At 45.8% G+C, this 71,719-nt stretch overlaps 1 protein-coding gene across 3 annotated transcripts; it reads right to left on the reverse strand.

The window, feature by feature from the left end:
* Positions 1-6,723: 6,723 nt before the first annotated feature.
* Positions 6,724-53,052, reverse strand: PRAG1 (PEAK1 related, kinase-activating pseudokinase 1). 3 transcript variants are annotated; one of them, XM_027962715.3, is made up of 6 exons: positions 52,842-53,052; positions 47,439-47,858; positions 43,839-45,673; positions 26,105-26,250; positions 13,528-14,267; positions 6,724-8,057 (listed from the first exon to the last, which is right to left on the reverse strand). In XM_027962715.3, exons 2-6 carry the CDS (start codon positions 47,766-47,768, stop codon positions 6,894-6,896), a joined length of 4,215 nt encoding a protein of 1,404 aa, XP_027818516.2. In that variant the 5' UTR covers positions 47,769-47,858; positions 52,842-53,052; the 3' UTR covers positions 6,724-6,893. The 3 variants fall into 3 exon arrangements, with proteins under 3 accessions (XP_027818516.2, XP_027818517.2, XP_027818518.2); XM_027962716.3 differs by lacking the exon at positions 52,842-53,052 and adding an exon at positions 52,338-52,649; XM_027962717.3 differs by lacking the exon at positions 52,842-53,052 and adding an exon at positions 51,726-51,984.
* Between the last annotated feature and the right edge of the window lie 18,667 nt (positions 53,053-71,719).

Consider the following 71,719-nt stretch of genomic DNA (forward strand, 5'->3'; position numbering starts at 1 on the left):
CCTTTTCAGAGTTGAAAAGAGGGGGCGCTGCCCAGCGATTAGGGATTAGGCAGGGCCCACAGCTGGCTCAGGGCCTTCTGCAGGATGAGGGCTGCAAACAAACACGTGATTCATAGCTGAGGGGAGGCTGCCAGCTCCAGTTGCCAGGGTATGATTGGCACTGGTTGAGAAGGTGCTCTCTGCTCTGTGCCCTTGTGTGTCTTGTGCACTGGAAACACAGCTCCCCACCCCCAGCTTCTCTCTCCCATTTCTTGTCTCCAAGTGGAGCTGTTTGACTGGACGGAACAGCCAGCAAAACCCTTCATTCTGTCCATATTCAATCAGGTACTTGAAACGATTCATGCTGAACTCAGTCAAGACCAATAGTATCAGGCTCCTTTTGTTGAAGTGTTAACTCTAAGTTCTACTAACAATTTCCACGAGTGGAGTTCTTGTTGCTTACATGGCACTGTCTACTGTCAGGGAAAAGCCATGGAAAGGCCAAGCCACAGAGCAGCACCATCTTTTCTCTCCTTGAACACTCTTTCTGGAAGATTATCCCTGGAGCATTCTCCTCTGAGACCTGGCTATAGTCAGGTAAGGGCTCAAGGCAGAGCTTATCAAACAAGTGTTGGGTTCTAAGTGCAAGAACCAGCAGTACCACTCCACAGAGGAGTGAGGGTGAAGAATAAAAAAAATCATCATTAAACTTAGGGGTCTGCTGACTGCCGGTGGTTTGGGGCAAACCTCAGGATTTCTATCTGGGACTAAAAACAGTTCATATCTCGCCATGGAAATGAAATCGGTTGAACTGAGGAGCTATAGTCCTAAGAGATCATTAAAACCTTGGGGGATGAACACCCTTCTAGCTGTGCAAATGATGCTTTTAAATACCAGGGTAGAAGGTGATGAAACCCTGTCAATTCTCTGAATAATCAAGTGAGAGATCAAGTTGCCTCCCCACTTTAAGAAAGCTTCTGGGGGGCTTCCCGGTGGCTCAAGGGTAAAGAATGTGCTTGCCAAGCAGGAGATGTGAGTTCAGTCCCTGAGGTGGAAGATCCCCTGGAGAAGGAAATAGCAAACCAGTCTAGTATTCTTGCCTGGGAAATCCCATGGACAGAGGAGCCTGGTGAGCTACCATCCATAAGGTTACAAGAGAGTCAGACAGGACTTAGTGACTAAACAACAACACCAATGAAGCCGAGAACCGGGAATCCTTGAAAGACCCTAAGAAGTTTCTATCAGTCTGGGAACACAAGTATTACCTACACTGTGAAGATATAAACATCTGCTGAATATGTGTCTGTACATATCATGATTAGTAAAACTTCAAACATTTTCATAAAACAAAGAAAGCTTCTGTAAACACACTGCTAAGAGAGAAGAGTGAAGTACTCTTATATCGCCAGTCTACTAACTTATGAATGAGACAAAAGAAATATATTTGCCTCTGTGCATCCATGTTCGTGGCACACAGGAAGGATAAAGAAGAAATCATCGAGTTTGGGGACTGCAACAGATGGGTGGGAGCAGGTTAGAAAGGTTGGAGAGATGGTGACAGGGGCTGGGGAGGGGGGCGGTGGTGACACTTCTCTGAGTATCTCTTTTTGAATAGTTTGGGCTTTTAGTGCCATGTTATGTTTTACATTCCCCAAATAAATAAAACCAGGAAGACTGAGGGGTAGAGGAGAAGGCAAGCTCAGCTACTCCTTTGTGCTTAGTCGTCCAGTTGTGTCAGATTCTTTGTGACCCCATGGACTTGTAGCCCACCAAGCTCCTCTGTCCATGGGGATTCTCCAGGCAAGAATGCTGGAGTGGGTTGCCATGTCCTCCTCCAGAGGATCTTCCCGACCCAGGGATTGAACCCAGGTCTCCTGCTTTGCAGGTGGATTCTTCACCGTCTAAGCCATCAGGGAAGCCCCCTAGGAAAGCTGAAAAATCATACTAGTGATGGGAATAGTCAATAAAGAAAGGTCATACATAAAGGGCACAATTCTTAGTCTTTCAGATTTTTTTTAAAAGGAATTTGCTATAAACTCGGAAGTTGAAACCTACACAACCTGAAGTTCTGCAGCTTCTGCATAGCTGGAGCTCTTTGAGAACACAGGAGTGACTGCATGACTCCAGCAAAGGTCTGACAAGTGATGCCTTAGACTGAATGTTTGTGTACCTCCCACTGCCCCCTCCCCTAAATCCAAAACTGAAACGCGATCCCCAATGTGATGGTAATATTAGGTGGGGTGTTTGGGAGATGCTAAAGTCATGAGGTTGGGGCCCTCATGAACGGGACTAGAGACCCGTTCTTAAAAGAGACCCCAGAGAGCTCCCTTGCCCTTTCTGCCATGTGAGGATACAATGAAAATATGGCCATCTGTGAACTAGGGAGGGAGTGTGCTCTCATCAGAAATGAATCTGCCAGCACCACGATCTTGGACTCACCAGCTTCTGTAACTGTGAGAAACAAATTTCTGTTGTCATAACCCACTCAGTTTATGGTATTTTGTTAGCAGCCCTATTGGACTATGACACAAGAATATCTTTTGGAGGGTTGTGGGAAGTCCTCGGGGCTGGATCCAGGCAAGTGGGAAAACAGATGGTTTGTCTCTGAATCTTGCCTTCTCATTTCCTGCCTTCTCTTCCACCCTTAGAAGAGTTCAGTTCCCATGCCCAGCTCCCTTAACCTGTCTCCATGCCTGATTATCTCTGATAAGGTTCTAAGGCGGGAGCCTGAAGGATGACCTTTAGGTCCTAATACTGTACATAAACATTTTGGTCATCTAATCACATCCGGCGTTCAGGACAGCATTTTTGTAGGAAATAGCTGTAATCATTTCTGGTAAAGGGTCTGGAAAGATTTGAATCCCGCCTTTAGGATATGTGAAAAGTGTACATGTTCAAATCCCACTGGGATAGTTCTGTACAAAGTTGTCTTGCTGACATGCAGAAAGATCCCAAGTAAACTTGACTTTGCTTCCCTGACTCCAGAAAAGAAGACTGAGTACCCAGGATAGAACAAGTTTCCAAACTGACCATGACCCCAGATCCTCCTCAATCAGTGATACTGTGTTTGGGTTAATCTGGATGCTTTACCTGAACATGACCTCCTTTCCAGGGCATAGGTCCTCCAAAGGCATCTCTGACCTGGAGTAGGTCTCCTGGAGTGTTGTTAACTGTGTTAATTAGCATTGGAAAAGAGGAAGAAAGAGTAATTTGTCAAGACTTTCATCCCATAGAACTTGCCCCAGATGTTTTGTTCTTGCCTTTTATTTTTAGCAATGACAGCAATTGGTTTAAATTTTGGTTTCTAATAAATCAATTCCATTTACCTCACCCTCTATTAAACATGCCAAGCAGATTTTACATTATAAATCTATTTCTTTAATGGGACTTAATAAGCTTACTCTTAGATCTTCAAAGACTTATAGACACTCATCAGAGTGGGAAAGGGCTGCTGCCTTGACTGGCGGTATATTAAAAGAATATATTTCAGAGAAGTCATTAAAGGAATGTGTGTCTTCTTCAAAATCTTCGTCATTGTTCTGTGTACACGTATGCCTCACAAGAGGGCTTTCTCCAGCCCCAAGCCTTTAGAAACCAGGATGCCTCACACAGAGTGGTAACTACAGCTCCCCAGAGCCCCATCTTTTTAGAGCTGAGCCATGTGCTACCATAAACAAATCCTCCCTGAAGTACTTATCTTGCTTCCGGCAAGGATACAATAATTTAGACACCTGCCTTGTAACACCTGCAGAAAAGAATTTAGGAGAAGAAAACGATTCTACATCTGGGCATGGGAAAGGGAAAGGCCCATTAACAACCCAACGTATAATGTGGAGAGGCTATGTGGGCGACTTGATTCAGAGTTGGAGGGAAAAGAACCTAGAGGTTTAAATACTAGTAGTTGGGTCTAAAGCTGAGAAGAAAGGAGAGGAGATGAACTCACAGATAACAGGACAATATATTAGATAGCCAGATGTTCCAAGACTGTCATTATACAAAGGTTGCTGCCTCTTTTCTGAACATAGGTCCCCTGTGGAAGAAACTTTTTGTTTCTGGATTCAAATTTATTTGGTGCTTGACGTTTCTGGGTAAATGCATCCCAGGTATATGTTGGGGTAACAGAAAAAAGCTATATTTGGAATTCTGTGTGCCTGAAGCTGTTTGCCAAACCTAATATTTGTAGCTGTATGATTTGTCGTTCATGGAAAAGGCTGATTCGTGGAGTTGAGTGAGTGGCAAGGGCCCTGCAGAATCATCTCAATGAAACTAGGCCTGAATGTTCATCTGTGGATTTCACCAATGGTGGATATAAGGAACAGTCCTATCTAAAAAAATATGTCTTTTTAATTTGTGTGTGTGTGTGCTGTTGGGAACATTATTTAATGCCTTTGAACAAGGAAATCCTTGACAAAATCCCTTCAAAATCAAGCATCAGGAAAAGGTTTGTTCCTGCTGATGAACTGTCTCCTGAAATTACCCAAAGAATTACCCAAAAGTAGAGAACACCCGGCTGTTCTCCACTTTTCTTAGGTTGGTGGACCTAAGCTCAGAAGTAAGTCTTATGTTTGATCACTACCATTCTTCTTAATTAGAATTTACTGCTATAGTTCCTTCTATTTCCACCTTTACTTTGGGGTTCATTTTAGTTCTGAAAATCTTTTCTACCATCTCAGTGTTGTTGTTGTTTTTTCCTCCCCTGAAGTGGGTGGCATATAAAAAAGGTGCAATTAATTCAGAGGTTTAAAATGTGCCTCTTGTGACAGTTATTTCCAAATAGCGCTGCATTCCCCCTGGCAGAATATTTGCTTCCTCCCTCTCCATTGTTTATTTATTTGATGTGAGAAAGAACAAGAAAGCAAAGACAGCAAACTGAGGGTGGAGGGTTTGCCTGGAAAATTCCCAGGAAGAAACAACTGACAAAATAATACCCTCTGAAACAGATGGGTCCTACGGAGAATTATGATTTCCATGTTCAAAACTCTTTGTACAAACGTAGCTGGAAGCTGGTTTTAGCTGGTTTTTCCCTCAATGCTCAAGCAACCACTGAAATGACATAGGTGCCTTGAAGCTCCAGGGTTCACTTTAGATGCCTGGAAGTGTGGGTGTGTTTACCTGGAGTCCCAGGCTGGAATGGCTGCAAAAAGAGTGAAATTAATACGCAGAAGGAGCACTTGCCAGTGGCTCAGTGGTGAAGAATCCTCCAGCCAATGTAAGAGGCAGGGGTTCGATCCCTGGTCTGGGATGGTCCCACATGCCATGGAGCAATTGAGCCCGTGCGCCCTAGAGCCCGGAAGCCACCACTACTGAGCCGGTGCGCCCTAGAGCCCAAGCTCTGCAACAAGAGAAGTCACCGCAATGAAACGCCCACACACTGCAACTTGAGTATAGCCCCTACTCATCACAACTAGAGAAATGCCCTCGTGGCAATGAAGACCCAGCACAGCCAATAATAAATCAATAAAATTATTTTTAAAATATGCAGAAGGGGACCTGGGAGATTTTGCCATCCTGGTTGCTGGCCACTTTCCTAGATTCCTAGGACATCCATTAAGATCTTCAAATTTATTTTAAACTTGTCCATTGTTATTAACAAGGTTTGAGAAATTCGTTCACAACTTCAAAGATAACCCTTTAGGTAGCAATACAAGGCTCTTGGGCTATTTCCCTTCAAATGGGTGTTTATTGATTTTTTTCTGTGTCTAGTTTTGAGGAAGAAAGATCTGGTGCTTCTGAATTTTCTTTGAAGCACTTTTTAAAGGCATGGTAACAAATGCTGACTCTAGTAGGTGCCAATAAACGTGTCAACTGAATGAGTTTTAAAAAATGGAAACCCAAAGGAGCTTTGAACAGCAGGTGGTTGAGTGGTCTGAAAGTGGAAACACTGAGTTCTTGCACCGCCCTTATCTAGGACAGCATTAACAGCGGGCTGTTTCACACCGGGCACTCCACTCTTTCTTCCCAACCCTGCCAGGGAAGTCAGTCTTGCCGGCTGTATCACCCAGGCCCCCTTGCTCTCTGGCGTCTCACTGGTCTTGGCCTGGGGATGACAGGTGGGGAACAGATTGAGTGAACCCTCCCCATTCCAGCCCTTGCTTTTTGTCTCACCATCCGTTGTTTTTCTCTTAATCCAGCCTGAAACTCTCTAAGTGGTCCCCTGCTAAGTTCTTGTCATTTGAACCATCTGGGGTGGCTTCCGCTTTCAGCCAGGCTTCTGATGCAAATGATAACCAGCTTTAGCAAACTGGAAATGGATTTTGAGCAGTGGGATTAAATTCTGAAACTCTGGGTCACACCAGCTGTGTCTGGCTTCTTCCTAAGAGGCTGTTAGTTGGAGAGAGAAGCAGGGAAGATGAACTGGTCCCCACATGCCTGGGCTCTTGTGGCCTGATGTTCCTTCTGATGAGAAGTGGAAGAACAGGGACAGTTCAAGTGGTCTTGAAGCCACTGTTTCAAGGGCTTAAAACGATTTTACCTACCAAAGGTATTAACGCACTTGGGGATAAAAGAGCTTTGCTCATGACTCGACCAGCAATTTTAATTTAAAATGGAGGGTTCTTTTTGGTTTTAAATAGCCACTTGACAAGAAGGTAAAGAGACCCCTTAATGGGGTAGTGAGACCAGAGTCCAGGCTTCATTCTGTGGGCGGCACTATCCTCACGACCTTGTAAGAAGCTAGAAATGTACATAATTGCAGAGGAAACTGCAAGACTACAGGAGAAAAGGAGGCTAGACCACGGTGGGGAATGACATCCACAGTCTTTCATATTTATATCTTATATATATATATATTACATCCAAGTATGACAGTCATTTGTACCATTTCCCAAGAGACATGGATGTTTCCAAGGCAAGGCAGGGCACGGGGAAAGGGGTAGGATGGGGGTCCAGCCCAGAGGAGGGGGCCGGGAGCTGCCTCACAGAAGCTGTAGGAGCTTCAGCGATTGTAAGAGGGCTGCAGGCTCGGCCGACGCCAGATACTGGCAGCAGAGCCAGTCCTCCAGCTCCACCCCGCGCCGGCGGTCCACCGCCTTCTCGGCGAACTTCATCATCATCAGGGCTCGCTTCATGTCGATCCAGTTATGGAGCGTGGCGCACAGCGCCTCCTCCGAGGTGCCCGGTGGCTCCACCAGCTCGCGCCGGGGCCCCCACAGCAGGCACTGCAGCACGCGCTTGGCCTCGCCGATGCGGATGCGCTTGATGGGGTCGGCCTCCAGCAGCAGGTGGGCGAGCCGCTGCAGGCCCGGCGAGTAGAGGGACAGCGTGGGCAGCGGGGGCAAGTCCTCCTGCCGGTAGTCCTGCTCCCGGAGCTGTGCCCGCACCTCGAACGGGTTGGGCTGGTGGAGCAGCTCATAGATGAGGATGCCCGTTTGGAATTCGTCGAACTTGCGGTACTGAGAGGCAGACACGATCTCAGGAGCCAGGCGTGCCTGGCTCTTCTTCTGCTGCAGGTTGGTGGTGCCACCCGGCTTCTGCTTGGCCTTTAAGAAATTGCTGATGATAAGCCGGGGCAAGTGTTTCTCACTGGACCCTCCTTGAAGGGCGGGGGCGGCTGGAGGGGTGGGGGTGACGCTGGAAGGGACAGTGGCCGAGGGGCCAGAGGACGGGGTGGCCGTGGGGGCGGGGGATGTGGTGGTGGGAGGAATGGAGGCAGCGGGGGAGGGCTCGGGGGAGGCCTGGGGGGCGCAGTGCACCAGGAGCAGGTTCTCCAGGCACAGGTCTCGGTGGATGATCCCATGCTCCTTCAGGTGCTCCAGCCCGTTGCAGAGCTGCAGGAGCAGGAAGCACACCCTCCGTTCGTAGACCTCGGGCTCAGACTGGTGGCTGGTGGCCAAGTCCCGCACAAAGTCCGAGGCGGTTTGGTGGGGCACCTCCCGAGTGATGACCACCACGCAGTCCTGCTCCTGGGCGGGGGGATGTGAGGGCAGGGCAGACAGAGGGTCCTTGTGTGCGTCGGGAGAGGTGAGCATGCTGGAGGGCACGGAGGCCACAAAGTGGCCACAGTCCTGCTGGATATTGAAGTGCACGGGCACTGAAGGGCTGCAGTAGGAGGCTGCTTTGGGCTCGGGGGTCTTGCAGATCTGTGGGGGAGAGCAGAAGTGAGGTCAAAAGCCAGAGCCTTCATTCTGTTAGGTAAATAGCGCTGGGACATTTAGACATCCACACGCAAATGGTGAACTTACACCCCCACTGCCCACTGCGCACACACCATTTAACTCAAAATGGGTCACAGAGACCTAGGTCACAATGGGGAGGCTTAGGTGTGAGAGCCAAAACATACACACTTTTGAAGAATACACAGGGCAGAATCTTTGAGGCCTTAAGCTAAGCCAAGATTTCTCAGCGACCACACCAGAACCATGGTCCAAAAGAGAAAAAGGTGGACAAACCTGACCTTATCAAATCTTAAAAGTTGTGTAGTTCAAAAAGTATTAAGAAAATTGGGAAGACAAGTATTAGAGTGGGAGGAAATATTTGCAAAACACCTATCCATCCAGAATGTACCCAGAATTCTTGCAAAGCTGTCGTATGATAAATTATCCAATCAAAAAGTCAGCAAAAGATATTCACAAGCATTTCACCCAAGAACTATGTAAATGGCCATAAGCACATGAAAAGATATTCAACATCATGAGTCATAAGGGAAAGGCAAGTCAAAAACACAATGAGAGCCCAGGTGATGCCCACCAGAATGGCTGTAATAAAATGGTAATACCAAGCGTCTATGAGGATGTACAGAAATGGGAAGTCTCAGATACAGCTGCTGCTAAGTCGCTTCAGTCATGTCCAACTCTGTGCGACCCAATAGACAGCAGCCCACGAGGCTCTGCCATCCCTGGGATTCCCCAGGCAAGAACACTGGAGTGGGTTGCCATTTCCTTCTCCACAGATACAGCTAGTAGGATGTAAAATGGTACCACCCCTTTGGAATACAGATGGTCAATTTCTTAAAAAGTTAAACCTAAAATGATCATACAATCCAGCCAGAATGAGTTCCCTTGATAGGAAGACATCTCTCTGCCCACAACGTGGACTGGACAAATTCTCAGGAAGCCAGATAAGAGCTTCCTCAGGCAACCAGCCTCACTCCCTAGCCCCTGCACCTGACTTGGCAGCTACCTGATAGCAGATATGTTTGATCGCTGGGATGTTCCCTTTTTGGGGAATCTCAGGGGCAGAGATGCAGGCCCTACACCTCTAGGACTTGGTCAAATTCTCTTAGGCTTCCCTGGTTTCTAGATCCAGGTTAATATGCCATGCCTACCAATTGGCACAATCCATGGGGCTGATTTTAGTGGAGCTGCTAAGTGCAAGCCACTCCTCCAAGGGTGAGTCATAGCAGCTGAAAGAAAACAGAAAGCTCTCCAGGGAATAGGGAAGCCCAAGGGCCCAAAGGCACCCTCTGAACTGAAGATGGAAACAAACAAGTGGAGGATCTCAGGTTCTCTGGGGAGTTCCTACGCTGTGCCTTTCCCTCTTCTTCTACATCTTTTTGTACTAATGACAGCGTCAGCCACCTAAGGATCCTGAGCAACAGGAATCTTCATCTGGTGGCCGCACAACTGAGAGTCTTGAGTCACACACAATGGCCTCCCATCAGGCCTGATCCCCTCTAATTAATTATACTGAAAGAGACTGCACATGGTCTGTGGGCACTCCTCTGCAAAGGAGATGGTGCAGCCCCAGCTGTGCTTTGTAGAAGGGTAAGGATCAGTATGTAATCCTGAGAAGAAAGGCATCTGCCCCATCTACAAAATATCACCCAGCAAACAATCTCAAAACAACCCTTCGGCTGCTGCATGGCTACATCTGAATGGTCACGGCAGTGTTTATGGAGTGCCACAATGCTTAGAGGTGACGTTTTTAGAAGTTCTGTTGCAAGCGCCTTTTCAAAGAGATTTATTTATATTGCAGCTCTACAAACCTCAGCATGAAACCTGGCATAAAGGAGTTCAGCTACTAAGAAAACTTTTAAAAAGATAATCGGAGGGTTGGGGGGTCAGGGGGAGGGAACACATTAATTTAGTGATCTCTTGTATTAGAAAAGTAGAATAGAAATAAAAGGGAAGCTCATTTTATCCCAGACAGTGTTTCCTCTTCCATTAACAAAAGTGATTTCAGGATACATGTCGAAAAGGCACTGCTATAGGTTCTTTCTTATCTGAGCCCAGCCAGCTATATTCCATTTTTAAATGGCAGTTTTCTGCAACATCGTCGGCTTGGGTGGTCCTCAAAAAACAGTCTAGTGTATAAATACCAACAACCACTGTGTATGGACCTGTTTGCAGGGCCATCCATCCATGGATACAAGTGAGAGCTTCTCAACTACAACATACCCAGAAAACTTTCACATGGTGTCTATAAAGCATATTTCCTATAGTGTCTCTTCAAATCTCATTGAACAACTCAATGAGATAGATGTTACTACAGAGCAGAAAGCTGAAACTTTAAAAAGTTAAGGTATTTTGCCCAAGATTGTACAGCTGAGAAGTGTTCTGGAGGTGAAGAGTATGAGCTTTAGGGTGAAAAGGACCTTAGTTTAAATATGAACTCTGCAAACATTGGCAAGTTACCCTTGATTCTTATTCTTTTCGGTTGGTCGTTATGTTCTATTAAGTACTCACAAACTACATGAATGCTGAGCCACTGCTCCTAGGGAAATGCAACGTGAAGTTCTTACAAATCTCTGGTCACAAGAGGTTCATCAACTGGCCAATGTATAACCCTGCTGTATATGTGTTTCTGTTTAAAGACTCCTTATCCATAGATATTGTTGAGTATTTCAACTGTGCTAACAGTGACTCATGGCTGACAGCAGTGTAGCTCATGCCTGAAAAGAAGCTGATCTAACACCCTCTCAAAACTGCATCACAGTCTTCCTGACCTTAGGATCATGAGACAGGACTTCATTGCTTGACATGGCCATTTTAAAGGGTGAAATCACCCTTAAAAAAAAAAAAAGTGTGAATATGAGGCACTTGTTTATAGTATGAGAGCTGAGAAAGAAGGTGGAGAGTCCCTGTGTAGCACCTCAGCTAGGGATTTCTGTGTTGAATAACTCAGATCTCCCTAACTCTGCACATGGCCAGGAATGACCACTAAAGCACCCCGGGTTACAAAAAAATTTCAGCACCAAATTCACAAATATGAAATCCCCAAATATTGAGAATTGACTGTATTTATCTCAAAGTCTGTTTCTTCTCTGTATCTCAAGGGCAGTGTCCCTCCTCACAGGGCCACTGGGAGCATTAAAAGACACAACACAGACGCAGCTTTCAACACAAAGCCTAGCCCAGGTGAGCATTCACTGGGAAAGGTTGCTATGGTGACTGCTCTTGTGGGTCTGATGGTAACCTGGTGGTGGAGCCAGGCAATCCAGAGGTGGCTGGCAGGTAATTGTACAAACCCAGAGGGCGCAGCTGCGGGCCTGGGATGCGTTTCCAAGGATCCTTTTCTCCAGGGTATCAAAGGCTTGAGCCCAGCAAAAACTCTCCTTGGGAGTCCAGGCAGTTTGCACAGAGATGTAAATGAAGGAGCAGAGTCAATGACAACTGGCCTGGATGGGATTCAAAATCACTGAGCTGGTCTTCTGGCAAGACCTCACTGCCTCGAACAAAAGACGGGGTGCATGTTAACCAGTGGGGCAGCCCTGGGCAGGGCCCCTCAAGATCATTCTACAGAGTCAAATTAGGAGTGAAGGTAGAGGAGGTGGGTGAAAGGCTTCTCTTCCACCCCCACCTCCCCTCACCATCCCACAAGATCACTTTCAGGGGTCTGTGCTCAGGTTTTGGCTCAAGACCTTCACACAGACTGGTTCAGCTCCAATTTCAAAGGTTTCATTGAGCCAAGTCTCGCTTTAAACTTTGGTGCCTTGGCCTGCTTCGTGGTTGAAAATCTGGGCTAAGTCATGTCTGCGAAATAAAAAAGGCCCAGCCAACTTAACCCAGGTCCCTAATTACTGGAGTTCTGGCTGACTGAGGCCATGAAACCAGCTTCGACAGCACACGTAACAAAGGCTTTTTCTCCTACCCTGTATTCGTGGAGCAGGGCTACACAAGCTGGCTTCACTCTCTCACTGCCACAGGAGGCAAAGCCCGCAAACAGAGGAACCAACACGAGCCCGAGCAGGTGCAAGCCTGCAACCGAAGCTCCTGCATCCCAGATATGGATGAGCTCGGCCGTAGACAGGTGGCTCGGGAAGGAGCCTGCTCCCCTCCTGGGGACCCAGAGGATTCAGATGACTATTTCATCCAGAACCAGCACTAATGAAGTGGAACGGCAGCACGTGCAGGAGTATGCTCTGCACCCCGCCTCCACCCCATCACCAGGCCAGGCACATCTCCAAATCGATGCTGCTGTTCCCTAGACTCTGAATACTTGAAATTCTTTTTCAAATTTCCTTTTCATAAAATATTGAGCTCCAATATTAAAAGAAAAAGTTAAAATTTTAAAAAGAAATTTTCTTTTCACACGCTACAGAGATATACCCTGATCTACCAAGGCTCCAGCAGAATCACAGAGAACACTGGGACTCTCTTTCTTAACAGGCCCAAGGTCTATCTGCTGGTTTCCTTATTATTATTATTTTTTGATATGGACCATTTTTAAAGTTTTTACTGACTTGGTTTCAATATTGCTTCTGTTTTGGGTTTTTTGGTTGGGAGGCACGTGGGACCTCAGCTTCCTGACCAGGGATCAAACCAGCACCCCCAGCATTGGAAGGCGACGCCTTAACCACTGGACTGTCAGGGAAGTCCCTCCTTATGGTTTAGATTTCAGATGAAATGAACAACACTGCCTTCTAATCTTCTCTGGGAATGCGAATTTTCTGTACTGTTCTTCAGAATTGGCTAACTCTACATTATTACAGGAGGTCTTAGAATCCAAGCTGCATATCACAATCATGAATCTAAAAAACCAAACCCCTTGATCCAGAAGTTCAAGGGGTTTGAACTTGAACTAGACCTTGTGCTAAGTGACCCCTTCGTCCACATCACTTTCTGCCCCATGGGCAAGAAGGATTAAAAGCCTGTCCCACCAGGCTTGTTCCTCCTCAAAATGGAGAGGTCAGCTGTCTCTTGACAGTGAAGGAGCCCCCAGGTCCAGCCCCAGGAGGCAGGGGACAGTAACTGATGCACCTGAACACAAGAAAATGTTCAGGGTGGAAGCAGAGAGATGATTCAAAGATCATTTTCTCAGGTCCACTGGGTCAGCAGAAGCAAAGAACTTCCTGAAGGCACCTCTACCCCCTTGACTTTCAAGGAGCTCAAATTTACATCCCTTCATTGGATAGGTACAGATCCCGGGCTCTGGGCTGCCAGTGATGACCAGGCTGACCACATTCAGCTCACTCTTTCCTCCACTGAACACGTGCATACAAATCACACTGCACCATGTCCTGGGCCAGGCAAAGTGAACTCACCGAGCATTTCCAGGAAACGACCCTCCTCTGGGAGGTGGCCGAGGGGACAGGAATTCTCAAGCCACAGGGCTGCCAGTCAGGATCACCAGCCACATGGCGGGGGAGCGGGAGGTGGGGGTGAGACCTACCTTCACGGCGTAGGTGCTGCCGGGGTCCTCGGAGCAGGTGGCGCAATAGTAAATGGCATCCCCCGAGTCACAGCAGGGCTTGTTACAGGTCAGCTTGAACAGGGACCAGTTATTCTCGCTGAAGTGCAGCTCCTTCTTCTGGCCGCCCATGAAGAGGTCCTCGCACCTGGCCACGAGGCGGACCAGGGACTGGGCATACAGGCCCCCCAGCTTGGCGTAGGTGCCCTCCTTGCTGCTGATGCTGTTCAGGAGGCTGTGGAGCTGCAGCTGGGTGCTGCCCGCCGAGGCCTGGCTGGATACGCTCAGCTGGGAGGACGACGCGGAGGAGACCCCTTTGCCCTGCAGGCCTTTGCTGCCCCCTAGCCCTGGCGTGGGGCCCCGGTGGCCACTGCCTTTGGAAGTTTTCTCCAGCGGCTCGGAAGCGGAGAAGACGTGCTGGTGGCGGCCGCCGGGGCCTGAGGCGTAGCTGAAGTGGGAGTCCTCATGGGCACAGACGTTAGTCTCTGAGTGGCTGAGGTTCAGCTTGGGACTTGCTGTTCTGGGCTTGGGGGAGCCCTGGGGCCAGAAGAAGCCATCGGGGGAAGAGGCCGCCCGACTCACGAGCTTCTTCTGGGGAAGAGGCGGGGGCTGCAGGGGATCGCCGGGGGACACATCCTCGGTGGAGCCCGAAGGGAAGGGGACGGGGGCAAAGAGCTTCTTCCTGCTGTTGGTGGGCGAGTGAGCTGGCTCAGATGATGGACCTGAGAGAGAGAAACAGAAATTCTCAGGCTAGAAATCCATGCTGCTCAGTTCCAGGATCCTGTGGGCTTTTTTTTTTTTTCCCATCATAGTAATTTATATTGCTTTTATCTATTTCTTGAAAAGACGACATATGCATATGAACAAATTAAAGGTGCAAAAAAGGTATACAATGCCAATGAGTCTTCTTCCTATCTGGTCCCTCAGCATCCAGTCCCTCTAATCTAAAGGAAACCACTGCTGGCAATTTCTCACGCATCCTTCTGGAGATCCGCCAAACAACCAAAACAAACACACACGCAACACACACACGTTTACACAGAGGAGAGCAAACAGTGCCCACTGATCCCAATATTCCTCTTCTTCATTTGCCACTATGGATTGGAGATAGTCCACATCGGATGATGTCCAGGTGTATTTCATTCCTTTTAACAGGTGCCCCATATTATATCATTTTATGCAAGTATCATAATTTGCTGGATGGCTACTTAGGTTGCTTCCAATATGTGGCAAACAATGTTGCAACAGCAACAACAAACTTGAACATGTGTGGCTTGGCTGGATTTTTTCAAAAAGTCAGTATATAGAGGGTAGTGTTTAGCTGCAGTAAAATGCCTCCTTTTAATGTGTAATTCTATGAGTTTTGACAAACTCCCTGATAGCCTGGGGGACAGGGCAGACCCACAGACATTTTAGAAAGCAGACAATGGTGGTGGTGGTTTAGTCATTAAGCTCTGTGCATCTCTTACGACCCCATGGACTGTAGCCCGCCAGGCTCCCCTGTCCATGGTATTTTCCATGCAAGAATGCTGGAGTGGGTTGCCATTTTCTTCTCTGGGGATCTTCCCAACCCAGGGATTGAACACGAGTCTCCTCCGTTGTGGGCAGATTTTTTTTTTTTTAACCACTGAGTCACCAGGGAAGCCCAGAGGGCAAAGGAAGGTGATTTTATAGAAGAAGAAGCAGAAAAGCGAGTGGTTCCTAGGCCCCTGAGTTCCCAGAGTGGTGTACATGGATACTGATATGATTCTGGGAAAGTTCCGTCACTGCCCCAGATCTCCACAGCACACAGGTACATCCAGAAACATCACAGAAGGTGAGATGGATGGCCAGTCTAGGCAGAGCGAAGACTGGACTTAGTCTTTGTGTCACTGCATGAAACGGAGAGTTCACAATGAAATAAGAGTTCAGGTAAAAAAACGTTTAAGAAAAGGTACTGACATTGGAGACAAGGAAGTATCAACTGAAATAATACTCATTTATTTCATTCTAAGAACTGATTCAAAGTTGTAGCCATTATTTTAATAAAAGCTTTTAGGGGGATTAAAAGAAACCCATTAACTATATCCATATGTGGTAAAATGCATGCTATTATCCTGAAGGTTAAAATGTGAAAGAAACAGGGGTCTCAGATTTAAGGAAATGGACACTTATGATGTGCACCCATCATTTTCAGGGGGCCCCAACCTCCAGGATCTAATGGCTGATGACCTGAGGTGAAGCTGATGTAATAATAATAAAGTGCACAATAAATGTAATTTGCTTGAATCATCCCCAAACCATCTCACCCCCCACCACCCACAGTCTGTGGGAGAACTGTCCTGCAGGAAATCAGGCCCTGGTGCCAAAAACGTTGGGGACCACTGTGACTGTGCATGTCCCCTCCTAAGGGCAGGGCATGCCGTACCTCTCTGAACTCCTCTCCTCTCAGCAGGACGACTAGAATGAAAGACGCACAACAAACACAGAGGCCTGGGACACGTGGAGAGAGCCCCCACAGGAAGGCCACTGTTAGTTTTGAGTCACTTCACTCAAGGCCTTTGTAGGGCTGTTTGTGCATATGCGATAGCTGTTCATGCCTGAGTCTCTCTCTGCTTTCTCCAGCCAAAGTGGGACAGAAGTGGCCGGCACCAAGCCTCTCATATCCACATGGGGCAGGGTGCGGGGTCGGGGGTGGTTTCCTTACTTAAGATGCTTCTCCATAGGCAAGAGAGAGCAAGGTGGATGACCACGTCCTCAGGCATTGATATCCGTGCCCCAGCCTCTCTGACCAGCATCCGTGAGCGACAGCAGAGCAAGCCCAGTGCGAAGCCCCCAGAAGGACAGAGTTAGTACACGCAGCTCACTGAACCCAGGAGCTGGGAACCAGGTTCAGGCAAAGAGATGTATTATCGACACTCAGAAGATAAGGGTGGGAGAGGAGTGGCGTGTGATCAGAATTCCGGTCAGTCAGCCCTGATGTTCGCTGGAAGGACGGATGCTGAGGCTGAAACTCTAATACTTTGGCCACCTGATGCGAAGAGCCAACTCATTAGAAAAGACCCCAATGCTGGGAAAGATTGAGGGCAGGAGGAGAAAGGGATGACAGAGGATGAGATGGTTGGATGGCATCACCGACTCAGTGGACATGAGTTTGAGCAAACTCTGGGACATGGTGAAGGACAGGGGAGCCTGGCATGCTGCAGTCAGCCCATGGGGTCACAAAGAGTTGGACACGACTGAGCAACTGAACAGCAACAACCAGCAACAGGGACACCCTGCCTATGACTCCTGATCCCCAGTTCAACTGGCCCGGGAGGTCTGTGACAAGTCAGTTTGTAGACTAGTCCCCTCTTTTAGCCTCATGCTTATACCCACCCCCTTATCTGGTGTGCTTTTCTTGCCTTCTTTGTACGGCTCTCACCACATCCCTTTCTGCCTCTACCCTGATCTGAGGGTGCACAGAGAGATGTCAGCTGTCAATCTTACTCAGCTGAGCTTCCTCATTTAAAGCTGACCAGACTGCATCCCCACGAAGGCCCCTTCCAAAACTAATAGTCTACAATTTCAGCCACTGTTTCCATTTTCAACAGCTCCTCATGTGTATTCTGTCTCAAAGCTGCCCCCAAAAGAAAATACCTCTATACTGATGGTTATCTGGCTTCCTCTGTCCCTCTAGCTCTAGCTCTCCTATGCTGTGGCTGGAAAACTTTTCAGTCTTTAAGAATAGCAGGAATCTTAAAAAAAAAAAAAAATTTATATATATATATATATATATATATATATATAAAATCAGCGACACTTCTTACCCTGGATTACCAAAGAAAACCAAGAGGTTGTGCTTTAGCACAAAAAATAACGTGTGTGTTCAGGCAGTTGGAAGGAAGTGATTTTTTTCTCCTTTGCCCTGTAGGTGTTCCCTTGCTTTCTTGTGGGAACTGTGAGTCAGTGGCTTTGATGAGATCTATATCCTGCAACCTCTGAACTAAGTCGGGCCAGGAGTACTGGATATTAGAAGGAGGCGTGGCTTCAAGGATTAGTGTGTAGGCTGGTTCCTTTTTCTGTATTTCTTAGATGTTAGGTGTTTGTCACCCAGCAAGCACCACCTAAAGCGCTGAGCGGTCAGATGATGGCACTGCGCAGGAAGGCTCCCAGCCAGGCACTTGCCCGGGGGAGGCACAGGACTACATGACACAGACCTCATCCAGTGAAGTGAGGTTCACCGGAAACGTGCCCTTTCCCTGTGTAACTGGGCATTACATACGTGTGTGTGTGTGTGTGTGCGTGCGTGCATGCCAACTCTCTTCAGTCGTGTCTGACTCTTTGCGACCCTATGGCCTGTAGCCTGCCAGGCTCCTCCATTCATGGGAGTCTCCAGGAAAGAATATTGGAGTGGGCTGCCATGCCCTCCTCCTGGGGATCTTCCTGACCCAGGGATTAAACTTGTGTCTCTTACATCTCCTGCATTGGCAGGCGGGTTCTTTTATCACCACCTCCACCTGGGAAGCCCTTTACATACACATATTGTCATTTTTTTCAAATGAAAAATATCACCTAGTTTGGTAACAGGCACCCCACCTTCTGTCCTGAGGCATTCTTAATCCACGCTTCAGACTTGGATCCATGACTGATGAGAAGACCGTAATTCTCTCTGATGGCTCCCAGGCACCATGGGACTGAATAAATAACATCTCAGCTGTTAATATTCTTAGGGCTTCTCAGAAAGAGATGTCCATGTGTGACCCTTCTCAATGAAAGTGTGATTTCTCCACCGCAAGACAGGCAGCAGCCGTCTTCTCTGGAATCACAGGGAGCCCCCGAAAGCCCACTCTGGCTCTGTCATGCTCTTGACTCTTCCTTGGGGCACCTCCTCAGAAACATGGCTGTGACCTTGCAGAGGCTAGACTCTTACTATGTGTGGCAGCTGCCACTCTCTGCATTTAGAAGAGCCAGAAAGAAGAGGGAACAAACATGCCTTGACACCTAAAATAGTCTCAAAACTCCCAGGCAAGCCACTGGTTTAGAAAAATGTGCCTAAAAAAATCATGAAACACTTTGGCCAACAGCTCATATTCTCAGGACTTGGATCCAAAGGCGCACGAGACAGAGTCAAATATATCCTGGGGTTTTAGGCCGGTGTTAGGTCACTCTGTTTCCAAATTCTGGCTTACAATTAAGGGTATAAAAAGGGTAAGAATGGAAAATACTTTCCTGGGACGTCTGCCTACATCACAGTTACATCATTGGTAGTTTTTTAAAAATGACTTTGGGTACTAATAGGGCCAGAGAGCTACAAACCCCATTTCCTAAGTTTTCCTTCCAGTTTTCAGTTCTGCATATCAAGCCGGTAGCTAGCTATACAGCAGAACAGCTCCGCATCTCTTTAGTGCCTGTGCTTCAGAGAAAAACGTTTCCTCGGACAAAACTATCGTGTGGTGCACGGGGTGGGATCTCAGAACAACCGACGGGAAGGTGAACTCATTTGGTGCCATCCTATTTAGAAAGCAGAGAAGAGGAACCAGGATTTCAACGGTCCGGAAAAAGAGCTTAACTCCTATGCAGAAACGCAGGCCAAAAGTTCAACCCCAGCACTGTGAGGTTTTCTTATTATAGAGTCCTCTCTTCTGGCTGGGTTTTAATAGGTACTTTCATTGTTCTCTACAGCCAAAATGAGAGCTGGGCTGCAGGAGGAAGTGGTCAGTCCAGTTTTGAAACGTATAAATAAGCCCGTGCGGCTCCCCTGGCGCCCGGCTCTGCCTTCTGACAGCGGATGTAAAGGACTGAATGACACAGACCTTGACAGCAGGGAGGCCAGAGCAAATGTGGGGACAAAGGGCAGGGTCCCAGCTAAGAGCCCCCCCGCCTAGCTCCAAACTTTAGCTTCGGCATCTGACTGTTCTCCACCTTGTAAAGGAAAGTAAATGGAATTTTCTTTTGTTCGAAACACTTAAGTGTTTTTTGGATCTTTTTTTAAAATGAGGGTAAGAGGAAATGACTGGCTGGCTGGAAATGACTGTATAGATTAATCCATTCATTCACTCATATTTCCTGAGCACCTACTACAGGCAAGGCAGAGGGAACAAAGTAGATGGAGAAACCTCGTCCGCACCATGGCCTGCTTCCATCCCTACATGTTCAAGGTGAGAAACTGAAGCCATCGGTGAAGGCCAGCATCACACAGGAAGTGGCAGTCTTGCAGATTTTGGCCAAAACCCCTCCCCACCCCTCCAGAAGATGTTAAGGGTCAGGGTGGAGGGTATGTTTTAGACTCACAGAGAGTAATTTTTTCCTCCAAAGAAGAACTATACAAGCTCTTGTTTGGTTCCACAATCAAAACAGACTAAGCTCTATTTTGTTGTTGTTATTTTGTTAAAGGAAGGCATATGGCATTCCTTCAAGAGGAATGCTTACTTTTTCAAGAAGGCAAACGTGGTCTGAAAATGGAAACACATTATTAGCATTTTACAGTTATATGGAAAATGCAGCATTTGTGAGATGTTTCTCTGGACTGCTTAAGCATCCCAAGAAACAGTGATCAAGATGGGTAGGCCATTGACACGCAAAATGGGGAAGCACTGTCTGTTTGGAAAACAGGCTCATGGAAAATATTTCATGTCTACAGCCCGTGTGTGTTTCCAGAATCATGATTTCTCCCATTATAACACAATCACTAAGGGTTTGCTTCCAAATTAACAGTAAAATTAAATGTTCAAGGCACTTTTGCATGCTGCTAATGGAAGCATAAATTGACATTTTTAGAGGTTAATTTGGTAACATCTATTTTAAAATGCATATATGTTTTAATATGTCAATTCCACTTCTAAGAAGTTATCTTACAGATATGCTCAGCAAATTATCTCAGTGTGTGTCCCAGGATGCTACTGTAGACTTCTAATGAAAGGAACCTACATATGCATTGACAAGAGGAGGGTTTAACTCATTCAGACAATGAAAAAATACGCACCATGAAAAGAAAATGACGTTGACCTAGAGGTTCTGATTTGAAAGACTTCAAGATACAGTAAGTACAAAAGTGTATAGAACTGAAGCTTATGATATTTGGAATATGGATACAAATTCGTGGGATGATATAGAAAAAATGTTCCAAGTGGAGGTGGGAGCTGGGGTGGGAGTGTCTGAAGACTGGCTTTTCATTTTATATCTTTCTCCACTGTTTAGATTTGTATCATAGACATGTATGGACTTTACTGAAATAACATACGTTTTTAAATTTAGTTTAAAGGGAATAGCTCAATCTAAGATGAAGCTTTACGTGCGGTGATATTGTGAGGGCTCAGGCCACACTTAAAAATGAGTTATCTTTTCTTTAGGATAATTTCTCCAACCTTTAGTAATAGATCTTTCAGAACAGAACCCATTACTCAGTCTATCTCCATGGAGGGCTGGGAGGAGATACAGTGTTAGAGCAAAACACGGATGGAATATATTAGACTGAACCCATCCAGTTAGGATCAAGTGTTCTAACAAGCCTGCTTAATAGAAAACACACTATTTCTGGTTTAGAAGTTTTAGATGTCTTTTTCAGGACCACCATTTTTTTTTTTTTTGGTTGCTTCATGTAGCTTGTAGGATCTCAGTTCCCTGAAACAGGGATTAAACCCAGGCCATGGCAAAGCCCAGAATGCTAACTACTACACTGCAAGGGAACTCCCAGGACCACCTTTTTGAAAATACTGTTTCTTCTTACAGAGGCTTGGGTAATAGCCTGAGTGGGTGAGCAAGGGCTCAGTGAGGGTGAGCCTGATGTATGCTCTTTGCGGACTTACTGTCTCCCCTTGACAGGTGCGTCCCACCCCCTTGCTGGCTGACTTTTCCCTGTAGCACTTATTGCCGTCTGACACACTGGCCACTTGAGTTCTTTATCTTCCTCGCTATCCATGTCGCCACACTAGACTGTGAGCTCTATGGAAGAAGGGATGCAGCACCTTCTCTCCCTGCTGTGTCTTCAACATCTAAAATTGTACTCAATCCATAGTTTGCGTGGGACTTCCCAGGTGGCTCAGTTTTAACTGATTCCTTAGAATCTGCCTGCCAATGCATGAGACGCAGGAGACCCAGGTTAGATCCCTGGGTCAGGAAGATCCCCTGGGGAAGGAAATAGCAACCCCCTCCAGTATTCTTGCCTGGGAAATCCCATGGACAGAGGAGCTGGGCAGGCTACAGTCCATGGGGTCACAGAGTTTGAAACAACTGAGCAACTAAGCATATCATGACTGCGTTAATGTCTATATTTTAAAAATCCTCTTGGCATTATTATTGAGAAATGCAAGCTCACTACTGTCAAGATAGTTAATGAACTTTCTGTGCCTCTGGTTTGCCAGTGACAAAAATCAGAACAGAAACACTGCCTGGGTATATTTCTTTGTGGGAGTTTATAGTCACTACTGTCTGGTTATTTAGACCTCTCGTCTATCCCTTGTGACCACATTTTCAGTTCAATCGGAGATGGGAGCCTGGCATCCATGATGTTTGTTTAACTATGGAACTCTTAATTGAAATGTTATCCTACATCAAAAGGGAAAATGATCTTAATGCAATTATGAGGTTTGCAATATTTAAAAGCAACCATTTAAAAGCACATGAGTCTCCTGATGACCATTCCTCCCAACCCCATCCATCCATTCACTCCACATGACCTTCCCCTTGGCAGCGTTCATAGATCTGTCCTTACACATGCAGTTTGTCCCTCCCTACCCAAGCATAAACCTGACAACTGCTTAGATGGATTTTTCCTTTCACCGAGTTGACCCACTGTTCAATGGAACTGCCCACATGGACAAATGGGATAACAGATGTGCTCAGAGGAGTAAGAAATGCAACACAAGCACAAAGAGCTGAATTAACATTGATATAAAAATATTTTGTCAAGTTTAGATAAACTCGTTTTTTAAAAAATGCAACAAAATTACAGCTTGCAATTATGTTTATTTTTCTTATAAAATTAAAAACTTTTGCAGGGGGTGGGGCCCAAAACCTGGATAGAAGAAAACTAACTTTCACCATGAACCCAGATGAGTTTCCAAGAAGTTTCTAAAAACTACTACTATGTACATGCCCTGGAATGACTTTGTCCTCAGCTCACTCGGGCTTGCTCATACCACAGACTCAGAGTCCACAAAATGCGTCATTTTCATGAGTTGAATTCTTACTGACAAAATCAATAATCGAATGGTCTCTTTTGATTTGGAATATAATATTAAAGAGGTTGATGCTACATTCTTGAATTAATTCTACCTCTCCTGTCTTGGTTCCCTGTCTCAGCTTCAGCACTGGATGCCAAATAGTAACAAAAGGCACGATGGGTAAGTATTTCTGCTCCAAGGTAAAAGTGAGTAAGGATCCATGGGACGAAAAGCTCACTGTTCAACAACAGATTGAAGCCAGCTGCCTTGGCTAATGATGAGTGGCTAAATGAAGGGTTTCTTACATTTCATGACTGGTGGTTCTGGATAGTCTCCAGATTAATGTTTAAGAGACATTAAAAAGGAGAAAAGAGAGAGAGAATTCCTGTGGTCTCTTGCCAGTTTCAAAGCAGGGTTCTGGGTACAGAGCCATACATAGGAGCAGCAGATAGAAACTGGTTTGCTCTGACGAGCCAGAGTCTGGTTGAGAAGGTATTGGGTTGGCCAAAAAGTTCGTTTGGGTTTTTCCATAATGTGTTACAGAAAAACTTGACCGAACTTTTCGGCCAGTGCAATATATACCTTTTTGTTATTCCAGGAATCTAGATTTTGAGGGGCATTTCCACTGACTAGCTCATAGTAAAAGGATAACCATGAAAATGTATCCTTTTTAAAAAATCGAAGCATAGCTGGTTTTACAGTGTCATCTCAGTGTCAGACGGACAAGTGTTCATTTTAATTCTAAAAGTCAGAGTTAGGTGTCACCAACATACTCATAAACCCCCAAGTGGCTCCCTACTTCCAAATTCCACAGACTGGTTTGGAGAGCTTTGCACCAGCCTGCCCCCGGCCTCCCGCCACCTCGTAGACTAGTGCCCCTCATTCGCTTCCACTGAAGTGTGTCAGGCTGGTCTCACCCTTTTGCCCTGTGCATTGCTAACCTTGTGCCTTTTTCCCTCCTGAACTGACTCCTTAACCTACAAAATCCCCCCTTCCTCCCACTACCTCCTCAAGTTTAACCACTCTTGATACAAGAGCTGAAGTCTCATCTCCTCAGGAAGCCTTCTCTGAACCCTCCACCAGCCCTCACTGATTCTTCTCTCTCCGGACGCTTTCATAAACACTCTTGTTCTGAGCAGCCCAATTTGCTTGCTTACTCCATCCACCCACAGGTCAGGAATTTTAATCTTACCTTCCTGGCTAGACGGTAAGAGCCCAAGAGCAAACGTCATGATTTGCTGGTTCTGAGAAGAAAAGTGCTGGAGCAATTTAGTCCAGTTCTCACCAACATGAGCTGGTGGGTGGCAGATGGAAGACCCTCCCACAGAATTGCTCAAAATCCCAAAAGAGCAGGTCCCTGCGGACCAGCACAGGGTCTAATGGTTCACATGCCCAGCCCAGCCCTCCACAGAATAATGTGCTGTGTAGAAATTTCTGCACAATCGAAGGGGGAAAGGAAAAAGATAGACGCTCAGGACAACCTGTAGAGAAAGAAAATGTTCTTTTGCCACATCCCACCCAAATCAAGGCTAAGATATTTCCTGTTTTTAAGTCAGAGCTATCGGAAGTTTCCCATCAGAACACACCACAGACTGACTTCTATGCTTCTGTCTGAGTGGCACTAATCTTTTAGATAGAAAAATGTTGGTGACAATAAATTCACACTGGAACTTTCTACTCTAAAAATACCTACGGAGAATAAATATTTCCTTAGGACTGAGAGGGTCATGATAGCACATGTTCGAATCTATCGTGCTAGGGCAAGTCAATGAGAAATACAGGAGTCAACACACACACACACACACACACACACACACACACAAATGTTAAAGGCTGAAGGTTCTAATACTACCCATCAAAACTACCAGGAAGCGAGAGTTCTTTTTTTTGGAATACAGTTATCCCTCATTTTCCCTGGGGGAATTGTTTCCAGGAGTCCCCTGGGATACCAAAATCCATAGATGTTCAACTGTCTTATACAAAACAGCATCAGAGTACTGTCAGCCTGCTGTATCTGCAGGTTCTGCATCCATCGATTAAACCAAAGATTTAACCTTGGGAACCTGTTCGAATCTGTGAATTCAGAGCCTGCAGATATGGGGGGGGGGGGTTGGGGGGGGGGGGGGGGGAGGCAACTGTATACCCAATCAGGACATGTGTACATGTGTGATAAATTGCTTCCGACTCTTTGCGACCCTATGGACTGCAGCCCGCCAGGCTCCTCTGTCCATGAGATTCTCCAGGCAAGAACACTGGAGTGGGTTGCTGTGCCCTCCTCCAAGGGATCTTCCCAACCTAGGGATCGAACCCATACCTCTTGCTTCCCTTGCATTGGCAGGTGGGTTCTTTACCACTAGTGCCACCTGGGAAGCCCAATCAGGACATACCCACATATGAAGCCTTAGAGCTTTATCCAGAGGCTCTGGGATTAGTGGTGGTCTAATGAAGCCTCCATGGTTTAATTCAACAAACACTGATACAAACACCTGCTGTGCATCCAAGTAAGTGTGTGCATATGTGTGTGTGCATGCCTGTGAAAGAAAAGGAGAGACAGAGGGTGGAGGGAGAGGGAACTTGGGATTGCCATTGTGAACCAATCCTGAGGATAGAAATCAAGTGCAGACCTATATATATAATGATTCATTACCCAGGAGTCAGGAGTCTTTCGATATGCTTCCGACCTCCCACCATATTGCCATGTGGATATACTATGCGTGATTGGAGAGGGAGATACGGGGTGAAGCACCTTGCCATAAATTCAACAGGGAGTAAGAATTTCTCTGGTGGTCCAGCGGTTAAGATGCCACCTTCCAGTGTGGGGGTGTGGGTTCCATTTCTGGTTGAGGAATTAAGATCCCACATGCCATGCAGTGGGCTTCCCTGGTAGCTCAGCTGGTAAAGAATCCACCTGCAATGCAGGAGACCCCAGTTCAATTCCTGGATCAGGAAGACCCCATGGAGAAGGGATAGGCTACCCACTCCAGTATTCATGGGCTTCTCTGGTGGTTCAGACAGTAAAGAATCCACCTGCAATGTGGGAGACATAGGTTTGATCCCTGGGTTGGGAAAACCCCCTGGAGGAGGGCACGGCAACCCACTCTAGTATTCTTGCCTGGAGAATCCCCATGGATAGAGGAGCCTGGTGGGCTATAGTTCATGGAGTTGCAAAGAGCTGGACATGACTGAGTGGCTAAGCACAGCATAGCATATGCTGTGCAGTGCAGCCAAACAAATAAATAAATAAAAATAAAGAGAACTCTTACCGAAAAAAAAAAACAACAACAAAAAAACCCTCCTCGGTAGAGTCTATTTTGTGGGGAAAGTGGGACCGAGACAGTAGGTCTAGCTCAATGCTTCCGAATCTTGGCAATTAACCCAGGCCTGGCCCTCCAGGCTCAGGAGAACCTAAGCCTCTCCATCAAGGTCAAGTGTGTTACCTCCGTCGCTGCAGGTCCTGGAGTCGGAGGCCAGGCTGTCCGTGGAGCCCGTGGTGAAGCTGACGTGGACGCCCCTCAGGCTCTCGGCGGAGCCCTGGCTCACTTTCTCTAAATCAGAGCTGCTCTTATTCATTTTTAAAAGGTGCCTGGAAAATGTAGAAACAAATGATAAAAGTAATTAATTTGGTTTCTGTTAAAAAAAAAAAACAAAAACAGCCAATGGAGTATGAACCTACTATGCTCTTGAAGCCTGACCAGTGCTGGCAAGTTCTGAAAAAATAATTTGGGGGAAGACAGAACAGGGGCTCTTTTGAAACCTTATACACATGAATGGCAGGTGATTTCTTGAGTGTGATTAAAGATAAGTGAGTCTACTAAATTTGGAAAAGCCCCCAAACCATGATTTGGGAGGAACTGCCTTCATACTCTGGCCCTCTCTGCCAAAACATGTATGTCAGCTATTATACCACGTGTCATCTCTACAAAGAAAAATTGAACATTATCATACAAGCCAACGCACAGAGATATACAGAGATTGGGGAGGTTTTGCAAGATCACAGGACAAATGAACTGTGGACCAAAAACAAAAGATTTCTCCTGTGCCTGGTACTCTCTTGATATAGCTTCAAAGGATCTAGCTTGTTCCATGGAGTTAAAGGAAACATTATTTCAATTTTAACTAGATTTGTAGTGCAATGCTTAGATAGAACCATATTAAACCTTATACCAAAACTATGGAATGAATCTGCCCTTAGGCTTTCTATGAAATCTTTGATTGTGTCTCTAAGATAGAATGACTGTCGCATTGGGGACAGGAATATCAAGTTCAAGAAAAGAACCTCGCCTTGGAGAAAAATGGTTCCCTTATTAAGTAGAAGGTTTAGCTGATTGATTTCCCTCTTTCCGAGGACCACATGAATATTCACTCTGACCTGACATTTCCCCACACAGTGGGACAGACCACAATCAATCCAGCCCTTTCCCTGTTGGTGGTAACCTAGATTTGTCTGGACTGATATCTCCTGATGACACTCTCTCCCACCACAGTGGATCTATATCTCAATATCTGCTGTAGAAAATACACAAAACAGTATTGATTTGGTATCAGAACTGCCTTATTTAATGCATATGACCTTACAGCCAAGAATGTATTGATTGTTCTTTGTGTTCAGCATTGCCCAGCCCCGTATGGTCCTCACAGGCAGTGGAATCTCTTGTTCATTAACAGAAAAGTTTAGAGAAAGTTTGCTTCCATGAAACATGTTCTCCAAAAATATGCTTCTCTCCCCACCTCCTACTCCTAGGACTGCATTTTTAAAAGTTTTAAATCTATTAAAACGAAATATAACAGTGATGGCAATGTTACAAGTAATAATATTCTTTACATTCCAAAGTCGCTCTAGGGGCTTGCTGCTGCTAAGTCGCTTCAGTCGTGTCTGACTCTGTGCGACCCCATAGACAGCAGCCCACCAGGCTCCACCGTCGCTGGGATTCTCCAGGCAAGAATGCTGGAATGGGTTGCCATTTCCTTCCCCAATGCATGAAAGTGAAAAGTGAAAGTGAAGTTGCTCAGTCATGTCCGACTTTTAGCGACCCCATGGACTGCAGCCTACCAGGCTCCTCCGCCCATGGGATTCTCCAGGCAACAGTACAGCAGTGGGTTGCCAGCGCCTTCTCCCTAGGGGCCTTGGGGATATCAAATCTTAGAAAGTGCTATGGTAGTAGATTATCTTTATTTTATCCTCTGGCAAAATATCATCAGAAGTTTTCATAAAATATTTTTATCCATCCTCATCAGATCCAACAACAGTGGTTTTGCAGATGAGGCCAAGATAGGAAGTTGTGAATAATGACAAGTCCTCAGTGTAGGGAAAAAAAAAGCTAGGTCTCTCTGGCAATTCAACCACATCAGAGTGGCCCTGCAGTCTCTTGGTCTACAGGCTCAGAAAATTGCCATGGGAGAAATTCCGGCACCACAGCTGCTGAGCCGCTGCAGAAAAACACCAGAAGAAATGTATATAAATAGAGAAAACAAAACAAAAAGTAAATGTGGTATGTGTGAGAACATACACATGATTATTTAGTATAAAGTGAAGCATTAAAAGAAAGAAAAATGTTCAGTTGCCAGATGCAAAGGGAACAAAGATATTAAATGACTGGTAGTGAATGAATGGCCAGCTCAATTTTGTGAGTCAAGGCAGTTTAACGGAACAGACCAGGAAACAAAAAAAAAAAGGAGGAAAATGAAAAGAGTAAGTATTTATGAAACTTTTGTTTCAGGTGTCTGTGTGTGTGTGTCTGTGTGTGTGTATTGGATCACAGTATTAAATATAATTCTTAAAATATATTTTAGAAACTTAGTTTTAAAAAGGTTAAAAGTCATCGCTCTAGAATAGGGATGGACAAACCTTTCCTTAAAGGCCAGATGGCAAATATTTTAGGCTCATACAGTCTCTCTTGCAAGTATCAGCTCTGCTTTTGTAGCAGGGAAGGAGCCATTGACAATACGTAAACAAATGGGCATGTTTTCTAGTAAAACTTTTTACAACACAGATAGATGGGTGACCTGTGGGTGGTAGATGATGACTCCCGATCTAGAACAGTCTTGATCAATAGAAATATAACACAAGTTATTATATACATATAAAATTAAAAAAAGATTAGTAGCCAAATTAAAGGTAAAATTAATTTTAACAATGTATTTTACTTCACAAAACACATAAAATATTGTCATTTCACTATGTAACAAATATAAAACTAATGAGATATTTTTTATTCTGTCTTCAAAATCTGGTTTGTATTTTATATTTATAGCACATTGCAATTTAGGCTCCCACGTTTTAGCTAGTGGCTACTGCACTGTGTAGGGCAGATTTAGAAAAACTCATACATGGGAAGACTGTTCACAGTGTTACTAACAGCAGAAACAAAATCATAGGCAGTCCAATGGCCATCAGTAAAGGGATGGGTACACTGTGGTATGGTCTTGTATCAGAGTACCATATAGCAAACAAAAATAAATAAACTTGATTTTAAGGTACTAGGATGAAAAGGATTCTTAAAACGCTGACTATTAAAAGTAGCTTGCAAAAGGCTCAAGTGTGACACCATTTATATACAATTTTAAAACACATTATGATTCTATGTAATTTTTATACATTTTGCCACATATAACTGGTAAAATGGAAATGACACTCCAAGACAGTGATGACTCTGGGTAGCAAGGGGAAATTGAAATGGAAATTGTATAGGGAAGGATATTCCACTATATCTGTAATATTTCCTTTTAAAAAAACACCAAACAGAGAACAAAATGGTAATCATTTGAAAAACCTTGGACACGTGCGTGTGTGAAAGTTACTCAGTTGTGTCCGACTCTGCAACCCCATGGACTATACAGTCCATGGAATTCTCCAGGCCAAAATACTGGAGTGGGAAGCCTTTCCCTTCTCCAGGGGATCTTCCCAAGCCAGGGATTGAACTCACGTCTCCCTCATTGGAGGTGGATTCTTTACCAGCTGAGCTACAAGGGAAGCCCTTGGACACATGAAAGTGAGTTTAATCATTCTTTGAACTTCACTGCATGCTTGAAAAACTTGGAAATGAACATTCTTAGAAATAAATCACTAGGGTCTGACTAAGCCCAAGGATGGCCACTTCTATTGACCTGCTGCTGAGCCTCTGAAGGGCGAGCAACACAGAGATGACCCAGTGAGATTTCAATCAGTCCTCATGGGATAGACAGGCTCTATGAGGGTTGATTTCACCACAGAAAAGCCTCATGGATGGAAGTTATTTTTCAGTCCTAACAACTCATCTGAGACTGTGAGGGTTAATTTTTCTACATCTACTCAATATGAGAAGTCACAGTTTTAAAGCCCCACCAAGTGAACGCAGACAAAATCAGACTATTCTAGTGGCTGCAGGATAAATCCTGTGTGTGTGTGTGTGTGTGTGTGTGTGTGTGTGCGCGCATGTGTGTGTGTGTTTAGGGAAGTGGGAAGCCTCCAAATGTAGACTTTGGTAAATCTTAGTAGCCAAGCCACAAGTGGAATTTTCAAGGCTTCTGGGGATTTTACTACTGCTTCTCTACCAAAAAACCCTCAAGAAGTCCAGATTCCCAACCAGTAACTAAAACCTCATAGGTAGCTGGGATGCTTAGATGTAAATAAGGAGGAAAGGGGTAACCTTTTTAAAAATCTTTCATATGAACTGCATCAAATATCATCCACCTTGGAAACCTGTATGATCTGTTGTCTTAGAGAATGGCCACTTCAATTATCGAAGAAACACAACCACACCAGACTTGAAAATGCAAAGGGGGAAGCTGGCCATCAAAGCGGGGACAGACAATCACATCGTTTTTGTGTCTCCAGTCTGTGTGTGCAATAGATTTCTCAAGAATCCTTGCAAAAGGCTTAAGATTCCAAAGGTAACTTTTCTGGGCCCTAATAGATTGTTTCATCAGATGCAAGGCTGGATGAGAATCCAAAGGCACTCAGCAATACACAGCCATACTATACTTTTTCTCTTTTAAAGGCTCTTTTCCTTCATTAATGATAGTTTGACTTGCCTTTCAAAAAACTGGTGCAAACCATCTACGCGATGAACTCTGATGTCACGTGATTTAAGGAAGTGGCTTCATGAGGCCAAAGCCACATGCTCTAGTCTTTCCTCTCTGGGTGGCGACTAACACTCTTATCAGCCGCAGTGAGAGCACTGCCTGCACAGATGTCATTGCTCTGCACTGTGAAAAATGACTTGTTCTTGCTCAGACTTCCTTCCCTACCTCCCCCCGTGATTAGACACAGTCACAGGAGAGCAGTGTGAGATACGCAGCCAGTGGCACAGTGTCTTTAGAGATCTGAGCCCTGCAGCTGCTGCTCAGTGTTTGCAGAATGGCTTTTCCCCCCATTGTCCTTAGAGAAAGAAGCCTTGCCAGAGTTTTCTCCCTACCGTATTGGTAGAAAGCTGCAAAAAAATAATAATAATCCAGCCGGAAGAGCCATCTGCCAGACTTCCTCATTCATAGGAAAAAAAAAAAAATACCAAGTCTAAAAATACCCCCGAGTTTTCAGAATGCCCAATATTCTGAACAGATACCAGACCCCAGTGGGGGCAGAGACTGTTTCTCAGACACGGTGGCTAGAATCCTCATACGCAGCTCAACTGAAAGCGTGACCGAGGCAAACGTTCATTCTCACAGCTCTGAGTCTGGGTTAGTTCACATCTATCTGGTTGAGAAATTTTTGCCTCTGGGGCGGAAGGTAAGGAAAGTCGCACAGCACCAGTGTGCAGTTTGACACTAGTTCTCCAGACCCCTGTACACAGTTATACCACCCAGTCTTCGGATGAATCAAGTTCACTGCTATGTCTAATGTTTTGGGGAAGCCCTTTCAGGTAGCTCAGAAAGCACAAACATGTTTGAAAACTCAATAACTTAAGTTACCAAGAAGGGAAAACAAACTGGCTTAGATGCAACTAAATCAAGTCATGCCTTAATCAAAGAATGAGAGCCTCTTACCATCCCAGACTCCAGCCCTCGGTGCTGTGATCACCCGCATGGCCTCCCAGAGCCCAGGGCTGGGCTGGGCCGGTGCCGGCGGGGTCCTGTGGAGCAGCCCTGAGGATGAAGGGCCAGCTTCAAAGGCGGCCGAGTGTGCCCTGTCAGCCTGCTGTGAATTCACCAGCTCAGAGCTCTCCGTTTCCCCTCAGTTCCTCTCTGACTTTTCTATAAAATGCACTTCCTGCGAAAGCACAGGAAAATAGGGACGGCTCTGCCTCTGCGACCTGCGGCTTTCGATCTCCAATTGTCCTGTTGGGCTGCATCATCAGAAGCCATTCAAATACCCTCTCAAATACACTCAATTTCACCCTATTTCATTCTCTACTATTTGGCCAGATCCTAAAGTCAAAATCATTCAATGACTGGAGCTGAAACACTGGGTTAGCTTGGCGAATACAAGCACCCCGTTTTTATTTATCTTATGCCTGTATGACCAGCAGTGCATTCCCCAACCCTGTCCTTTTTGAATACCATTCTCATATTTTCCAGTAAATAAATACTGACTGCCTGCTCTGTGCCAGGCACTGTGTCAAGATTTGTGGGTGCAACAGCGAGGAGAGGTGATACTATCCTTGCTTCAACAACCTGGTAGATAAATACTGATCAATCGCCTCTAAAAAAGTATGCAGAGGGCTTGAGCCACGGTTGTCAGAAAACATCTGCAGCCTTAGTCATTCTGACTCAAAATCTCTCCAAAATCCTTCTCGCATAATGATGGTCAACCTTCAAGAATCCTACACAGAGCTCGTGCAAGTATTCTTGACCTCTGCCGCCATACCGAATCAGCTCTGGTCTCGCACGGTAACAGAAACACACCTCCAGATTGTCTTTGATTTCAAATATCCCCCTCACCCCACCCCTGCACCGTGTATAAATTAGAACATATGCCTAGCATTCTATTTGGAAAAAAAATTATCACCATTTTGGTTAATCAATATCCACTACTTCTGCTCATATATACTCTGCTCCGGTGGGGCAAGTCTCTCACTGACCCCAAAGCACCCTGCATTCCTGTCCCTGCCCCATCTTGGCAGAGAGGGAAACATTCTCTCTCCCCTCCAAACCTTTTCGATACCCAAGACCTAGCAGCAGCAGCATCACTTACCTACAAACCCTTCCCAAGCCATCTCAGTCTTCTCTGACTGGTCTGTGCCCTCTGGAACTCATACCAAACTGAGTCTGATTCACATCACTGAGCATTTGGTTATAATCCTGGTTAGATGATTCTGTTTCATGTGAAACAGGCTTGTTACCACCACAATTATAAACTGTTTTGAGGAGCTGTGTCCTAGTCAGGACATGCTGGAACACAGAGTCATTATTAAATACTTCTTGATTAAGTTTATCTGCCTCTGTTTCAATAACTGGGAGGCATCTAGGAGGATAAATGTTTCCTTTAAGAAAAGAATCACACTTGCCCGGCTACACTTGCCCAGCAAAACTTGCAAAAGGCAGGAACACTGAGTAAACAACAGCCCTCCAGAAAGCTGGACTCAACAGCTGAGGCTTTTTCATATCTACAAAATACCACAGTTCCCAAATATCCTGAATTTATACAATCTAACAATCTTATAATTAAAAAAAAATTTTTTTTTTCAAGAGATGGGATGAGAAAGTAAGATCACTAAGCTGGAAAGGTTTTTATTGTTTTTATCCTTAGTGCTGTTTGATGAAGATGCTATGGGAGTTATTCTGCAAAGTGTCTAAGTGCCAAATGAAGGAACTAATGGACCCAGTCTGCTCTGGCGACAGGCTTCCCCGCTGACTTATCAGTACATATAAAGATAGGAAATCAGTTTCATTTTGGGTCAGATGACCTTTACGGTCCCCACAGTGCAGGCTTTTTAATTTGCATTTGCAGTTAATGCACTGGTGACTGCTGGGGCACCTCAAGTTGAAAAAAGCCTTTGGTTTAACCCCAAAACGAAAGCACTTTGCATTCAGTGGAAACCATTTAAAAACAGGAATAAAGCCATGCTTATTTTTAAAGACAGCGGTATGCGCATGCATGCACGCAAACCTGCACCTATATACACATCTTTAGGTTACTAGTTAGCTGGTATAAAAACAGATAAAAACGCTTCGATCGGTCAAATGGAAATTTGCAGCCATTTGTCCTAACTATACACAGATATACTTTGGCACTGAGAGATACAAATGGCTTTAAAAGATGACCTTTCCTGTCTCAGAAAATCAAAGTCTTATATTTGTGGCCCCCAGTCTGCATGGCTATGTCCTTTCCCAAAGAATTTCTGGTGCAGGAGAGAGGAAGGCAGCAACTCCCTAGTGTGGGAAGGTTTAAGCCCAGGCTGAGGACAGGAAACCAGCTATGGAAAGCAGGTAAGAGGGTGCAGAAGAATTCGGTGGCTGGACCCCAAAACCTGGTCCACTACACTTGCATCTCCAATCTCATCACCTAAGAACAGTGAGTCTCCAACTCTTGGCCTGTTAAGGAAGAAACGCTACATGTTCAAGAGCTTGATCATCTGTTCACACAGGGGCAGATGGGAAGAGGTGAAAGGGCAATGAATGACCAATGGAAAGTAAAGACTGAACTACAATCCACAGATGGGGCCCTCCCACCAGCTGCCCTGCCCACAGGTCAGCATAGTGTGGAAGAAACCTCTGGAGCCTTTGGAAACAACAGCAACGAAAACATTTGAAAAGCTTCCCAGATGAGTTTCACTCTTAAGAGCATGGGCCCTGGGGCATCCCATGCACAAAATGGAGATAATACTACTACTTACCTCATTGGGGGATGGGGGGGGGTAGGTGGTGGTTAGGAGGAGTTGATGACTTAATATTTAATAAGTGCTAAAAACAGCACCAGGTACAAAGAAAGTACTAGTTATACAGAAAGATGGGAGGATGGATGGATGGATAGATGGGGACAGACAGACAGAAGACTTCAGCAGCCTCCAGCAAATCCAGTATCTTGCTACCTGGATAGAAGATACCTAGATATTTTTTTAATAGATAGGCTAGAGATTTCACTTTCATATTTTAAAGAGACCCAAAGATGAAACAAACATCTCCCATCTGACTTCTGCACTAGTGCTTCTCTAGGAAAGCACACAACCATGCCGACTGGTACCACAATGAACTCAAACTTCCTGACAGCTAGCTCTTGTGGCTCCTGGGCCATCCTTACATGGGACCTCCCATTCTCCAAAGCAGCTATTCCAAACTTTCATCCCATTATTTGGTATTCTTAGTCACTATCTTCACCTCTCTCAAGTAAGCCTGGGTTTTCTCCAACTCCCAGCTACTATAAACAATATTGTACTGATCCTCATTCTATTTTACTCGAAGGCATCACTCAGGACTGGAAAGGGCCAGTGTATTCTTATATTTTATTTTCCTGGGTAATTCATTTTAGCTTCCTTTACACCTAGACCTCAACAGTTAGTGATTAAATGACTTTCACAAGCAGGAGGAAGGGCAGATCAACACTGAAGGAGGCAAAGGAAAAGGATTGAGGGGCTGGATTTAGGATTTACTATTTACTGTGCAGACAATTCCCTGCGTCAAGCTCTGGAGAAGACACAAATATCAAGGAGGTATTTTGAAAGATCTAAAGGAAAGTCACCAAGTAAATATAATAGATCAGCAAATATTCCTGTCTGGGTTTTCTTCTACTTTCTCCTCATGTTGAATATTTTCATAAAAAAAGATGACCTCACTTACCACCAGTCAAAAAGACTTGGAAAAATTATATGTAAGTAATTATGAAAACAATAGTTTTCAATTTCTAAAATATAAATTTATATCATAATATTTAATATTAATTTATATATTATATATTTAATATTTACAATTTCAAACTACTCCTCCAAAAGATTCTGACATATACCTCCTGCCTCGACTCCCTTACCCCAACCACCTGGGGCACAGAAAGTCAGTGCTAAAAGTTAAAGAGGGTGAGGCTAACATTTCTTGTTTAACATGATTTAAGGAATGAAAACATAAATTTAAGGTCTTTAAAGAGAAATAATACGTTATATATTGGATACTAGATTTAATGATAACTGTTGTTTACTAAAACACAAACTTCCAAAAATTCATGGAATATTCATAATCACTCATTATAATTCACAAAATATTTATAGTCACTCATTAAAAGTCAGAAAATATTCATAGTCACTCATTAAGAGGAAACAAAACATTTTGGCACAAAATGGAGGTTGTAATCAGAAGACCCTCTTCTGCAAACACTTCGCTTAGGGCTACATGGGCTAGACGGACCACAGATCCTCTCCCAGGTGTAGAACTTTCAAATTAGTACAGTGAAGTGTTAAGTTGCTCAGTCATGTCCGACTCTTTGTGACCCCATGGATTGTAGCCTGCCAGGCCCCTCTGTCCATGGGATTTCCCAGGCAAGAATATTAGACTGGGTTGCCATTTCCTTCTCCAGGGGATCTTCCCAACCCAGGTATCAAACCTGGGTCTCCTGTATTATAGGCAGATTCTTTACCATCTGATAGGAAACAGTTATTGATCCCCAATGATTTTGCAATTACTGATGGTAAATTTTGGATTCTTAAGCTGGACAGGCAAACAGCTGGCACCTGTGGCTGTACACTGCTCCCCCCTCCCAAAACCTGTAGACAGTATTGATGGGAGTATGGCAAGCTGTCACAGTTTTCCATGTGAAACTCCAGAATGCTACTCCAACTGATTGTAGCTGGTGTGGAGGATGCAACCTAATTGCCCTGTTGTTGCAAGAACATGCAGGCACAAAACCCTCCCTTTGATCACACATTCATAAGGATTATTTTAAGTGACCTCCCCACCATGACTGATTTTAAAATTCCAAAGATTCTTCTTCCCTTTCTTCATAATCTTCAAAGTCTTATTACTATTTAATATGTCAATTTATCTCAACTATTCTTGTCTTTATCCAGGGTATCTGAATTTTCATTCATTTTGACTGTCTATGGAGCTCCGGGAATCAGGAGACATTGTGAAGGGACATACAGCGGAAACACTGCCAATCATTTGCCTAAAAGACAAGTTTTAAATTGTTTATAGCACATGTATAAATGGGCATGAAATGGCTAAAACCAAACTGCCAGGAAGTCACGGGGATCATCTGGTAGAGAAAGATACTAAAATTAACTGGAGAGTAAAATATCTGAGTAAGAAGGGAAGAGTTTTTTTTTTTTTTTTTTTTAAAGCAGTCTTTAATCTGGAAGTTCCCCTTTTCCCCCAGTGAAGGACACTTGTTTACATAAGTCTTCCTGTTAGAAAAGTATAGAGAATAAATGTCCAGAGTACCAGACAAAAGCTGATGGAAGCGGAGGATTTTACAGAGTTGTATGGGGAAAGAACAAACACTGTTAATGCCCACATTTTTAGGGATCTGCCCAAAAGCCAGTTTAAAGAAACAAGTAAGTGATTTTAGCACAGAGGCTGAAGACGCTGCTCTTAAAGGGAAAATTATTAGTTAAGAAATGGTTGCTAATGATTCTTTAAAGTTGGTCTGTCTACCCTGGTAAATGGAAATGCAAGTCTTCTTGTGAGCACATCAATGATAATCAAACAGCAAATTTGCCTGCACTACAAATAGAGAAAATGTCTCAGCAATTGGTGAGTTCCACACCTCAAAGGTAGGCTGGCTATTCTAGGAACAAAGTGCTTTTGATCACGTGATGGCAGAGGGGGCTTGATCATGTGGCCCATGCCTGTATCTCCCAACCCACTTCAGAAAGCATGGAAAATCTATTCTCAGAAAAATGAAACCACACCCTAGAATTCCTTGCAATTTATGGGTGGGGAAAAAAGTCCTTAGGTGATTACTGCCTGAAAAGAACATTCTTGTGGCGAGAGAGGGCTGGGCTCCAAACACCTGCTCAGCTTAAAAAAAAAAAAAAAAGCAAATGTACAATCGTTGGAGAGTAATTAATCCATGAAAGGGTGCATTGTGCTCTCACAGTGTTTGCCCACCTTGAAGCATTAATAGCATTAATAATTATTAACTTCAGTTTCTTTAACTCAAGCCACAGAATTATAATGGGGTGTCCAGTGAAAAATAAGGCCAAGATTTGTAGTTCCTTCTGGCCTTTATTCCCCTCTAATTCAATAACCTTTCATTGAATACCTACTGTCTTAAGGCATCCTATGGAAAAGTTAACAGAAGTATATAAAATGTTTCCTGTACTCTCAAGAGTTTACAAGCTCTTAGAAAGATATGACTTATGAATGGAGTTTAATTCAAAATGCTGTGTTAACTGCCAAAAGAGAGGCAAGAACAGAGCACGGGGCAATCTGAAACTTGGGTATCAGAAAGACACTTTGATATAAGTATTTAATGATGCTACTTGCTCCTTGCTCCTTTCTCAGTATTTTTTCATGTGTAAAACATAGAGTTAGGTGCTTCTGGCCAAAATGAAATAAATAGGGTATGGCCTCTGCCTACTACTGTCAACTGAATAAAAGTTTCTTGAGCATCTACATATGCCAGGCATTAAACAGGATATTCTGAAATGATGGCTAAGAATGTCTTTTACCTTCAAGGAACATCTTTTTTTTTTTTTTTTAAATACATGGCTATCTACATGCCTGTACTAAGTGTGATTTGTATTAGGTCAAAAGACCTTAAAGGAAGGATTGTTATTTCACTACTCCTGGACACCAAGCTGAGCTTATCTCGGCTTTACTGGGCAGAACAAGAAATTCAGTGAGAATCCAGATGCTGTGATAACCAGTCTCAACAAAAGCAATCAAAGCAGGAGTGCACTTTTGGCGGTCCTTTTGCACATCTGCTAATTTAATTCCTACCAAGTCAACCCTCAGGGGCCTTAAGGGGTGGAACTCCAGTAACTGGCTTTTTTTAGCACCTTGCACAGAAAGTAGGCAATTAGTAGATATCTGATGAATTAAAGAATCTCTAATCCCTAAGCATTCACCATGGATGCCTTCTCAAAAATGGAGAGAATGCTGTAAATATTTTACATATGCTACTGTTCCACTTAGTGATTAAAAAAGAAATTACAGAATAAGATAGGAATCAATGTTAGTTCTCCCTGCTTCAGCATCACTAGATGTCCCACATCAGATTCTATCCACAAACTCATGGGAAGATGCCAACTATAAATTTCCTGGCACGGAGCAGGATATAAAACTGTATTGTTGATATATGTGCTTTGTTTGCCAAACTTTGTGTGTGTGTGTGGTGGGGCAGGCGGGATGGTTTCTCCCCTGAAGTATGCCCAGTATTCAGTCTTCACCAAACCAACTCAATCTCCAGCAGACTTATTTCAGTTTTGTCAAAAAGGTAAACACAGAGAAGATTCCTGAAGCGCGTATAATGCTTTCTGATACAAACTGTGATTTTCAAAATGCCACTGAGAAAAGCATGTTATACATGAAGATTGTGGGATTTCCTGGTCAATTGTTGCCATCCCATCACAATCCACTACAGTAAGAGGTGCCTCAAGAATAAAGCATTTGAAAGACTTTTTTTTTTTTTTTTTTTGATGTGGCCCATTTTTAAAGTCTTTATTGAATTTATCACAGTATTGCTTCTGTTTAATGTTTTGGCTTTTTGGCCACAAGGCATATGGGATCTTAGCGCTCTGACCAGGGATTGAACCTGCACCCCCTGCTTTGGAAGGGGAAATCTCAACCACTGGACTGTACTCTCGCCTGGAAAATCCCATGGATGGAGGAGTCTGGTAGGCTGCAGTCCATGGGGTCGCTAAGAGTCAGATACGACTGAGCATCTTCACTTTCACTTTTCACTTTCATGCACTGGAAAAGGAAACGGCAACCCACTCCAGTGTTCTTGCCTGGAGAATCCCAGGGACAGGGGAGCCTAGTGGGCTGCCATCTATGGGGTCGCACAGAGTCAGACACGACTGAAGCGACTTAGCAGCAGCAGCAGCAGCAGCCAGGGAAGCCCCTAGAGATTTAATCAGATTGGATATAGGATCTAGAGACAGTGACCCATCTCACTCATCCAATTCCAATCCTCAAAGTCATGCTAAGAGAGCATGTGATTGAGAGATCGCACAATGAAGTTCTTTTGGTTCCTCTGGGGAGTAATGTGGCCACTTTAGCGTGCAGAAAAGACCTCCATCTCTGACACCATCACCACCTGTCTGTAAGAAGCCATGTGAGAAGGATGAGAATTAAGAATGAACAAAAGCTTAGGACAGACTCAATCTCTGCTCCCCAGAATCCTTGCAGAGAAGGAGGAGAACTTAGTATAAGTATTGGGTTAAAATTATAAGCATGAGTGATAACTTTAAACAAAATCATCCCTCACTTTCTTGGGGAAATGTTTCTTTTTGATTAGTCTCATCTGGGGCCAGATCATCTGGAAACTAAAACCATATAAACCTGTCTTATTTCTCATTCATCTGTTGTCTTCTAATTCTACCTCTGAGTTCAGGTCTACCAGCCTAATTCCTATTTTGGGGTTTCTTTGTGAAATGCCTGTTTGGCACTGATCAGATGATTTTCCCTTAACTGACCTTGTCACTGAAAAGCCATAAGTCATTTAAAACCAGGTTTGCATCTGTGAGGAAATAAAAGGCAGAAATAAATTTGATTTTTTTCACATCTTAATTACTCCCCCAGGCACTGGCTGCTCTCATTGAACTGCCTTGTCTCAAACGTGACATTTAAACTAAGACGTACACACCTCTTTCCTGTGGGTTTTTGTTTTCTAACCAGCAGTATGGGTTGCTCCTTACCTTCTAAGTCTGCCCTATATTGGAGCAGGGGTGATCCAGAGACTCAGTGGGATTGGTCAGGTTGAGCAGGTGTGAGCTTACACAGGTAGGAGGCTGCCTTGGCAGCAGCAGGTAAGAGACCCAGATCTCCTCACCTGCCTGGGAGGAAGGCTGAACATGTACTTGAACACCTCTGCATGGCTTTCAGGCATTAAATGAGTATTGAGAATCTTCATCCTACATGGTATTGCAGCAAGAGTTTTCTTAGGAACCCTGATGGGAGTTTGCAGAGGACAGTATCTCAGAAAACAGAAAAGCTACTGCCAAACATTCAAAACAAGACCACAGGAAAGCCAGGTCACTCTCCATGTCTATTTTTCCCCCTCCAAGTCGGTCTGTTTTGTAAAATGGGACCATAGGAAAGCCAGCATACGATTTCTTGGTTCTATAGTGGCCCGAGAGAGCACCAACTTACCTGCTTAAGTGCCTGTTACTAAAAAGTAACACTACTCTGCATGGAACAGCCCCTCTCTCTGGAGTCCTGAGTGGACCTCATACCCATCATGACAGTTGTTATCTTTGTTCATAGGTGAGGTTGAGCCATAGAAATAAAACCCATTGAACAGATGATCCATGTGAAGAAATGAAGTTAACCTTGGATGTTGCTCAAAGACCTTCCAACATTTTCCCATCTTGGAAAACTGACATTAGCCTGTCACAGCCACCAATGGTGCTGGATCAACCATGGGCTATACTCTGGTCAATACTCTGATTTGCCATCACCCAGACCAACTAGGTTTGAAGGCTGTGGGTTCCTGGCACCCACCTCAGTAAGTACAGTACCAAGTTCCAGAATCAAAAGTCAGTTTATGGTCAGTTTATGGTATGGATGTGAGAATTGGACTACATAGAAAGCTGAGCACTGAAGAATTGATGCTTTTGAACTGTGGTGTTGGAAAAGACTCTTGAGAGTCCCTTGGACTGCAAAGAGGATCCAACCAGTCCATTCTAAAGGAAATCAGTCCTAAATATTCATTGGAAGGACTGATGCTGAAGCTGAAACTCCAATACTTTTGGCCACCTGATGCGAACAGCTGACTCATTTGAAAAGACACTGATGCTGGGAAAGATTGAAGGCAGGAGGAGAAGGGGATGACAGAGGATGAGATGGTTGGATGGCATCACCGACTTAATGGGCATGAGTTTGAGTAAACTCCGGGAGTTGGTGATGGACAGGGAGGCCTGGCGTGCTGCAGTCCATGGGGTCGCAAAGAGTCAGACACAACTGAGTGACTGAACTGAACTTATGGTCCTGGGCCTGCCCTCTTATATCCTCATGGGAGATGTGCGATGATTCAAAAGATAATGCTGGTAACGCTTGAAAAATCTTCCCCAAATGAATATATATATATACACTAGTTCAATTTATTTTAAATAGTACCAGATGCTCTTTCCTTTTTTTCTGTGTTCTCTTAAGCTAATTTTATTTCCTAGATTTTTCTCCCCAAAGTTCTGAAAATAAAAACTTTTCTTTCTTTCTTTTTTTTTTTAAAGAGCTAGCACCTAGAACCTCTGAGATTCCCACCTGGTGTGAACCGTATATAATCCAATGGTTTTGTTTTTTAATAAACTGGCCTCCAAAACTCTGATCTCACCCTAGATGAGAAGGATTCTACTTGAGTCACATTGCTATGGTGACTGGTGTTATTCCAAACCCTGTGAGTCTTAACCAAGAAAGTTCTAGTTCCTTCTCCAAGGCTCAGGTGGTGTTCCTCGGATCAGGCCAGTCCCATTTCTATAAGGTGTGGGTATCTCTGCTACTGTTGACAGATCGGGGTGGCTTTTGCCTACAGAATTAATCTCTGCATTAGATTCTGTTCATCCATTTGAGCCTTTCAACAACAGGGTGTTACAAATGTATTGTTATTATTAGCCCATTTTGGAGAGGAACTTGAAGCTGCTCTGTCACAGTGAGTGGCTTGCTCGAGATCACTTAACATGTAGGTGAGACAGAACCAACATGAACTCAGTTTTCTGGCTCCAAAGCCCGTGCTTCCTACTAAGCCCTCCAGGCCTGAGGCAGACAGACATGATGCCTATGTTTTATTTGAATGCCCTGCCCACTCCTCCATACACTGATGTGTCTAAGGTGTTTGGAAGCACACACTATGGAGGCAGCCTGCCACGTATGCCGTGTGACCCTGGCACAGGTTACTCAGCTCTCTCTCTGTTTTGTCATCTGTAATTGGGGATGGTAATTCCTACTTCCTAGATCTGCTCTGAGCATCACATGAGTTAATATGTCTAAGTCCCTTAGCTCCATGCCTGGTCCATACTAAGTGCTATATAAAGTGGGAGCTCTTCTGAGCTGAGGAACCCCCCATTCAGTCAGTGAGCAAAAACCGTAGCCCAGAGTCTGTGCTCCTCCAAAGATCTGGAGGATGGCTATCTACTACGCATGGCAGGAGGCCAACTCAACACCAGAACAAAGCAGTGGTTCCAGAAAAAGCCCACGTTAGGACGCATCACTGCCCAAGACACCTTGATGTTCAAAGTCAAGTGTCACAGCTGCTTTCCTCTGTGGCCAATTCCCTGCTTCTGACATCAACCTGGAGGCACATGAGTTGAAACAGAACCACTGGAGATGACATGACTAAAGAAAATGTTCGGAAGGGCTGTCATCTTTTGAAAAACAGCAGGCTGTTCCTTTCCCTGACAGGAATCGGTTTTGCTCTAATTGAGGGCCATTCCCCCTTCCCTCTCCCCACCTCAGAATCTGAATTCCATGCACAACTCAATACTTCAAAAAAAAAAGAATTTATTTTTCTCAGACCTTTGAGAGGAACTTTAAACTGGCAGGAGAAAACGGTGAGAAAACTGAGTTTCGGCGCGCTACCGTGAAACTATATATATATATATGTGTGTTTTTCTCTAAAAACCCACATCTGAGAGTTCTAAAACATGTGCAGTGCCTCCTACAACCTGCTTTTGCCCCCAAAGTCTAATCACCATCATGGCTACAATTTATGGAGCACATTGGCATTGCTCCTTTGCCTGCCCATCTCTTTGCCTCGCAAGATTCTGTAGCATAGCCTCCTGGAGCCTTCGTCTGCATGTTTAAATAAATCAGGAACTTTAGGATTTGGGTGGGGGGAAGCCTGCTGAAGACACTTCAGAGAAATGGAGAAAACAAGGACACCCAATGATAAGAGGGTAGGCACCAGCCAAGAGTGACAGCCTGTCAGTGCTTCTCAGAAAGACCCCTTCCCAACAGCCAATCCCAAGCAGGGCACTGCTCCTAGGTTTGTGTGCTGAGCACTGAGGAGAAATTCACACTAAGGCACACGTGCCTACAGGCCCCAAACCTCGGCCTCATGTCTTGCAGGCAGCAAAGACCTTGGTTTCTGGAAGACGCCTCCGTCTTGCTGGATGAACACCCTCTCCAGGTCCACCCAGACACCAAGTTGCACGCACACTGAGTCGTACTTACCGTGACTTTGGAGGTGGCGGGGGAGGCGAGAACGCCTCAATCCCACTTCTGTCCTTGGGGAACTCAAAGGCAAATGAGGCTGACTTGCTCATCCCAGTCCCAGCTTTGCTGTTCTGCCCAGAGGAGCCATCTGTGGGGCAAAGACGGTGCCAGGCGGAGGAGCTGGCTGGGTCCAAGGGGCCATTTTCCACCTCTCTCCCCCAACTTTGACTCAGCAAGTCCTGCTCCACCTCATCCTCCTCCTCGATCCGGCACTGGCGACTCCAGGCACCGGCCTGGGGCCGGGGCCGCCTCTGCTCCAAGACTGACGTGCTGGTGGCAGGCGGGGGGCCCCTGGCAGAGTCACTGGCGGGGATGCCGTTGGCCTGGCAGGAAGAAGCGGGGTCAGCGGGGGCCCTGGATGGAGGCTGGGGCCTAGGGACGCCCGAGTTCCCTTCACTGAGGTCGGACAGTGGGGAGGCGGAGGGGGATACCGGGGACCCTCCAGGGCTGCTCCTGGACATCTTGGGGGGGATGGCAGGTCTCCCCTTGGCCGTGGTCTCACTGGCACTGCGATGCCGGCTTTCCCTGGAGCCGAGCCCCTGCCCAGCTGAAGGCTCCTCTCCGCCTGCCTCAGGAGCCTGCTGGCTCAGGGGCCCATGTGGCCACTGCACCCCCACGGAGGAGTCAGGGCTGCTCAGGTAAATTGTCCGGTGGTCCTCTTCTGGGTGGGCCGCCATGACTGTGATGGTGGCTGCCATCTTGGGGGCCACCTCCGGGCCTTCCCTGTCCTGGCCGCAGCCAGATGCGGCTTTCTGAGCCCAGGTGTTAACCATCCGCACCGGGGCCTGGCCCGGGGTGCCTGCCCCCTGTTCTGCCTTGGCCTGCAGCCTGGAAGGCACTGGAACGGCCTTCTTCCTCTTGGTACTCTCAGCATAGATGGGTTCAGACTGTGCAGCCTCCCTGGAGTGGGCTGGGGGCTGGGGCTCCCCAGTCTGCCCAGGGCACCTGCTGGAGGCCACGGCGTGGCAGCTGGAGTCCTGCTGCTTCCCCGGCCCAGGCTCCTTCCTAAGGGAGCAGTAATCGCTCTCAGGATGAGGGGCCAGGGGGCTGCTGGCGCGGCTGTTGGCGCTCCCGCACGAGAGGCCATCCGAAGAGCTGGCAGCCTCTGAAGCGAGGGACTGCTTCTTGGGGCCCAAGTGGGGTGGGCTCTCCGTCGGGCCCTGGCTGCAGCAGTCCCTGGGGAAACTCAAAGCCCGCTTCTCCTCCTCAGGTGGCCTGGCACACACCCGCGGCTCCCAGCAGGCTGCCGAGCAGTCCCTACCGCCCTGTCTGTGTCGGGAACCGCCGGCCCGGGCGGCGTCCTCCGCGCCTGGGCTCCCGGGACAGCAGTCCAAGATGGAGCAGTATTCTCCCCCTTCGCTGTCCCCCGAGGGCGAGCACCTTTGATCGCTGTCATCCTCCGAGGGCAGGGACTCCCGCAGGGGCTGAGCAGACGGGTAGGGCCCCAGGCCCTTGTGGCAGCCGGAAGTCATCCCGGAGAAGGCGGCCAGCTTGTGGCGGAAGCTCTCCTGCGGGGAGTTTAGCTCTTGGTAGGGGATCACTGGTTTATCGTCTCGTCCAAGCTTCTCGTCAGGAAAGCTCACCGGGTGGAAGGCAGCACTTCGGTCCCCCCGGGGCTCTAGGCTGTGCAGGCCGACCATGGCATAGGCAGGGGGGTTGCGGGGGTGACCCCTGTCTGTGGGACCCGAGGGCCCGGCAGGCTTCTGGACGCCTCGGAAGCTGCCCAGATAAACTACTGGCGCGTCTTCCTGCTTCGGGACGGGGAGCTTGCCGGGGGCTCGTCTCCAGATGACCTACACAGCCCCAAGGTTAAAAGACTTACATTAGACCTTGCCAGAGAAAAAAGGAAGAGAGAGAAAGTGAGAGGGCAGGGCCATGACACTGGAAACCGTCTTCGGAGCCACAGTTAAGGAGCCAGGCTGCCTGCCTACCCTCTGATCTCCCCACGGCCTTCTCATCATCGCGGGGCTCCCCTGGAGCGGGCAGTCTTCCCAGACACGGCGCTTTTGGCTGAGGGGAAAAACGCTAAAGAAGAACATTTTGCCTTTTCCCTTGAAACTGCTAAATGAGATGAATTCTCCCATGGGCTTTGAAAATAAGAATTTGAGTTTTAATTTTTGCTTAGTGTTCATTAGTCTTTTGATAAGAAAACAAAGTCATAAGGCTTTTAAAAACACCTTGGGTTGGGGGGTGGGGTTAGAGGGCAAGAGGGTGAGGGGTGCCTTCTGAGCTGGGCCCTGGTTCCCTTGCATCACTCACTCTGAGCCACAGTCCTTCTCCCAGTGACAGGCAGTGACCTCAGCCCAAACCTGCATAAGTGGCTGGACTAGTTGAGCCTGAGACAGTGATGTAGGCTAGTCATTCCCGTCACTGAAATCACAGTCCCCTCCTCCTTTCCTTCTAAAATCTCCCCTACCCCCACTTTCAAAGAAGCCTCAAGGCAGGGCCGGCCTCTGGCTCCTTTCCAACATGATCCACACTAGAAAGAGTTCCTGGTTTACATCTGTGAAGGTTGAAGATGCCAAGAAAGGCCTGGGGAATGAGTGTAACCAGCTTCTGGAAAATGGAGCAGCAGCTTTGCAGGCGACTTGAAGCTGAGAGCAACCCCAGGAGGTGGCTTGCCTCATTCAAGCCTCCCTTGATTTAAAACTGACTTTTGATTTCACATAAGCTCACAAAGCCTTCCTGACCTACTCACCGTGATAGTTTAAGAAAACTAGAACAGGTAAAGAGGTTACAAGAAGTCCCAAGAATATGTTTTAGACATGCAGCCTCTTAGAAGACATGTCTAGAGGCAGCAGGCTTCATACACCCTCTAAATAATTAGACCTTGGTCAGGGTCAACGGTAGGGTGGGGGGTGGGGGAGGTGGGCGGGGGATGAGCAGAATGGTCTACTCTCTAAGGATGTAATTGTCTTTAGTAATCCCAGATCAAAGGTGGAAAAATCCAAGCTTCCAAATTGGAAATATGAACACTGGCTGGGAACTGGATGATATCACGGAACTACTGCTGACATTTTTAAGTGTGATAATCATATTTTGTATAAAGACTTAATTTTTTAAGGAGGTACAATCATGATGCAATATCTGGGGTTTGCTTTAGGGGAAAGGAGGGGAAGGGAGAGTAGGGGCAGGGATAAAGATGGAAGGAGAGTGATCATGAGTTGATGACTGTTCAAGCTCTTGAGGCAGGGTGGTGGATGCATGGGGTTTGTTAAGCAATTCTTGCTAGTTTTGTATATATTTAAGATGATCTCTTAAAAAATATTTTAACTTTTTAGAAAAATGCTTCATTTTAGTGGCTATGTCCTGATACAATCTCCAAATAAACTCGGAGGGATTGCATTCATGGTTCTTGGCCTGAAGGGACCGAGAGAAAGGAGGGCAGAGAGAGAAGAGAGGGTAGCAGTCAGGAAGGAGCAGTCTAGGGCAAGCTGCCCGGGAAGCCAACCCGCAGGAGTCCTGCCGGGACAGCTCACCCTGGCTGCCCGCCAGTCACAGCGGCCTTACAACAGGAGCAGCCCCTGTAAAAATACCATGGGGCTGAATCAGCCTCACCTGTGCGACGTCGGCACTCACGCCGGCCTCTGTCCACCCATCAGAAGCCTCAGAGCTCATCATGGTGGGCTTCACGGCGATGGTGGGCTTGGAGTAGGGTGAGCCGCTCAGGCTGTCATCTTCCGGGCGGCCGCTCTCCGGCCTGGGGTGCAGGCGAGGCGGAGGGGGCAGGCAGCCAGCTCGGGGCTGGGGGCGGCCAGGCACCAGCTGATGGTCACTGCGCAGGCAGAAGCAGTTTTTGCAGGACCCGGGCTTCCAGATGTGCTCCACAAAGTCGCTGCACGCAGACATCTTCGGGCTCTCGGGGTTCAGTGGAATGGTCTCAAGCATCTTGAGCAGCAGATGGGGTACTGGTTCATCTTGCACTCGGCTTGCTGGTGTGGTCTCGGGGAAGGTGGAAGGGGCTCACTGGGCAGCTTCCTGGAAAAGCAGAACACTTGCCTGATCAGAGATCTCCCCTGCCAGATCTCCCCTTAGTGTATGCTCAGTCCTGTTCGACTCTTTGCGACCCCATAAACTGTAGCCCGCAAGGCTCCTCTGTCCATGGGATTTTTCAGGCAAGAATACTGGGGTGGGTTGCCACTTCCTATTTCAGGGGATCTTCTTCACCCAGGGATCCAATGCCCATCTCTTTGGTCTCCTGCATTGCAGGCAGATTCTTTAACTGCTGAGCCCCTGGGGAAGATGGGGCATGATCAATCAGAGTCTGATGATATGACTATGGAGCAGAAGGGGAAGAAGAAAAGAGGTGAAGATGACTATTCTATTTATTCCAAGGCCCTCACCCATTTGTCATGAGGCTCTTAATCCCTTTCTAGTGGGGTGGCCTTAAAAGGCTGTAAAATCTAAACACAGCTCTGTTGCACGTGTGGGTGTGTGTGCATGAGTTTCTCAGCTGCGTCTAACTCTGTGTGACTCCAAGGACTGTAGCCCACCAGGCTCCTCTGTTCATGGGATTCTTTAGACAAGAATACTGGAGTGGGGTGCCATTTTCTTCTCCAGGGGATCTTCCTGACCCAGGGATTGAACCTGGGTCTCCCACATTGCAGGAAGATTCTATATATAAGCCACCAGGGAAGCCCCTGATGCATGAGTAGAGAGTGTAAAAGATACTTCAATCCCCTAAAATCCTGAGCACCTGGAGGTTCTGGGGGCAGTTCACAGGAAGAAATCACACAGGGCTGGAGATGAGACGCTTGTGACTGATCTGTGCATCCCCTGCTGCTGTGGGGTCTAGAGCCTGGGACTTGGCCCCAGAGAAATGAGAACTTCCAAACAGGACAGCAGGTAGAAGTCATGGCTTCTGGAAAATAAGCCCCAATTTTTAACTGAGAATGATATGAGAGGGGAGGCAAGCTCTGAGCTCTGGGCTCTGAGATCGACACTGCAACACATACTTGTGAGGAGGTGGAGGCAGAAGGGGTGAGAAAGCGGAGAGGTGTGGTCTCAGCTGTTCCCCAGGGGGTCCTGGTTGGGAGGTCTGGCATCTTGGGAATTCTCCAACCCCTCTACTTAATATGCCTTATTCAGCCCAGGGCTTAGTGAAATCAATAGACCTAGAGCTTCAGGCCTGGGGGAAACAGAAAGAGAGACTCATGGTCATGTAGCCCTGTGGTCTAGGTCTGGATAGACTGTACTAGAAGTAGTTGTACAGTAGACTGTACTAGAAGAGTCATTGCTCACAATGATTTTCCCTATGAGAACCCTAAGGAATCCTAAAGGAAATCAGTCCTGAATATTCATTGGATGGACTGATGCTGAAGCCGAAGCTCCAATACTTGGGCTACCTGATACAAAGAGCCGACTCACTGGAAAAGACCCTGATGAAGGGAAAAATTGAAGGCAGGAAGAGAAGGGGATGACAGAGGATGAGATGGTTGGATGGCATCACCTCACCGACTCAATGGACATGAGTCTGAGCAAATTCTGGGAGTTGGTGATGGACAGGGAAGGCTGGTGTGCAGTCCATGGGGTCGCAAAGAGTAGGACACGACTGAGCGACAATGAGAACCCTGGAGGGGAGGCAGTCAGCTTGCTGAAAGAGTTTACTTCCTCTGAGAGTAAAACTGAAGGCGGAGAGTTTGCACCATAGAATTCACTCAGTAAATTCACCACTGAGGGGGAAAACTCGAAGGATTGCAGACTTTAACCAGTTCACCTGAATGAGACCCGTTCAGGTAGTTGTCACCTCCATTCTACAGATGGGAAAACAAACCCAAGAACATAACTGAAGCACGTCCGCAGGCGCAGAGTGCGCAAGGGTTCCTCGGAGAGAAGCCAACTTTGCTGGCAGCCCCTCATGTCATCACCTCACACGTTACACTGAGTCCCTTGCCATTATCTGTTTACTGCTTTTTGCTCTCCTTTTTTCACTTAAATGAAAGGACTTCCTCAGAAGGACAGTGTTCAGAAGAAAATCATCCTGAAGAATCAACAGTGAACAGACTCATTAAATAGAGAGGGTTTGGCCCCAGGGTCTGCTTTCTGCTTTCCTCTCGTGAGAACTGGCTCTGAGGTTGCTGCTTTCCCTACCATCAACAGGACTAACCAGGTGGAATGAGCCAGGAGCCCCAAAGATCATTCCAGAATCTCTATGGGAAGAGCTCTCTTTCTGGTCTCCCACACTCGCAGACCAGGGCGCCTATTCAATGAGAGCTGAAGCTACATTGGGCCTCTTTTTCCCTCCAAAGCTAACCAGGAAGCCCACTGTATCTTTAAGCTAAATGAACTCTCTGAAATAAAGACAAGTATCTGTCTTTCGTGACCATTGTGAGGATCTTCTGTATCAAGATGATTACAAGTTGGGTTCTCCTCCTCCTATAAATATACCCAAGTGGCAGGTTTGTTCCTTGCCAAGTTCCCCAGAAGAGGTCACTAAGCTTCAACAATCAGAGGATGAAAGCAAGGGTTTTTCTTTCTCTCACAATCCCACGCCAGGGAGGATTTTGGAAAGAGGAAAAAGTAGAGGAGGTATTTTGTTGTTCAGTAAGACAAAGCTCCATACCCTTGCCCTGAGGCAGGGAGAGGTCCTTTCCTGGGAATCCTGGCCCCCTCTACTGCAGGCAGAGGCTTCCACACCCCAGACAGGATGGAGGGAGAGGGCTTGGGAATCTGGTCTGAGTGGGCTCACCTCCTTCCTGCAGCTCCTTACAGGGCTGGGCTGTCTGAGGAGTGAGACATCCAAAGAGGGGGCAAAGAAAGCCACGTGGGGTGGCCACACATCATTTCCTGCTCAGATAACCGACCCAAACGTGTCATGGTTGCTTGGTGCCAAAGGTCCCCTCCTGTGAGCAGATGGCTCACTCCAGCCCTGGGACTTCTGGTTGGATTACCAACATTCAGGAAGCTTCCTTCAAAACCCCTCACCAGTTCCTAAACATCCTCCTCGCTCCCATCCTCAGCTCTGAAATTCTCCGATGGTGGGTACAACTTTCACTACACCAACCGCTCAGAGACTGGAAAACGTTTTTCAGGGAAAAAGAATGAAATGAAGCCCTGGGCTCCTTACCATCACTGACTCACTACACATCCTGTTAAAACTGGTTCCTCAGTCACAGCAAACAGAATTTATCACTACATCAAGCCAGAAAGGATTCTCTCTGTCTAGAGAGGTTCTGGGCTTGGAACGATCTATTTATTTTAAGTCAAAAGACAGTGGAAAAACTCAAGTGGCGCTCACCAAGCATGAGCGTTGCCTGCCTCGTGGTGCCAGCTCTCCACCGCCTGCGAATGGCACCTTCCCAGCCCACATTCCTTACCTCCAAGGGCAGGCAGCCCTCAGAATTATGCAAATTCCCCCATTTCAGTGGGAGGCAGCAGTGTAAGATTAGAAAAAGATCTTAACATTCTTTCTGATCCAAGTCATGATAAAATCTTTGCCTCTGCAAACTTCTGCACCAGTCGTGGCTAAAACGTGCAAGACTGAAGCTGTCAGATACACACCCACATCATAGGAAAAAGAATCCAAACAATGGTGACCAGATCCACAAAATCAAACCTCTGGGCTCCAAATGCCCTTCACACTTGCACTGAAAGTTGCTCATGCCTTACCCTGAAGTGAGAGAATTCCGGAAAACAGTCATCTAAAAAAAAATCTATCTATTTTTTACAATTAAATACATTTAAATACAATTAAATGAATGCAAAAGAGGTATATTTATGGAAATTTGTCTGGATTTCAACACTCCATTGACAGGGGTTGCCCAGGCAGAAAGGAGTAAGTAACCGGCCTTACCTCCTGTCTCCCCCCACCACCCACAGGCACAGAGGGTAAGTCATGCTACTCACCCAACTTTTTATTTTCTTTTTTCCTTCTCCAGCGGTATGTAATCTAATCTCAGCAGCAGGAATGTGGTTTTTGTGGGTTAGACCCACTACAATCTAAACCAGTAAGGAAGATACCCGCATTCCACAAGACCCCAAGATAGCGAAATAACCGCAGAATCCCCCAGTGCTTCCTGTAAAATTTCCGGCTCAAAAGGGGAAGGGGTTTTTCAGGCCAGTGATCAATAGCGCCTTCCCAACCTGATTCTGGGCTGGATGCCCTGCAAAACTCCTCCCTCCTAGACCTTTGGGCTTTGCTGTGGGCTCTGCAAAGCCATGTGCTCGCTGGCTGAGCTTCACCTGAGAGAAATACACAGTCAGCCGGCCCTGCCTCCTCGCGTTCTCACTGAGGACCGGAAAGTGGATTCTGTTTTCTGTCTCTGTGTGTGTGTGTGATTCTATTTTGTGTATCTGTGGCGGGGGAGGAGGAGGCAACACAAGCAAAGGTTAAAAACGTGCCCACGGTAGCCTCTCAGAGGGCTCCGCCACCGCTCAGGAAAAAGGTATCGTCTAGTTCCCCCTGGAGACCCCCAGGCTGGCATCCAACTGCGGGCTGCCTAAGAGGCAGCTACTAACCTGGCGTCCCAAAGCATCACGCCCGGGGTTCCGATCCGAGCCGCCGAGCGGTCTCTCCCTCTCTGTTCTGTGACAATCCTGCAGCCGCGGAACGGCAGTCTCCACAATAGCAATCCCCAAAGCGCTCCGGTCTCCTGCCCCAAGTCCAGCAGCCAGACCAGCTAGACCAGAGCAGTCGGTTCCGCTGCCGGAACTCGAGGAAAGTTTCCCCTTCCGAAAGAGCGCGATTCTCGAATGAATCGAAAACATACCTCTGGCTCCCCGGTCCTTCCCCTCCGCCCCTCCACCCCCTAGCCCGGGCTCGGCGCTTCCACCTCGGGCGCAACCCCGGGCGCACGCGGTCCGAACGCTCCACCCTCCTCCAGCGACCGCCTGTCACCCCCGGGGGACGCCGACGGGGGTCGCCTGCTCCACAACCGCCGCGCTCCCCCGGAGCTCCCCTCTGCGGCCACGTTTGCCAGACAAAAAAAGAGGCCGACTTGGGAGAAGGCGCCGCGGGCTCACCTCGGGGCCGCGCTCCCCCGGCCTCGCCGCGGGTCTCCGAGCCGCCAGCCGCCCTGCTGGGCGCCTCGGAGCATTGTTTGGAGAGTGTGCGCGCGGTGCGTGCCCGGCCGCGGGCGGCGTCTTCTGCCCGGGCCCGGCGGCCGGGTGGCAGCTGCGAGCGCGGCTCCGCCCCCTCCCGCCTCCGGTGGCGCCGCCCGCCGGGCTCCGCCGCACCTCCGCGGCCCGGGCCGCCGCCCCGCGCCCCCAGCCGGCGGGCTCGCTCCCCGACCCCCGACGCCTCCTGGCGATCCCCGCCCCGCCCCTCCCTCCGGCTCCTGACGGAGGCTCCGCCCCCAGCCCGATACTTGGCGCCGTCCGACCCGGGAGTGAGCGCCCCTTTGCACCCTTTTCCAAGGATGGCCCCACGGGGCTCTGCAGGGACGAGTTTCGGTGTCTGCAGCCTTCCCTTTCCCATAACGTGCGCGTAGGTGTGTAGGTGTCCTGCATCCCTTCGTCCAGCCTGCTCTGCCAGACCCGGAGAGGACGAGGGAGAGGCGGTGGAGGGTGCAGCCCCAGATCTGGGGGTGCGCAGGGGAATGATGAAATCAGGAACCCAGACGCGTCCCGAAAGTGGCGTGAGCCCCGAAATTGTCAATGACTTGTTGCGGGTAGGAGGAGGCTGACGCACCACCCAGCCTGACTGGGAGTCCTCAGTCCCTCGACTGAGGCTTCAGGCACCTGGCGTAACGCCTTGAACTTCAGTTTTCTGAAAGTGGAAGGCAAGGGTTGTTGTAGGAAGAGCTGGTCTTCCTCCAACCTCGGAGAGCCAGGGCTTCTTAGGCCAGTATGACACCTGTGTTTACACCGTTTCCGGTTAGTGACTCATTCACCGGGATAGAATGAGTTCTAGATAGTCCTAGGGCTAGAAATCGTTTAACAAAGAGTATGACAGCCTAATGACCCAGTCAGTCCTCTCCCTTCCTCCCGCCGCCTGCAACAGGCTTGAACCTTGACCTGGGTGTTTCTTCAGGGAACCGGCATTCAGGTCACCACCTTGTGCCTGCCTGGTAGGGAGAAACTGGGGACTGGAATAGGAAGAAAAGACCTCGAAGAACACCTGTGGCTTTCTGGGTGCTCCTTCCTCCTCCCCAGAGAGGCAGTGAGTCCAGTAACTCCAGCAGGTCCTCCTCCTCCAGGGAGCCCATCAGGAATCGCTTGTGAGCCTCCACCCATCCCTGATGAGGAGGCTGGTTCTCCTTGAGATTCCTGGGCTTACCTAGTGACGTGGCATTGACATGGCAGGGCAGGTGGGGTGAGGGCGGAGAGAAGACATGTATTTGAGATTTGGCTTCTGTGTGAGAAATGGAGAATGTTAGCAGGGATATTAAAAAGTAAATAAACAAAAACTTCCTTTGCTCCAATGTCACTAATTTCTGCTGAGTATGAATAGAACTGGGGGGTTAAGGTTTAGTGAAGTAGAACTAACATTTGTCAAATACCTACCCTATGCCAAGCAATCCCATGAGAGGGGCATCATCCTCATTTCAAAGAGAGGACTAAGGTGCACAGGCCGTATGATTTGCCAGGACCCATGGGCTGACAGGCCTTGGTCCTGGGATTGGAACCAAAGGCAGTCTGGCTCCTCTGATGGGCAGTTCCACTCTGCTACACTACCCTCCCCTAGTACTGGTCATCCAGCTCTGTTTTTCTTTCTTCTCGAAATGATGGGAAACCATTTGAACAAACATGGAAAGAAAACTCAGTTTAGGCTCCAACAGTAGCCAGCAAAATTGAAGGGTCAGTCCCATTTGTTTACAGAGAAACCAGGAGGGGAAAGGTGTTGAAAAGCAAGTAGAGACAAAGTTGCTGGAGAAATATAAAAATGACATCAGGAGGTGCTTGCAGTTCTGTTAGAAGGTGTGCATGAGTGTGCTCAGTCGTGTCCGACTCTGGAACCCCATGGACTATAGCCCACCAGGCTTCTCAGTCCACGGGATTTCCCAGACAAGAATACTGGAGCGGGTTGCCATTTTCTACTCCAGGGGACTTTCCCCACCCAGCGATCGAACTCGCGTCTCTTGAATCTCCTGCATTGGCAGGTGAATTCTTTGCCACTGTGCCATCTGGGAAGCTTCCATTCCATTAAAATGGAAGAGGGAAAACCCCTGTGTTTGAGAAGTTCCTAGTCCCCATGATTCAGGTTGGATATTTCTTCTGTAAAGGTTTTACATTCTTCCTCTGTAAAGCCCCATTGAGGACATCCACCCCAAGAAGGGAGCACACAGGAGGACCTCTTGTTCCCACTTTTTTCCTTCTGTTTACTTAATTTGTCTCTAGTATATTAACAGGTTAAAATACTTAATTATAAGAAGTAAAGGCTTCCCTGATAGCTCAGTTGGTAAAGAATCCGCCTGCGATGCAGGAGACCCCGGTTCAATTCCTAGACCAGGAAGATCCATTGGAGAAGGGATAGGCTACCCACTCCCATATTCTTGGGCTTCCCTTATGGCTTAGCTGGCAAAGAATTCCCTGCAACGTGAGAAACCTGGGTTTAATCCCTGGGTTGGGAAGATCTCCTGGAGAAGGCAATGGCTACCCACTCCAGAATTCTGACCTGGAAAATTCCATGGACTGTATAGTCCATGGGGTTGCAAAGAGCTGGACATGACTGAGCGACTTTCACTTCACTGCAAAGGCTATATAGTATGGCAGAATTGGCAGTTCTGTGGCATGGGACAGCAATTGAAGGATTAATTCAGTCTCTGCAAAAGAAACTGTGTTTTCAAGCCTCTTGCTGTGCTCACATGAAGTAAATGCTGTAGTTGCTGACGTATAATATACATCTTTTAATGCCAGTGACATGGCCTTAAAGCTGGCTTCTTCTAGCCTAATGAAAAGAATTTAAAAAAATACTTCAAGAGTTGCTTAGATCCACACAAAATACCCATTCTCTTATGCAGTGCTCCACCAGTAACTGTTAAGTATGTTATCTCCTCCTCGGTGAAGCTATGGAAGCTCATGCATTTTAATAAACAATTCTTGCTTGAACTTCCAAACTGCGCTCTGCACTGCAGTGGAATTTGTGTATACTCAGCATTTTGCTTCTAGCTACTTATCAGTTCATTTTCACGACATTTTTAACTGCAGGGTTTGGCTTCCCTGATACACATCAGACCTCAAAGAAGAGCAATTCCCTTCAGGGCTTTCATCCTGGAGCACCAGTCTGCATAAGAGCAGTTAAATTTGGGGAAATTAGGACAAAGGCTGGGGCAGGTGGTGTGCTTTGGTGTGGATAAGGTGAAGTAATTTGAAATTAGAAAGGAGAAAAGGTAAGATGAGGAAGTGCACATCATTAAGTTATACAGAGAAAATAATGCTAACAAGGGTACTGGAGGGGTTAGTGTCAAGATTGGACCAAAGTAATCCAAACCTGCATCTTCCCAACCGGAGAAGTGACCTCAAATAATAGAAACACTTACTAAGTGCCTTCTCCTTATGTGGCACAGGATGAGGGCATATAGGGGAAAAAAGAAAGATGAAAGAGAGGCAAATATAAGCTCTAGGAGAGGAAGATAAGCTAGGGGTGGTGAGAATTCAAAGGAAGAAAAGACAAAAACACAAAGTGGCTTCAGGGAGGAAGAGGCTTTGCAGGATAAGGATTACAGTTTGTGAACAGTGGGGACTTTCCAGACCAAGGGAATGGCATCTGCCAAGGAATGGACGTGGGCGAGACAGAAGGCTTTGAGAGATTTCTTATCCAATCTGACTGGAACATAATTATTGGAGACAAGCCTGGAGATGGCGTGGGGCACTGGACAGGAAAGACTCGCTTTTCAAGTAAACCAGCAGGAGAGGATTGACATTTCTGAACAACTGAATGACGCTCTCCAAGTTAATTTTTTATTAGCGTTATCTGGATCTTGTATCTCAAGTGGATCAGAAAATGGAAGAAGAAATTGGAGACAAGGAGACAGGCTTAGAGTGTGTAACCCTGGTTCAGGTGGGAGGTCAGGACTTGATAAGGAATGTGGCAGGAGGAATGGAAAGTGTGGGTGTTGGATGGATGGTTTGGAAAGACATCGGGAGGGAGATACGGGGACTGGATGCTTCCTGATTAGTGCTGTGGCTGAGGGAGAGGAGGAAAATCAAAGAAAATCAACAGAAGTTCTGCCTCAAGAGACTGGTAGAAGGTTGGTGTCATTAGTACAAATAAGGAGGTCAAAGGACTTCATTTGTGGTCTCTGGAGTCTGAAGCGTGGGATAGCCATCTGTTGGATGAGGTTCTCCTGGTAGAGTGGTGTCTGGAGCCACAGGAGAAATGAAAGAACTTGGAGGGGCACGGTGAGGAAGGAGCAAAGACGAGACAAAGAGGGGAAAGATTGGAAACATGGTGGTCTAGGGGAGGCCATGAAGCAGAGGAACTCTCTTCCAGACCGCGTGTAACCCAGAGCCATGTGAAAAGAGGTCTCTTAGAGGGAAGGGAGAAGCATTATCGAGACAATTCCAGGTTTCTGCTAATTGCACATGGTGGGGTATTGCATGTGGGGCATTGCATTGCGTATTTGAAACCAGCTTAAATTCTTCGTTACTTTTCTTCTAACAGCAGAGGTTTACAGCAGACCCCATGGAAGAAGTAAATCAAATGGGAGCACAGATGGAGTGGGAAAGATAGGCTTGACCAGGGTGCAGGGAGGGAAAAGGCGAATTTAGAAGGGGGAGAAGGGTGATGGCTGGTGAGACAGGATGAAATTCCTGAGAGCCATGGGCTGTGCTGGGTCTGCCTGGGAGGCAGCTGGAGTCCCCAAGCCCTCATGGAGGGGACTGCGAGTGTAAGGAGAGAAGGGAAAAAGGTCTTTTGAAAATCTGCTGTGAGGAGCCCCTCTGGGTTCTCTCTGTCCTTCTGCTAGAAGATGATACTCTCTGCAAGCCAGTTAAAGTTCACTCTGGCAAGGGAACACGGCCCCACACCTGTCTCTCTTTTTCCTCCTGAGTGATAATCAGGTCTTTCAATTGCCAACCTGAAATTCTCTCTTCCTTCTCGAAGGTGTGGAAATTCAAGTAATCTGATGGGTTAATCCTCGTCCTGTGATTATGGAATCATATCCTTGTGTCGCAATTTTTTAAAAAACCATTCCCAACATCCCATTCTTCCCTGTCTTTAGTCCTAGGAAGCACTACCCAGGATAAACCATGTTAAATAATTTGCAATATTTTATCCCAAGCACTGAATAGATCCTCTCCCTCCTCAGACTGAAGGCAGTTGTTTAAATGACTGCAGATGTCAGAATCTCAACCCACATGGGACTGAGAGTCAAGGGCTCAGGATCATTATGTTTCGAAATGGCAACCCACTCCAGTGTTCTTGCCTGGAGAATCCCAGGGACAGGGGAGCCTGGTGGGCTGCCGTCTCCGGAGTCGCACAGAGTTGGACACGACTAAAGCGACTTAGCAGTAGCAGCAGCAGCTATAGAACTCAGATGTCAGGTGTTGAAGAAGGAAAACACTTTCCCCCCCTTTTATAATATAATTACAGTTAGATGTGCATTCAGTGACAGATACCCTATTGTAAACCTCATTTTTTCCCCAACTGTTACTGTTATGAGTTGAACTTGTTCCCATACTACCCAGTCCCCCAAAAGATATGTTTAACTCTTAACCCCCAGTACTTCAGATGTGACCTTATTTGGAAGTAGGATCTTTACAGACGTGACCAAATTTAAATGAAGTCACTAGGGTGGGTCCTGATGGCGTCACTCAATGGACATGAGTTTGAGCAAGCCCTGGGAGATGGTGAAGGACAGGGAAGCCTGGTGCAACTGCAGTCCATGGGGTTGCAAAGTCGGACACATGACTGCACGACTGAACAACACGCACCACCCAAGATGACTGGGGTCCTTATAAAACGGGGCAATTTTGGATCAAAAGACAGACTCACAGAGGGAATACAGTATGAAGACACGGTGGGAGAAAGGCCGTGTAAGTCAAGTGAGGCCAAGGATTGCCAGTGCATGCCAGGAGTTGGAAGACAGGAGGAAAGATCCTTCCCTGGAGCTGTCAGAGAGAGCATGTTCCCTGCAATGCCTGATTTGGGGCTTACAGCCTCCAGCAGTGTGAGACGATAAATTTCTGTTGTTTTAAGCTACCCAGTTTTTGGTACAGCCAGCCTTCTGTTTCCAGGACTTTCTATCTGCAGTTTGGTTAAATCCAAGAAAGTGAAACCTAGGGATACAGAGGGCCAAATGTATTCGTTGAACTATGTCATTTTATAAGGGACCTGAACATCCATGAGTCTGAGTATGTGGGGCACTCCTGGAACCAGCCCCCTTAAGAATGACTGTACTTTATTAGAGCAGCCCTAGGAAATTAAGACAGTTTCTAAGATAAACAAGTTCCAATGAGTAATATATGCTACCACTTCCAGACAGATGATTAAGATTTTTAAAAATCAACTCAAAAGAAATATGACCTCAGAGGCATGTTAATTAATGTCCACCATGCATGTTATGCCAGGCAGTTCCCTGGAATAAGAAGGTCATAATGTCGCTTCATTCAGCTCACCTTAGGAAGAGAAAGGGTCATTCTTTCATCTGTTGCTCCCTGTTTCTCCAATTTTAGGGGCCACATTTAGGGGAAAGTCCCAGTTCCCTGAGTTTGCATATGCATGGTTGAGAAACTCTTCACCTCCACACCCAGACAGTGTAAACTAAGTATCTCAAAGCCAACAAAGGATTGTTGTGAGTCCATAGATACCTCCATAGATGCCATTAACGGACATTAGAAGTCACCTTGGTCTCATCTTCTCTGACAAGTGGGACCCTGAGGCCCTAAATGACCAGCATAACTTGCCAGAGGTCTCATAGACTGTTTTACAACACTTCTTCTGAGCTTTAAAGGTTGTTTAGTTTTAATGTGAACTCAGCTGTGAGTTAAGGATGTGAAAATGAGAACTATTTGAAGAATTAATTCATCCCGCCCACTGCCTGACTTTCTGACTGAGCTGGGGTCAGAGTTGAAAAGCAGCAGAATATTTTACATTGGGAAGGGTCACAAAATAAAAACAAACCCATTGGAAAGATCTGTTTAGTTACCCGAAAGAAAAGTTCCTCATGGCACATCCACTTTGGAAGACAGTAGACAATTTCTTAAAAAGTTAACTGTAAAGTTGTCATAAGGCCCAGCTAATCCATTTCCAGATATCTACCCAAGAGGAATGAAAGTATGTCCATACAACAACTTGCACACCAATATTCATACAACATTATTCGTAACAGTTAAAAGGTGGAAACAACCCAAATATCCATTAGCAGGTCAATGGATAAACAACAGGTGACATATCCATACGATGGAATACTATTCAGTAATAAAAAGGAGTGAAATACCGATAGGTATGGCAGCATGGACGGACTTCAGAAACATTATGCAAAGTGCTAAGTGAAAGAAGCCAGACACAAAAGAAGACTAAGTGTATGATTCTAGATACAGGAAATGTCCAGAGAAGGCAACTTTTCAGAGACAGAAAGAAGTGGTTGCCTATGGTGGAAAGTGGAAAAAGATTTAGAGTGATGTACATGGGCAGGGAGGTGATCTTACTGAGATGATGAAAATGTTCTAAAACCGGATTGTGATGATGATTGGACGACTTGATGAATCGCATGCTAAAAATGGTTGAAATTTACACTCAGTAAATTATACTCAATAAAGCTGTTTATAAAAAGAGAAAGATGAAATAATATTTAGTCTTTAAAAGGAAAGAAATTCTGATACATGCTACCTCAAGGGTATTATGCCAAGTCAAGTAAGCCAGTCAATAAAGGACAATTGCTGTATGATTTTACCTACATGAGGTACCTAGAGTAGTCACATTCCTAGGGACAGAAAGGAGAATGCTGGTTGCCAGGACCTTTGGGAAGGGGGAGTGGGGAATTGTTGTTTAATGGGTACAGTTTCAGTTTGGGAAGATGAAGGAGTTCTGGAGATGGATGGTGGTGCTGGTTGTACAGCGACATGAATGTGATTAATGCCGCAGAGTTGCACACTGAAAAAAAGTCAGAACTGTCCATTTCATGTTACATGTATTTTATCACACATAGAGAGAGATCACCTGTGTCACTCTGAGAGAACTGCCAGTGTGTGAAAGATACAGCAGGTCTGAGAAATCTCATGTGTCTTTAGGTCAAAGGGCTTAGTCATTCAAAAGGCCATCGGTTTTTAAACTCCCGTAAGAGATAGATGGATCCATAATTCTATACCATCACAGAAACTCCAGGCTGTTTGCTGCCAGATAAATCAGGGTTGAGAAAACATCGAGTGCTTTACCATGGTTCAATAGCCCCATCACTGCGACTTTCCCCTTGTCTTCCCCAAGGCAGCTTCGGTTTCGGTTTTACTAGGTCAGTAGGCTTCTGAGTGTCCAACCTCTGTGTTGTTGTTGACTTTTACAGAAAGCCTTCTGTGGAACATTACCTCTGAGACCAGTTGCCAAAACCCAACCATAAGGATGTCATCCCATGGACCATATCTTAGAGGTTTTTACTTACAAGGTAAGCCAGTGCTCTAAATCAATTTTTCCTGAGTACTTTTCAATGATAGGGAGAAGAAAAGGTGGGGAGGGTTTTTTCCATTTATTTAAAAAGAACATGGCGTTTGCCATCTAAACCTGTTGAAAAAGTGTTTCCTTTGCATATTCACCCCTGAAGTGAGGTGGACTTGTCCCTTGTCCCTTGTCCCTTGTCCCTTTTCCTTTTTTTTTTTTTTTCATTTTTCTCATAGGAAATATATCACAAAAGGATCTCAGGACAATTTTTTGGGCACAGAGCATTTTACCAATAACCAGCTTTGGCACTTTGCAGGAGTAAAATCCTGTTTTGATACAAGGGACTCCGAGGGGAGGTCTTATTTCTCTCCTTGGTATACCACATGGTGAAACTGAAAAAAAAAAAAAAACCCACAACTAACCTGCTTCCTCCTTTCAGGTTTCTGAGCGCAAGCACTGTGTCAAGAGACAGATGTTGCTTGATTGCTGCATGGGGTGGGGTGTGGTGATGTGGGGGAGCAAAATAAACTTTCCCATCTAGGGCCTTCAGGTTGCAAGCTACTGCTGCTGCTGCTGCTATATAAGTCGCTTCAGTCGTGTCCGACTCTGCGACCCAATAGACGGCAGCCCACCAGGCTCCCCCGTCCCTGGGATTCTCCAGGCAAGAACACTGGAGTGGGTTGCCATTTCCTTCTCCAATGCATGAAAGTGAAAAGTGAAAGGGAAGTCGCTCAGTCGTGTCCTTGCGACCCCATGGACTGCAGCCCACCAGGCTCCTCCATCCATGGGATTCTCCAGGCAAGAGTACTGGAGTGGGGTGCCATTGCCTTCTCCTAGGTTGTGAGCCGCCTCCTTCTATTTCAGGTCCAGAGAACGTAATTGACAGAGTATCTGTCTATGCCAACCCTGCACCTTCTACAAACACTGACTCTTACTAGTAAATTACTTCTTCCCAAGTCATAATGTCACAGAATGAACGTTTTCATTTTTCATCTCAGTCAAGTAGTGGGGGAAAGACTTGCCTAGGCAGACCAGTTAATAATCAAGTATAGAAGATTGGAGGGAAAAAACAACAATAACAACGACTTATTTGTCTTCTGGATCCTTGGTGTTAAAACTACCAGTTAGCATCGCACACAGTGTCACCAGTGCTGCACTTTGTGGAGTCAGGATGATCTGCGTGTGGATTTACATTCCTGACTGGGGCTGGCGTATAAGAGTAGTGGCCGTGAGGCTCCTGGAGGGACACTGGTGGAGTGCCCAGGGACCACAGAATGTAGCAGAATCAACAAGTTTGCAGTGACTAGTGTCTGAGGGAAGAGGGACCCAATGGCTAGAAGAGACAGCAGCGCAAAAGCTTGAACTAGTTTTCTAGAAAGCCCCAGGCCTTGTTAAGGAATCTTTAAGATAATAACTCTTTTGACTGGCCGTTGGTTTTTTTCCCTTTTAGAAGTAGCAGTGGTGGTTGGCTGGGAGAGATGTGGAGAGAGCAGGGTAGGAAGGGGGTCAGAAGACACGTGATGGCGCTGATTACAAGTGGGCTTTGTGAGCCGTGGCCAGGGGACACCTGCAGCTCTCCCAGACATGCCTGCCCAGTAGGGGTGGTTTGAATGAGAAAACAGCTTCCAAAAAGATGTAACACAAGAGCATAAAAGGAAAAGAAAACTGTGCATTTGTGAGATGAGGGAATTGTAGAGTTTTATCTCTGATTCTCCTTTAAATAAACCTTTTATTATCTCATATTCTCACCCATAGGTCAGGGCTCACCAGATGACGAGAGAGAGAGAGGACTCATTACCAGGGCTCCAAGCTGGTGTTTTGCTCAAAAAGGAGTTTGCTTTCAAACAGACATGTATTCACTAATCTCTTTTCTTTAAAAAAATAAATAAATAAAACAAACACAAAATCTCTTCCAACTCAGCTGACTAAGTCTGAGTGGGGATGACAGCAGCATTCACTGGCGTGATCCCGCAGAGCAAGCGTCCAGAATGAAAATAAATGTGACTTTTCATATCAGGGCATAGTGTTGCTTTGTTCGTAATTCAATTAAAGAACACGCATTACAATGCTCTTGTATGACAGAGGAGATAATAAAGAGATTCCACATCTTCCAGGCTGAAATTCAGCTAAACCTGTGCTTAGGTTGGAATCAGTTATCTTAAGAGAGCCAGAGCAGACAGTCTTTGGTGTCCAAAGAGCTATACTTTGGGGAGTGAGGAGAAGCAAAAGAAAAAAATCCCCATGCATTATACGGTCAACCAGCTTAGCTCAGATCTATTCCAGATGGTTATTTCTCATATTTGTTGACATTTTCCATAGCTAGTCAAGCCTTGATAAATACCAATTGTGTGATCATATATGTGAGATATCTCTCATCTGTCAATCTATCTATCTGTCTCTCCCTGTTAAAGTGCTCAGTCATCCAATCAGGTCATCCACTTAAAACTGATTTTAGCAGGACTTGGAAGGAAGTAAGTGTGGTGTCATCATAGTCACTTTTGGAAAACCTTCCCTGACTGTGGAAGCTGAGTTGGATGTCTCTTCTTGGCTTCAATTTCTTTGTCTGTAAAACACAGTTAGTGATATCTTCCCCGAAAGGTTGTTTTGAAAATTAAATAAGCTAAGTTATGTGAAATGCCTAGTTGAGAACCTGGTGTCTCAGTCCATTCAGGTTGCTATCACAAAGTACCATAGACCAGTGACTTGTAAGTATTTGTAAGTATTTCTCACTGTTCTGAAGACTGGGAAATCCATGAGAAAGATACCAGCAGATCCAGGGTCTGGTGAGAGCCCACTTCCTGGGTCAGAGAAGGCTGTCTCTTTGCTGTAAAAGGGGTAAAGGAGCTCTCTGGGATTCTGTTTTATAAAGGCAATAATTCCTGCTCATGAGGGCTCCACTTTCATGACCTAATCATCCCCTCAAAGCCCACATCTCCTGGTACTATCACTTTGTGGGTTAGGTTTTAATATATGAATTTTGGGGGGACCCAAACAATCAACCTATAGCACCTTGCATACACTCTCAGTAATTGATGGGTAATATTAGAGCATGTACATGCGTGTGTGTGAAGTCACTTCAGTTGTATCCGACTCTTTGCAATGCTATGGACCATAGCCCACCAGGCTCCTCTGTCCATGGGTTTCTCCAGGCAAGGATACTGGAGTGGGTTGCCATGCCCTTCTCCAGAGGATCTTCCCAACCCAGGGATTGAACCTGCATCTCTTATGTCTCCTACATTGGCAGGCAGGTTCTCTACCACTAGCGCCATCTGGGAAGTCCATCAGAAGCTAAATCCATTCATTTATCCATTTGGCACTTTGAGGACACTGCCTATACTAAACTCTAAGCAAGGCCTTGATGATGCAGCACTGAGCCAAACAGTCCAGCTTCCTGACTTTCTGAATTAGACAGTATAAATGGAGGGGAGGAGGGGAGGTGACGACAGAGTGAAACAGGATCATGTACTTATATTGTGGCAGGTACTCCAAAGGGACCATGCTTTGTAAGTTCCCAGTGCAGGAAAATGCTATCATCTAGGAAGTAAAACAAGTCTTCCTTTTGAACTGACATTGTTGTTGAGTTTGCAGAGATAAATGTGGATGTGGGAGGTAGGACATGAGACAGGAGCAGGATGTGGGAAAGGATGTCTGTTCTGTTGTGGTTTAATTTCATACTCTAGAAGGAGCAGGAGACTTGCTGGTGTGAACTTAGCAGAGTAAGTTCCTCCAGTGCCTTTTCTGGCATCAGTTGCCATCCTCTGGTATCTCAGGGATGGGTATGGGGGGAACACAGACAATGCAAGGAAGAGATGGTTTAGGGGTCTGTGGGGAAGCGGCGTGAGTGGGGATTACAGAGGCAAATAGGAAGGATCCAAGGCGATCGTTGAGTTAACACAAAGAGACTGAGAGGCAGTGGAGCTCCATGTTGGCCCCAGCTAGCAGTCCTAGTTTACAGATGAGAAAACTGGACTTCAAGAAGATTGTGTATTTACCCAGGAACTAACACCTGGTAGCTGGTAAAGTGAAGTGAAAGTTGCTCAGTCATGTCCAGCTGTATGTGACCCCAAGGACTGGAGCCCATCAGGCTCCTCTGTCCCTGTGGTTTTCCAGGCAAGAGTACTGGAGTGGATAGCCATTCCCTTCTCCAGATCTTCCCAACCCAGGGATCGAACCCTGGTCTCCCACACTGCAGGCAGATTCTTTACTGTCTGAGCTACTAAGACTAAAATCCAGACCTTTTTATTCCAGGTCTCTTGCCTATACCACAAATGGAAGGATTTGAGAAAATAATTGCTGAGGTCCCTTCTGTATCTTAATTTCACTATTATGAATGATCCTCACAGTGCCTCTTTAGTAATAAAAAGGAAAAGAAAGAAAAGAAGGAAAGGTAAGGTAAATAAGGATGGAAGGAAGGAAAGAAAGAGAGAGAGAAGCAATAAAGACACACAGAGATAGAAAGAAAAAAGAAGAAGAGAGAGGATAAGAGAAAAGAAAAAAAATCGTAAATTTTATCTGTGATTTTTCTACTTTGGAGTATGTCCAACTTAATCATTTATAGAGCCATTAACAACCACATCAGAGTGCTCACCAGTTGAATATTCCAGCCTTCTGTCAGGGCACTCACTAGAAGAGATGCTAGACATCCCTGCTGTATTATCATAATGGTTATTCCAGCCAGTGCTTGATTATCAGTGCCAAATGCAGGGCAAGCTGTGGAGGCACGAACCCCTGAGAGAGTTCATCACGGTTCTGAGTCATTACCTCCAATATCCTCGAAGCTCCAAAAGCAGCCAGGGTGGAGGCTTCTGCTGTGTTTCATTTCATTAACTGCTTCTGTGCTATTGTGTTGAGCCTATAGGTTCAGAAATGAAACATAACACATGGCAAAGAAACAGTTTACTTTGCACTGGGGCAGATAGCAAGTTAATCACCTGGCCAATATTAGCGTCTTGAGTGTAGGTGATGCCTTGTCCTTTTATTTTTTTTAACTGGAGGATAATTACTTTATGTTGGGATGGTTTCTACCATACATCAATATGAATTAGTCATAGGTGTATATGTCCTATGTTGTTTATTTCTGTTTCTCTGTTAGAAGAAAGGAATCATGATAAAAACTGTGCTTTATGGTTCTAATGGAATTTAAGTATTTTTTTAAAATGTTGTGCCAGTTATTATATACATGTCCATAGGTATACATGTATCCCCTCCATTCTGAACACCCCTCCAGCAGCCCTCCCCGCCCTCTTTGTCCTTTTATTTTTGGCAGCAAACCTCCTTTTGGCTACTCTTGGTAGAAGGCAAATATGCTTCTCCTCAAAACCTTTTAGGCATTTCCCTTTTCCCGAAGCCACGGCGACCAGACACTGCTCTTCAGGCCAATGTCTGCCTCACTGCCCTCCCCTGTCACCCACACACACACTTTTTCATTTATACTTTTGTAAAAAATTTGGATGTGTTGCCCGTTAAATACAAAATCAAGGGCCCCAAGTTGTTTATTTCTGTTTCTCTGTTAGAAAAAAGGAGTCATGATAAAAATTGTGCTTTGCGGTATAATAGAATTTAAATATTTTTTTGAATGCTATGCCAGCTATTCTATTCTGTTTATTATTTATTTTTCGGCCATGCTGTGCAACACTTGGGTCTTAGTTTCCCAACCAGGGGCTGAACCCATGCCCCTGCAGTGAAAGTGTGGCATCTTAACCATTGGACTGTCACGGAAGTCCGAATTTAAATATTTTTTAAACAAATTGTTGATAAGAGGCATCTATCTCTTCCTCACCAAAAAAAAAAACAACAACAACAACAAAAAAAAAAAACAAAAAAAACCCCACACCCTCATTTCATAAAACAAATGTTTAAAAAAGTTGAGTCTGTTTTTTTTTTTTTTCCTGGGTATAGAGACTCAGGAATGACATTGAAACTTGTTGTCTGTAATATATAGCAACAGCTCCCAGGCTCTCTGTGGTGTAGAAAGAGCAAGCTAATAACTAAAATTGAGATATTCTGACGTGATACTACATACAAAAATAAATTGTCTCTAAAAACAGCGTATTAATAGTGCACTTATTTTAAACCAAAGTTACAGTAAAACAGAAGGATCTTTTCAACACTTATCCCAAATTCCATCATTTAAGTATTTCCAAGTGCTGAAGGAATACCTAGAAATGTACAGATCAGAAAGTATAGTGGATTTATAAGAGAGTTAAGAGAGAAAACAAGGTCAGTTCTTACTAGAATACAAACTACTTCAAAGGAAACTGAACACCTTTTAAGGAGGAGCAGACTGTCTTTCGGGGACTAGGTTATCAGAATATGGTTCTATTCAGAAATCTCATCTGTGTGTCATGGAATCCCCAGTCTAAGATATGACTCAAGACTGGGTACATTGGGTCATGTCAGTTATGTTGGTGGGGAGTAACCTCCCTTTAAGAAGAGGCATTATTGCCATTTGCGATGCTAACCCCTTGTTCACAATACAGACATATCCCTAGTTCCTCTTAATAACCTATGATGTGTGTATAGACTGTACATTTATATTCACATTTTTGAATATATATGTACAAACACACACACACACATAGTCTGTATCCTTCAAGGCTAGCAAATTCTGTACAGTTTCCAACTACTTTGCAAAGTAAAATTTTATTTTACTTTCTCCAAATGCTGTCATTTTCTGTCTCCAAAGGGTGACCCTATGTCCACTTTGGGCTCCAGGGAATCTGTTCATATTCTTTCACTACTCTTGGAAGTTTTCCTTAAATATCTCTTTGTCTCCCCCTAAGATTCAGTGCACAAATTTATCTTAGACACACTCCCTTAAATCTGTCATCATTGTTGGAATGTGTTTACCCTTCCAAAGAATTTTTCCTTCCATATTTTCTTTTCTAATCAGTTCTACCTATAAAGCTCTTTCTCACCCCATCCCCACTATCTACATTCTATTCATTCTCCAAGTTAATTTTTAGGTCATTCCCCCACTCCCCCCACCAAGCCCTTTCTCTCTTAATCCAGTCCCCTTGGAACTCCTATACCATTCCTATTGTTCCCCTTTCATGCCCCTTCATTGTTCTTAATTATTTTAGAGTTTTCTCTTTTGCTCTTGCCTCAACAGTGAGAGATTAAAACCCAGATACCCTGATTTACACTTGCTCTGTACTCTCTCTTAACCTGAAGGAGTGAGCTTTGCCTCTAAGAAGAGTCATAAACCATATTTTAGAGTCTTTGATGGTTTCCCTGTCAGTGTTTGTCAAAAAATATTTAGTCTGTTTGTCCTCTTACCTAGTTTATTCTCCACCTGGATCACTTTTGTTACATCTATACACACAAGGGCACCTGTGATAACCATGGACACTGGTTATCTCAATATGGAGAAGTGGAGATGGGATTCAGGGGATTTAGTGCATTATCATGCTGGCGGATAAAGAACTTGCAGCATCTACAGACTTCATGCAGATGTTTGACTAAGAATATTATGGTATTTTTGGGTGAAAGAAGGGAAGTAAATTGTGTTGATTCTGAGCCATATCTGGATCCTAGAAGCGGTTGATACTCATTCTGAATTAACTCACTGGCCTTCTGGATTTTATATACTATACAGTCTCACAAGCTTGTCCTGTCACAAGCAACAGGACTGATCTTCACGGTGCTGATGCAGTCTGAGTTCTCCGCCCTGGTCAAACCTTCCATGCATACCCAGGTCTCATCACCACTTTTCTGAGCCAGGGACCTCATCTTTTCCTGATGCAATTTCTATCATTACAAGCTGAAGGGAAGCCAACAACAAGGTGATGTGTTACTCAAAAAGGTCAGTACAAGCATAGTCTCGTTGCAACTTCGGGTGGTGGCATGCTGGGCAGAGCTAAGTTCTAGCAGAGCCAAGAGCCTGGACACTGTTGATAAGAAACAGCTTGAAAGACTGGAAGCTGTATCACCCAGAAAAGAGGACGTGATGCAGAGAGGGAGCAATAGGATTCTATTTTTGTCTATACGAGTTGGGAAGTGATGTGGAAGTGGGGCTTTGCTTGTATGAAAGCTATGACTAGTGAGGTTAACTTACAGGGAGACTCTCTACATTTAAAAATGGAAGGAATTGCTTTGTAACTGGTGAGCACACTCTTTTAACACTTGTCAGATTTAAGGACTTGCGTTCAGATGATTAATCGAGTTATAATGAAAGAGATGCCTGCATTACATGGAGCTAGAGAGACGCAAATCAATTGCAAATCCAGCCTTCTTTTAATCTATGATGGTTTGCAATTTACTTAAGACTTTCAAGAGACATAGCACCTAGAAAACAAGTAAGATTCTGATTTCATGTGTACAGATGAAAAGCTTTGATGCAAGGGGAGGGATGGGAGGGGGAGAATGGAAAAGGGGAAGGTTTGTCCAATATCAATCTGGATGGTTTCCTTTTAGTAGGTCCATCTTGAAAACAACTGTTTTTCACAAGGCAGTACTAATTTTGTTCCCTCCTTCACAACTGGTACATAACTCCGCACATTCCCCCTTCGCTATTCGTGGGGGATTGGTTCCAGGACCCCCACAGATATGAAAATCCTCAGATGCTCAAGTCATCTAAGTAAAACTCAGTAGTACTGTCAGCCTTCTGTATCCATGTATCCTGCATTTGTGAATTCAGCCAACCTTGGTTGAATTTTGACTATAAGTACACCAGGATTTCAGGCATTCTAAAACCTTCAAAAGTTTGAAAAATTATGTTTGTTTGCTTTTTCATGTTGATTGACAATGACTTAGAGTACCAAATAATTATGTCTCTACCCTTATCTGAAAAATGAGAGTGCTAATAGTACCTTCTTCATAAGGCTGTTTTTAACAGAAAATGAAATAATACTTGGAAAGCACCTAGCAGAGTGTGAACATGGTAAGTTTTAGCCATTGTGAGGAATATACAGTTGGCCCTTAAATGTACAGGTTTAAACAGCACTGGTCCACTTTTATGTGAACTTTTTTCAATAAATATATTGGAAAAGTTTTTGGAGATTTGCAACAATTTGAAAAACTTGTAGATGAACCATGTAGCCTAGTGAAATAAAGAAGAAAAAGTGAAGTCGCTCAGTCGTGTCCGACTCTTTGTGACCCTCATGGACTGTAGCTTACTAGGCTCCTCAGTCCATGGAAATTTTCCAGGTAAAAGTACTGGAGTGGGTTGCCATTTCCTTCTCCAGGGGATCTTCCCTGACCCAGGAGTTGAACCTGGGTCTCCTGCATTGCACACAGACGCTTTACTGTCTGAGCCACCAGGGAAGGCCTATGTAGCCTAGAAATATCGATGAATATGATACAGTATTGTAAATACTGTGTGTAAATACTCTTCCTTATGAGGGATTTTCTTAACATTTCAAGATATAGTAGTTCCATCACTCCCCAAATTTCCCTCATGCCCCTTTGTGGCCATTCTGTCATCTCTAGCCCCTGGCAATCACTGGTCTAATTTCTGTCCCTATCATGTTGGCTTTTCCAGAAAATTGTATTAGACTTATAAAGTGGGGCTTCCCTCATAGCTCAGTTGGTAAAGAATCTGCCTGCAATGCAGGAGAGCTGGGTTTGATCCCTGTGTCAGGAAGATCCCCTGGAGAAGGAAATGGGAACCCACTCCAGTATTCTTGCCTGGAGAATCTCATAGATAGAGGAGCCTGGTGGGCTACAGTCCATGGGGTCATAAGAGTTAGACATGACTTAACAACTAAACCACCACCACCATAAAAGATGTCACATTTTAAATCTGGCTTCTTTCATCTAGCATAATGGTTTGATATTCATCCCTGTTGCTCCACATAATGATATGTTCTTTTTAATTGCTGAATAGTATTCCATTATATGGATATACCACATTTAATGACCCACTCATCAATTGATGGACATTTCATTTCTTTCTGAGTTTTGGTGGTTTTGAATAAAAATTCACTTTGAAAGGTTTTTTTTTTTTTTTTAAACCTTTAATCATCTCCAGTATTTAGTTATCCAAGCTATTTATTGATTGACTGATTTTTAGCCATGCCACATGGCGCATGGGTTCTAACCAAGGATCAAATCCACACCCTCCTGGAACTCCTGAGTTGAAACCACCAAAGCACCAGGGTCTGTATTTTTAATTTTATTTGATATTAAGGGATTATTTTTTGCCTTTTCAACTGAAGCATTCATTCTGAAATATAATGGTAACTTTGGCCACCTCATGCGAAGAGTGGATTCATTGGAAAAGACTGTGATGCTGGGAGGGATTGCGGGCAGGAGGAGAAGGGGACAACAGAGGATGAGATGACTGGATGGCATCAATGACTCGATGGACATGAGTCTGAGTGAACTCTGGGAGTTGGTGATGGACAGGGAGGCCTGGTGTGCTGCG

Source organism: Ovis aries, chromosome 26, assembly GCF_016772045.2.
Source record: "Ovis aries strain OAR_USU_Benz2616 breed Rambouillet chromosome 26, ARS-UI_Ramb_v3.0, whole genome shotgun sequence".
NCBI classification, from domain to species: Eukaryota; Metazoa; Chordata; class Mammalia; order Artiodactyla; family Bovidae; genus Ovis; species Ovis aries.

What these genes read in the sequence shown, in the direction of transcription:
- PRAG1 (XM_027962715.3), bottom strand. Translation starts at nt 47,768, where the DNA reads ATGCTTGAGACCATTCCACTGAACCCCGAGAGCCCGAAGATGTCTGCG. An exon ending in CCGCCACCTCCAAAGTCACG is followed by an intron (nt 26,251 to 43,838) that starts GTAAGTACGACT and finishes TACATTTTCCAG; the next exon opens with GCACCTTTTAAAAATGAATA. An exon ending in CAGGACCTGCAGCGACGGAG is followed by an intron (nt 14,268 to 26,104) that starts GTAACACACTTG and finishes TCTCTCTCTCAG; the next exon opens with GTCCATCATCTGAGCCAGCT.